Source organism: Rissa tridactyla, chromosome 1 (assembly GCF_028500815.1).
Source record: "Rissa tridactyla isolate bRisTri1 chromosome 1, bRisTri1.patW.cur.20221130, whole genome shotgun sequence".
NCBI lineage: Eukaryota > Metazoa > Chordata > Aves > Charadriiformes > Laridae > Rissa > Rissa tridactyla.
Genome location: NC_071466.1, coordinates 118,183,234 through 118,244,181, shown reverse-complemented (window position 1 = coordinate 118,244,181; position 60,948 = coordinate 118,183,234). Strand labels below are relative to the sequence as shown.

At 47.4% G+C, this 60,948-nt stretch overlaps 2 protein-coding genes across 8 annotated transcripts; one reads left to right on the top strand and one right to left on the bottom strand.

Moving 5' to 3' along the window:
• Positions 1-3,447: 3,447 nt before the first annotated feature.
• ILDR2 (immunoglobulin like domain containing receptor 2) lies at positions 3,448-43,172 on the top strand. Of its 5 annotated transcripts, none has more exons than XM_054223196.1 (10): positions 3,448-3,595; positions 14,061-14,393; positions 15,311-15,430; positions 24,903-24,959; positions 28,996-29,142; positions 29,896-30,072; positions 35,254-35,370; positions 37,142-37,352; positions 38,259-38,949; positions 39,796-43,172. In XM_054223196.1, exons 1-10 carry the CDS (start codon positions 3,553-3,555, stop codon positions 39,829-39,831), a joined length of 1,932 nt encoding a protein of 643 aa, XP_054079171.1. In that variant the 5' UTR covers positions 3,448-3,552; the 3' UTR covers positions 39,832-43,172. The 5 variants fall into 5 exon arrangements, with proteins under 5 accessions (XP_054079171.1, XP_054079161.1, XP_054079151.1 ...); XM_054223186.1 differs by lacking the exon at positions 3,448-3,595 and adding an exon at positions 4,622-4,780 and having other exon boundaries at positions 35,257-35,370; XM_054223176.1 differs by lacking the exon at positions 3,448-3,595 and adding an exon at positions 4,622-4,780.
• A 10,652-nt stretch (positions 43,173-53,824) lies between these two features.
• On the bottom strand, positions 53,825-59,098 carry LOC128904254 (zinc finger protein 239-like). 3 transcript variants are annotated; one of them, XM_054188328.1, is made up of 5 exons: positions 59,041-59,098; positions 58,001-58,220; positions 57,345-57,472; positions 56,098-56,187; positions 53,825-55,646 (listed from the first exon to the last, which is right to left on the bottom strand). In XM_054188328.1, exons 4-5 carry the CDS (start codon positions 56,147-56,149, stop codon positions 54,727-54,729), a joined length of 972 nt encoding a protein of 323 aa, XP_054044303.1. In that variant the 5' UTR covers positions 56,150-56,187; positions 57,345-57,472; positions 58,001-58,220; positions 59,041-59,098; the 3' UTR covers positions 53,825-54,726. The 3 variants fall into 3 exon arrangements, with proteins under 3 accessions (XP_054044303.1, XP_054044305.1, XP_054044304.1); XM_054188330.1 differs by having other exon boundaries at positions 56,098-56,184; XM_054188329.1 differs by lacking the exons at positions 57,345-57,472; positions 58,001-58,220; positions 59,041-59,098 and having other exon boundaries at positions 56,098-56,607.
• Between the last annotated feature and the right edge of the window lie 1,850 nt (positions 59,099-60,948).

Below are 60,948 nucleotides of genomic sequence, written 5' to 3'. Positions count from 1 at the left end.
TTTGTTGGTACCTTTGAAGGAAACACAGTCATCACAGATACTTGCAACTGATACGAAGATTGAGGGCATAGTTAATAACGTAGGTGATAGAGTGGGATATCCACCAAAGAGGAGCTCCCCATGTGATGCTATGTCAAAAGGACTAACAGCATGATCCCAGGAAGGATAGACAAAGAAATATTAAGCAGGAGTGATGATGCTGTAGTACTTCTGCTTTCATGCTTTTAGCAGCTGTGCCTGGGATGCTCTCTCCAGATCTGATGTTAGCTCAAGAATATAGCAAAATAAGAGTCTGTTGAACTTCCAAAGAAGGGTGCTTTGATCATAGTCTGTCATTACCTCTGTTCAGAAATGCCTTAAGAAGGCACTCCCATCTACCTTAGCAGTAGTAGAAGTTGGAGTTAGATGAAATTAGGGGCAGGGTGAGGACCCTTCCAACCCAAAGTATTCTGTGATTCTTTTTCTAACAGATGCGCTGTGGTTCAAACAGGGTGTAGTGTTGGCAAAGTGATGTGGCTTATTTTATTAAGAAAACTGGATTAGACAATCACAGAAGTCCAATTTGTGAACTCCAGCTCCCTGAAGGTATTCATGCTGCCCAAAATTTCTCTTCAGCCAAAACCGTAGAGGGTTTAACAACTCATTATCTTCTTGGTTATCTGTAAGATATGCAAGCAGAGTTTGTCTCAGTCCTGTTCTGTGTATTTTTGCACATAGTGACACACAAAAGATTGTGAGCTGGGATGATTCACTTATGATCATGCATCTATATAATAACTTCACAAAACATTATCACTGCTATGCACTTAGTGTTTTATTTAAATGAAAATTTCAGGTTCCCTCTGAAAGCATAGCAAATATACGCTATGATTTTTGGTGTCTAAAGAAGAATCGGGAGCAGCATGGGAAATTTATACAGAGGAGTGAATACTGTAGAAAGACGCTGTTCTCTTGGGTTTTTTCTGATGCTCCATTTATATACAGAACTCAAGGTTCATTGAAATAAGAAAGTCAAATTTCTCCATTAAATATTCTAAACATTTGTTGGTACAAACATCATGGTTAAGAACAAAAGCAGTTTGTATATCCGTATCATCCACTCCTGACATAAAAATTCTGTATTATTATACTATCAAATGTAGCCAGGCAGCTCAGAAAAAACAACGTATACAGAGAGTGCATATATTTCAGCAATGTCTTGCTGTGAAGCTATCAACGATTAATAAGAGATTCCAGTGTAACAAAGCAAACAATGAGAAGTTTTAGTTAGCAGCTATTCTGAAGAGACTCACTAAACACTATGAATCGATGATGTGTCACCTAATAAATAGCGTCTGTAATGTGCTGGTCTCAGTACTAAATCAAGAGAGCAGTGTCGAATGGCTGAATCTAGTATGACATCCCAGAAAGCTGTTGAAATCACTGTTTCTATGGAAATTTCTACAAGGGAAATCCAAGGGGCTGAATGGATGTGCAAAAGTAGGCGTGAAGAGAAGTATTTTTACGCAGCATGGTGGGTTTTCAGGCATGTTCCTGAGATAGGTCATTCTGAGTGAGGTGCTGGTGTAAATCATTCCAGATGCCAGTAACTTAAAAAGCTGATTCCGCTTATCAACAGAGGAAATGACCACAAAAGACTGGTACTGTGAGATGAAAGGAGGCAGAGGGGAATGAAGTAGTTGTCAAGAGAAGAGCCAGCAGCTGCTACGGCATGAGTAAAAAGTGAGTTTGTTTGCTTCCCTATTGTTCAACTGAATTTGTTCATGATCCCATTGCTTAGAGGAGAATAGTTCCAGATAGAGTCATGGAATCATTTATATCAAACAGTGTCGTACTCTTCTGATTCAGTCCGGGGGTAAATTATTCAGGACAGGTATGGGGAATTTGGTCATCTAGTATCAAGGTTGTCAAGTGACTGAGGGAGATGAAAGTTGAAGCCTACTGGTATGACGTTTTACAGGGGACAGAGAATCCCTGCTGGGCTGTGGCTTGAAGCGATCTGGCTAATTGCATAGGAATTTACCCACTGTTTGAAGGTGAAACTCGGCTAACTGGAGTCATGCAACTTACTGTCTCCAAGTACTGGCTACAAGGAAAGACAACATCCCAACATTAACTATTAAGCCCGCTCAGATGTTGCAACACTCAGATCAAAGGTCTACAGAGATCTGGAACATCTATTCAGGGCTCGGGCATCCATCATACGTGCATACATACAAACAACAGCTCACATTAAGTGAAAAAGAACCGTACAGTGAGTTTGAGTGTATGAAAATTTCAAAGCAGCTATAAATCCAATGTTACATGCAAAACAATGGTGCTTCCTCGTATTGAAAATCTTTCCTTCCTTTGTTGTGAGTCAAAAGTTTAGCAAATCTAACGTATGCCAAATTTATTTGCAAAAGCTGGAGTAGATAAAAAAAAAAGGAAAAACTAGGAGCAGCTAACAATAGTGACGCATAGGGGATTTTATTGCTCCCAATGTTAAACATATGAGATAATATCAACATTGTCGCAGGAAACTCTGGATCAGAATCCTGGCCAATTAAGTTATAGAAAGACAAGGCACCAGGATATCACTTGAAATTTTGAGGGTTATCAGGAAAAAATGGTTAAGGCGGGGAGAGAAAAAATAGCTTTATGTTCACCTTTTAGGAGCCTTAATTCAGCCCATACAAACCTTCATGGATTATATCCTATATTATATCCTAACGAGAGTTTCTACTTTGCCTTCCACCTGCAAGTATGCACAAAGGCAGTGGGGTGTCAGATCACCATGTGCTGAAGAACAGCACTGTGCGCTGCTGCGTATGTACATTATTTAGCATAACAGGGTCTTAATTTTTAATAGTGGCTTTTAGCTAGTACTGCGAAACAGTTAAATTCGTGATGCCTCAGGTGAGGGGAACATCAGGACACTGATTGGGGTGGGTGTGTATTTTTTTTTTAATGAGCAATGTTGAATAAAAATAAACTTCTATGTGAGAAGTATTTTTAAATAACATTGAACAGCTCCGAATAAAACACTTAAAAACAGACTAGCTGCCTAGGGATTGTCTCCTTGCTTAATTCCACTTTAACTATATTAAAAGGGGACTACAACTGTTCAAAAACAACCAAAATGTTTCAACACATCTTTTATCACAGCAAACATGCTGTTTTGCTTTTTCACTCAGAAATTATTGATCTGTTTTTATTCACGCTTCTGAAAAAAGCTTATCTTGCCTGGATAGAAGTTTAGTTTAGTCTGAAAGGCAAAATTATGAGGAATCTACGAGCAACTGGAAAACACTCGCTAGAATGCAAATGGTTTGTCCAGCTTTATGGCAGGCATCCCTGTGCACCCTGCCTTCCGCAGCAGGACACACCTAGCCTGCTCCCTTCTGGGCCCCAACTTGGTGTTAGAAAATCAGAATATTTTTATGTTCTTTGCCAGATTCCAGATGAGAAGCTGCAGACTACTCCCATCTCCCACATGGATCACCGACATCTGCAGAATCTAAACTTTGGTTACGAATACCAGCCAAGCCCCTGAAAGGAAAACGCCCGAAGATGAGCAACACACAAAGGGAAGCTCTGCTGGGTGCTGCAAATGGTGAGTGCTGTAGTGGAAGGTGCTTCTCTCTGGTGCTGAGCCACCAAAGAACGTGTGCCGCTATTTAGCCCAGCTCTAGGCCCCTGAATAATCCCGCTGATTTATTGCGCTCTCACAGAAAGTTCAGAAGTTTTAAGTACAGTACGTACGTATACATGTGGGTCCCCTCTGCCCAGGACCACTTAATTTCAGAGTAACATCCATCTTTTTAAAAGTCATCTTCTTTTAGCAGTATTTCTAGTTGTCTCTCCCTTCTCCCCAGAAGAAACTTACGCCCCCTTCCAATATCTTGTTGGCATGAAAACTTAACACCCCACAACTCAGATGTCCACCGTTAACAGCCAGAACACCACCTCCTCATCAAAAATTGTATCCTCTCTTCGTCTAAAATCACAGTAATTAGTCACAGTGCCCATGCTGGAAGTGGAAACCCCAGGGAAATTCAGAATTGGAACAGTCTACTTTCGTTTCCCAAGGCATACATCTGGTTAACTGGGGGAGGGTAGGTGCTCGGGGTGGACATTTTTAAGAGCTTACTGGAGAAGTTGTAAGCCGGGACGGGGCCAGCGCAGCGGCCGCCGCACACCCGGCGGGGGGAGCCGGGGGCTGCGCGTCGCTCCGGCCTCGGCGGCTGAAGAAGTCGCAGAGAAACGTGCCGGAGTGGCCGCAGGCCGGGAAAAGCTCCGGCAACCCCCCGGCGGCACCTGGCAACCGAAACGCGCCTCTGCCCGCAACTGGGGGGGAACAGTTTCGGGAAGCCGCGTCTCCCCCCACGCCGACCCCTGCTCGGCGCCCTCCGGCCCCAGCCCCGCCGCCGCGCTGTCCCCGCCTGCCGCCGCGCCCGGACCAGCCGCGGGGGCGGCCCTGCGAGGCGCTTCTTCCCCCCCAACCCCGGCCGCCGCGGGAGCCGGCAGCCGGTGGCGGGGGAGGAGCGGAGGGAAGCGGAGCCACACGGCACGGCCCCTCGCCGCCAGCCCGGCCGGCTCCGCGGGGAGGCGGCTGCTGGAGGGGGCTGCGGGCGCGCCGGGCGGGGCCGCCCCCGGGGCCTCTCCCGCCGCCCCGCGGCATGGTCGCGCCCCCCGCCCCGCCGCGCTCCCGCCTGCCGGTCGCTCGCCAGCGCTGCCGGGGACAGCGGGAAGATGGATGGGCACGTCCTGGGCTGGATCGTCCTCCTGTGGCTCGCAGGTAGGGCCGCCGGTTGCCGGGGGAGGTGGGTGGGGGGGGGGACGGGGGGATACACGGGCGTCCCGGCGTCCCCGACGTGCCTGTGCCTGTGCCGTGCCCGGCAGGCTTTACCTCTTTCTTTAGGGCGAAAACGGGGGGTTTGGGGAAATGCCCCGACAGGCTGCGGGAGGGCAGCTGCGGAGGGAGCCAGCCTGCGGTGGGGGGGGGGTTTCGGGGGCGTCCCGCGGTGCAGTTTGCGGAGACTTCGTGGAGAGGGCTTGGTCCCGCTGGGGATGGGGCGAGGCAGCCGGCGCCTTCTGCCTGCCCGGGCCCGGCCGGGGGGACGTGTCCGAGGGGCCCCCGGCCCTTCTGTCCGCGGAGTGCGCTTGAGCCCCCCCGGACCGAGGAGGGGAGAGAAGCGCTCTTGTCGCGGGGAAGGTGGGAGCCGGCCCGGGGAGGCAGCAGGAGCGCGGGGGGCGGGGGGCGGCGTGTCCTTGGGCGCGATGCAGGGGGGATGGCGACAGTGCTCGGCTCCCCCCGCCCGCCCACGCCGGGCTGGGAACAATTGCAGGAACTTCTCCTTTCCCGGTGTCCTGGCCGCATACGCCGTCTAACGGAGATGTAAGAGGAGGGGGCCGCCCTGCTTCTGCCCCGGCTTTCAGTGGGGCAGGATCCGGCCTTCCCGGTGATGGTGCTGCTGTGCCCGGGCTTTTGTGAGGGCAGGACGGGACTGCCTCCCCCAGCGCAGCTCGCCAACCACCCGGGAGCCCGGCCGGCTCCCAAAGAGGTCGGGCAAGCCCTCCCAAAGCGAGGGGGAGGGGAGCCGGAGGGGAGAGTAGAGAGGGCTCTGCCATGGGGAGAGCGCAGGGGGAACTGGCTGAAAAGGGGCTGGGTGTGAGAGCCGGACAGCGAGGAAGAGGAGAGGATAGGGATTACAGCCAAATAAGAGCGGCAGGGCAGCCGGGAATCAGGGAGAAAGAGGGAGCCCTGTCAGGTCAGCGGCCGGATCTGCCTCCTCTCTGAGCCGGTGCAGCAGCCAGGCACAGGCAGGAGCAGGAGGCTTTAGGAGAAGCTGCAGCAGGCTGACTTAGCCAGGCAGGCTGGTTCCAGGCTGAAAGAAGAAATAGACACTCTTAGATTAAGTGGCATGTATTTCCCACTACCACCAATGTATCCCACAAAAAAAGACCTCAGGCTCTTCCCTCTTCCTATTCAGATTTAGGATTCACAAGCAGTAAATTCGGCTTTTAGTCATAACACCTCTCTCCCACCACCCACCCACCCCTTTCCTTGCTTTTTCACTCTGAGTCATCTTCAACACCGGTGTCTGCCTACTGCTCCCTTCCAGGGTTTCACGGCCTCATCTGGGGCTTCAGCAGCTTCGAGCTCATCCTCCTTCCTTGCCGCTCTCCCTGCCTCCCTCCCTGCCATTTGGCTGCTTCCGAACATATCCCGCTTCACTGCGTTGGTCTGGAGTGCCAGCATATCCACAACTACTGCTCCTTTCCTACTAGCCATGGTAGTGTGCTGATAAATAGCATCCAGGGACTGGTAAAGGAGTACAGGGTGTAGATAAACATGACATTACATTCCTCCCTCTTTTTAACGAGCTTCTTTATCTGGACATGTCTGGCTAGATCAGGACTTTTCCATCAAGCTAAAAGGCTGGGCTGTTGACACCTTTCTCCCTCCATTAAAGGTAGTTCATGATTATTGGCAGCGATTGCTGTCTGGAGCATGCAAGGTCTATGCAGAGAGAGAGAGATACCACTGCAGTAGGAAGACCTTCCAGTCTCCTCTAGTCCTGGGCTTTTGAGACAGGACTGCCTGCCACTGGTGCTGTCGACCGCCGGCAGGCAAAGGCTTCCGGCAGGCAACAGGTTATCCGTAGCCGTGTGCTGAGAGATGGAGGCAGCCGGTGTCAGCTTGCTCCCCTCCAGCCTCACAGCGATGGAGCAGGCGGTGCTGCCCTTTTTCATGCCTGAGAGAATGCAAAGGTGTGTGTGTGTGAGTGTAAGCGTGTATGTGTGTGCACAGAAAAGGGAGAGAGGCTAGCAAACATGGATTCAAAATTTTCCTTTCCCCAGTGGCTGTGCAAAGGAATGAAAAGTCTGTATCAAGGTAAGGAGCCCTGATCCAGCCAGAGTGGTACACTCCACTCTGGGAAAGAGAGGTGGGGGTTGGGAGGTGGAGGGGCCAGGGTGAGAGACAGAGTGCAGGATGGGGAGGAAGCAGGGAGACAAAAGGGAGCAAGAAAGAGAGAGAGGCTCTCACCCCCTTCTCTCCCCTCCTCCCTCCTCGAGGTGGGCTGAGAAATTTCTAATCAGCGCTCACAGTTCCTTTCCTCCCAGCAATAATTCTTCTCTGTCCTTTGTTTGTCTTTCATTTTTGGCTCTTGCATTTATGTTTTGTTTGGTTTTGTGCATTGTGACTTCTTACTGCAATTTCAAAAAAATCCTGTGTAAGGTACAGTGGATTTGGTTTGGCGTCTCTTCCTCCTGCCCTGCTCTCCCACGTGCCTAAAGCTAGTGTTTTAATAACAACAGCAAAAGGATGAAGAGCAGGTCATCCTTTATTCCTTCCTGTGAAGTGACATGGGTTACGATGTGTGTGGGACTGTGTTCTTCTCATTCTAGAAAAAGAAAGTACAGTTTGTCAAGTATCCTTCTGTAAAGCTGGTGCTTGTAAACTACCAAGCACAGCTTGATTCTGGAGTGAATCCTTGCCTCATGTTTACCATTATTCTTATTAATGCTGTAATTCCTATGCATTTAAAACTAGAGAGAAGTGTTGCACTGGCGACTGAACTCCAGTTTCACCTACAGAACAAGCAGAGCAAATTTTTTTCTGCCTCATGACTGAGGCTGAGCTTGGAAAGGTTACAGTTAGAAGACTGTCCACGTTAAAATGTAATCTTCTTTCCCTGTTAAGTATTTTTTCACAAATAATTTAGAACTCAGTACCTGTTTACTTGCCCTATGCGGAAGAGCCACTGCGATGCAATGGTATAGGACAAAGGCGGGTAGATTTACTACCTCTGATTTCCCAGCCACAGTTCAGGAGAGGAGGCAGAGGGGGCATGCTGGAGCACAGTTGTGCTTTGCTGTTTCCTGGCCAACTGAGCACACTTCTTGGGAAGGCAGGGAAAAGGATGGACTGTTTTATCTGCCTTGATTTAAAGTATTCATCTGACTTCCCTTGACTGGCTGCACATAGCATAAGTCTAGCATAACTGGGAAGAAATCTCACATTTTTCTTACTTCTTGTTCCTGTGAGATCACCTTGAGTGGGACTGTCACCAGTGGAAATTCCAATGCCATCCGAAGGACAGGTGTTACGGCTTAGTGTTACAAGGCTTGGAGAGACTCTTCCCTTTTCATTGTTCTCAGGCTTCTGGTGGTGACTGATTGCTGAATTCACAATTCTGGGAATTATTTCTGGGATGCTGAACTAAGACTGTAAACTAGGAGCCGTTTGACAATTGTAACAGCTTTCGGACAGTAATAAGGCAGGGTGGATTTGGTGGCCAAAGCTGAGATAATTCACCTGAAAACACTGAGGGGGACTTTTGTGAATGTGTGAAAGGAGCAGGTCGTAAGAGAGTGTTATGAGCACAGGGAAGCTGCTAAAGAGAGACTGGTACCTAGAAAAGCCCATGAAATGTCCTGAGCTCTTGTGAAAGCCCTTACACGGTCCTTGCCATTTCAGGGCTGTGTACTTCCCTAGAGAAGTCAGGAGCATGGGGCGCCTGGGGGACCGCATCACAGAGAAAGGGGAAGAGCAAGGAATGTTCCAATGATTACCGCAGCCAGTTTGCAGAGTCTGGGTGCTGTGTCTTACATGGAATGTGTTTGTACTGAGGTTCTGTGCTGTGAGTGCTGGGTGTGCAAAGCCATGCTTTTCTCTGACTGCTTTGGTTTTGCCCTGTTCCAGATTAAGCAGTTAGGGAGCTGAAATTCTCAGTTTTGCTACAGAGCTGTAAAAAGTGGTACCATGCTTTCACCTCAGCTGCAACTGACCTGTTTAGGCATTTGTTTCTTGTTGGCTGAAAAAGTTGACAATTGGTGGCCACGGAGCTACCAAAACAACTCTGGTAGGAACCAGACCAAGACATCCATTTCCTTTCCCAACACAATCTGATGGTGGTGGCTTTTGCTGATTAATTGCATGGATTGGATTTAGTCCAGCATGAGTAGGCAAGAATTTGCACAACACAATCTCGGTGATCCCACTGGCTCTCCATTCACCTGTTTATACATCTGTTTATCATCTCTGACTTTTCAGTCTCAAAGCCCAGTTCTTGTACTTCCCGATTCAGGCTCGATCCACATTTGAAAGTGTGGATGGTGTGCCTGTATTCATCATTGTGGGAAAGAACACTTTTAATTGATGCACAGTAGCCAAGGCACAAAAAAGAAAGATACAGCATCCTTTTGCCCAGCAGTTTATTTTGTTTGGGGAAGTGATATAAGGTACCCTAGCAGCACTGTCTCTTACCAATAAATGTATGCTTTTCTGCCAACGCCCTTGGGTATAGTCTAGGAGTAGTTTTCCTGAGGTGCCTGGTTCAGGACCCAAGGACTTCTGTTCTGTGTACACAACTGCCACTCCTATCAATAGCGGTGCATAAAGTTGGGGGATGTAATTTTTGTAGTTTCATATCATCAGCTGTACTGCCTGAGGCAAGTGGTAGTGTGAGCCAAATAATTGCAAAGAAAGAGATGTGATGCATGCACAGATAGGGAGACCCACGCTGACCTGAAGAATAATGTGAGCTGCCTTCTCTTGGACTCAGCTCTTATCTGATGTGTCAGAAGGATGCAGTCTGAGACCTATTACACTGAACTACAGTATTTGGCTTTGCCATTACTTACAGGGATTCGTGCTTCAGATCAACTTTATTCTAATTAGATGGTCTTTAAGGTCCCTTCCAACCCAAATCATTCTGTGATTCTATTCGTAAAGGCTAACTTAAGGCTGTGTAGTGAAGCTAATCTTGCTGGGATTCATCTAGCTTCAGGGGAGCATAGGCTTCTCCAGAGGGCAACTGAAAAGCAAGAATCTAAGTTATCACCTCTCAATTACCTTCTCCCTTACGCATGGAAGGCGCTTACGAAGATCAGGCTCACAAGGCTCAAATGCGCCCTTACAAATATCCCCCTCTGTAATCACTTCCTGGAATTTTCTTTAATCACCACTAAAATGTATTAGTGATAGCTTATGTGTAATGTCGATTATATAGTTGAATGCATAATCTGAGGATAGTTCAGGAAAAGAATCAGAGAAAGGAGACAAATACACATTGCCAATGAGAAACAGACAAAACCCATACAATTATATTTCTGAAGTATGATTATTTTTAAGCTCTTTCTGTGGGAGTATGTATATATACACATGCACAGACACACAAAACCCTGGATTCTTTTTATTTTTGAGAGTAAGTATAACTGTGTTTTTAAGATGCACTTGATTAATATTTGCAGACCTTTTTCTGGGGATTTAGGAGAACAAGACAGAAGGAAAGCAAAATTGTCACGTAGTCATGAGACTCCCATGAGCTAGATTTTTCTTGTGAAAGTTCAAACATTGTGAAATTCACAATGAACAGGTTGCTTCTCTGGAGTGCAGGAATTACATTTTCATGATGATTTTGAAATAAGGGCTAATCTTACTCTGTCTGCGTTAGTCAAAACATAACAGAGCACAATTCAGTTTCTTTTTAGTCCTACTTGTATTAAACTAGACAAAGAGCTACCACGGTGCTGTCACTAAGCTTGTCATCCTTTTTCACATCTTTCACTCTTTTTTGCTGTGCTGTATAAACAGCCCAGAGTTTTGTCCTGTGATACATCTAAGGCTTTTCTTATCTTGCCTCGTCTCTTGAAGATTTTTGAGGTCAGCATTTTCTTCTTGAAGTTGAGGATGTGCTAAGCAGACCTCTGTAATTCACGTCCATGGACATAACTTCTAGGTCTAAAGCCACCATCTTGTCTTCAGGCAGTCGAACATCCTGTTGGCCTTTTAGATGGACGCTGTTACAGCAGTGACGTATTACATGAATAGATTCCAATCATTTTTTTTGGGCAGAGGAAATAACAGGTGTATAATTTCCCAGTTCTGACATATATAATTATATATAATTTGACTTAAATAGACCTAGAGTTTTCACTGCTCCAGTCTCTCAACCTGAAGCACTGTGTTGCTCTTAAATGCTATTTCTGGAAAGGATCCGAAAAGAATACTTTAAAAGTTAATAAAGGGCTTGGGATAGGATATAGGAGGTGCCAGATAATTTATTGCACATCTCCCAAATGCTTTTGGGTAGAAAAAGAATTCCTGTGTTTTCCCAAAAGCTCCTTTTCTTTTCTTGATATAGGCATTCACATGGGGGTGGGGTAGGGAAAGTTAGTCAGATGAGAATTTGCTAAAGCTCATCTAATCATTTATTAAAGCAGTCCCTGGCTTGCCAAACTCATTAATCTCATTAACAGGGAAGGAGGGCTATGGTGCATGGTTAGCTGAAAGCACTGTGTTTACTAAGCAGTGTACTTCGTTCACAAGGGAAAGATTTAAATATTCACTGTGTCACTGTTTTATCCCTGAAGCTGAAGTAACGTGGTGAGTCACTTGACCAGCCCGTGTCACATGCTGGTATTGGCCACAGACTGCATGGGGTCAGGCACAGAGTTGCCAGATACAGGTCTGACCTGGACCCATTAGTTTTTGAAGGTGTTCGTCATGTCTCTGGCATTCAGATGCAACCCAGGAAGCGTGAGTCTCTAGAGATGAGAGAATAAGATGACGTCACCACTTGGTTCACCTTGAGAAACAAGTGGTGACATTCTCTTAGTGCCGTATGGCCCCCATATTTCTGCCCCTCTAGTCCCTGGGAAAAGGAGGCCTGGCAGAAATGTCCCACTTGCCACTTCTTGGATTACCTCTCTGCCTACACCTCAGAAAAGTGAAGGAGCTGCCTCATGCCCCTGCCGCTCCTGTGGGAGCATCTTGTTAGGACCTCAGCTGTGTTTCATGGTACTCTGGAGAACACCCACACTTCTGTGTTTGGATTTGGGTCCAGGCACTTCTGGCAAAACTAATGACATCTCCTGTGCAGCTTCCACATGGCAGAAGTACGATATGCATAATGTCATGTGTTCATTATATGCATAATATAGCATTCCTGTGCAAATGCCATAGCACCCTTGTGCGCTGCAAGCCTTCACATAGTATTCCCCAGGGTTAAATCCTACCTAGATCAGTAACTCTTGGTTAGTATCAGTGACTATCTTGCCTCTCTGAAGTATGCTTTCCCCTAGGTTCTGTCCATACTGGTTTTTATCCCGAGAAGTGTTTATAGACTTTGTGATTTATAGTTTGAACATTGATAACTTGTTGAAATGGATATTCGGCGTTGGTCCAACCTCTCCACTTTGCTTTGGTTCTGGCTCCTGACCATGAGATCTTTGCTTGCTTTTGCTTTTCAGGTCTGCAGCTGTCTCCAACTTGACCATGTCCCTTTATGCCTGCTGTTGTCATGCTGTTGATACATTTATTGCTCTCTGTCTGACTTAAGATCCAGTGCTTTAGTCTATGCCTTTTTTTCCCCATCCTAAAGATATCTCCTGTCATTTCACTTTCTTTTGCCAGCTTCCATCTCCTTTTCATCTCTAGTTTCTGGAGTGGGTGGTTTATTTTTGCTGACTCCATTTCCTCTCATCTTTACATAATTTCTTAATCTCCTGCAACCTGGCTTCAGCCCTTTGAAATTATTTTGACCTAGGCTGAGACACCTCCTTCAGCTTCTTCAGCTGAACTTCAGCTTCCTGCATCCATGATTGTCGTCCTGCCTGTCCTTCTGCTTCCTATACTTACCCTGATACTTTATCCTTAGTCTGTTTCTTTCTTGGCATTTGCCCTTCTCTTCTACTGCTTCCCAAAATCAGGAAGCCCTTCTTTGTCCTCAGTCTTTCATTCCTCCTTAAGCTTACTCTAAGTCCATCAGTCCCTCCTGATGTTGTGTAGACATCCTCTTCTCCTTTATTCTCTTGAATATTTCCTTATGTCTTGTTCTTTTTTTCACTGTGCAGTGCTCTGGGCTTTGGGGTGTATGGTAGCTGGGTGTAGGGGGCTGCCGTCATCAACATTTCCCGTACGGAAACTGGTTCCCTTTTCTCATACAAACTTCCACCGTCAGGCCCTGCTGCCCCTCAGCTGCAGAGAGAGTGTCCCTGGTTGCAAAGGTCCTCTTTCTTACATGGTTCCCCCCCACCTCCCCTGGCTCCTGGGTTGTTTCTGTGCCTCCACAGGCTGGCACATCCCTGCTTGGGAAAGTGTCAACGTGTGTTTCCAGTGTTGTGTAAGTGCACTCAGTCATTGCTGCCTGCAGTGCAAGAAGGAGGGAAGCAATGAAGGGCATGTGTGGGAGGTTTCGGCCATTCCCCTGTGTGGAGATGGAGTACCTCACTCTCCCAAGGGCTCTCTGCTGGCTTTGCTCACTGACTCTCAGCTTCTCCCTGAGCTACAAAAGGATGTGGCAGCAGTCCTGTGTGTCTTCTCTGAGGCCTTAATACATCAGCTCCAGGGTTCAGCTCTCCTGTCAGCTGGTAGATAAACATTACATGTTGAGATCTGTCTCCTCCCTGGGAATGTGAAAAACTTGAGTGTTTGGGCCATTTTTCTCTGCACCTCCCACATGGAGCAATTTCTCTCAGCGCTACATGCCAGCCCTGGCAGGAGCTGTGCGATTTGGAACCACTTCTTCCTGCATCTCTAGAGTTTGGCAGAGTGAGCAGCACTAACTGGGCACCAGTGCTCAATGGGCTGGGCCAGGCACTGTGTGCTGCCTGACTTTGAAAGAGGAGGTGTGATGCCACCGAAATTGGGAGGGGGCGTGACGTATTCTGCATTGCGGTTGTTGTGAACTCAGAATCTGGCCCCTTGGCTGACCTGCTGTGGAAGTGGAGTATGGCCATCCCTAAAATATCTTTTCCTTATCTATGAACCTGCCACAGAAGCTGTGAATCATCATGCCGCTGTGTAGGGTCTCTAAGGATATTACATTTGAGCCTTCAGCCCCATCGTGCTGTGTTTTTCTTTGTGGCTGTGGACTATGAAAAAAGCAAACTTACTTCTGCTGCCAACATCTGTGCTTAAATACATTGAGGAGTATTGCACCCTAGCACCTGAAAGAGATGGACATTTTAATTTTATGCATGTGGGGAGAATGATGCTATGATGAAATGCAGTAGTTCCCTCTGCAAGCAGTGCCAAGGTGCATGACACTCATGTTTTTGTCTTTCAGCTGAAGTGGAAGGGCTGCAGGTCACCGTGCCTGAGAAGAAGAAGGTGGCCATGTTGTTTCAGCCTGCTCTGCTTCGCTGCCATTTCTCTACTTCTTCCACCCAACCAGCTGTGGTACAGTGGAGGTTTAAATCTTACTGCCAGGACCGGATGGGAGAAGCTTTGGGTATGGCGACTTCTGGTTTACAAACGATGAGCAAGAGGAACCTGGACTGGGATCCCTACCTGGACTGTGTGGACAGCAGGAGGACAGTCCGTGTCGTGGCCTCCAAACAAGGATCTGCTGTTACTATAGGGGACTTCTATAAGGAAAGAGATGTCAGCATTGTCCACGGTAACTCTCCTACCCCAGTGATGCTTGTTGGGGGTTGGAATGGGATAGCAGTTGGAATAGGCGTAGCAATTTGGGATACCGGAGGCTGGCAGTAATTGTTCAGTTAACTTCCTTAGAAAAGGCTGCTGGGAAGGAGCTGTTGTATGTCAGACTTTTAGGATTCAACCAACCAACCCTAGAACCAAAGGTCTTTTCCTTTGGCAATTCCCTTCATCCGACTCCATGTAGGTCTCCGACCCTGATACAGTATTCTTTTCCCTTTGATGAAGTGGAAGGTTTTTACAGCCTTGGGCAATGTGAAAAGAAGAGATTTCCATGGGGTAAAGTCAAGTTGGGTGGAGATAGGGGGTGGCAGGGTCCTTAAACTTTTGGTCTGGAAAGCTGTGTGAGAAACCTTGTCCCTTAAAAGTAGAAGGCTTCTTGACTTGGGAAACCACCTAGCCAGAGGTGGAGGCTCCTTGGTGTGGAGAGCATGTAATGAGCCTCAGCAAGGGGGATTGTTTTCCTTCGGCTCTGTGTAATCTCTTTGGCAAATGACTGAAGTGCTGTAGAGGAGACACTCTCTAAGCCCTTCATGCGTGGCACAAATACTGTTGGGACCCCAACAGTAGGGGTCCCAACTGTTGGGACCCCAACAGAGTGACATTAGTTACCCCTTCTGCTCTCGGCACTTGCAGTGAGCTGCCTCTGTGGCATTACATGTCTTCTATGATTCTGTGATTCCCACTTAGAGCCACAGAGTCCTGATCCTTTTGTTTTTTTCCTGAATACTGTGATATTCTGGATAAGGTTAACCCCTCTTCTTAGTAAGGAAATGAAGTGGATTTGGGACACAGAGATGGACCCAGTGCTTTCAACACTTCACTCTTCCTATAGGTCTTGGAGGGAAAGCCTGACTTTTTTTTTTTGCCTTTCAGATGCAGACCTTCAGATTGGGAAGTTGATGTGGGGAGACAGTGGTCTCTATTACTGCCTTATTATCACACCGGATGATGTGGAGGGGAAGAATGAAGAATCGGTGGAGCTGCTTGTGCTCGGTAAGCCCTCTTGCCAGATTGCTTTTTCAGCAGATAGCTGATGTATCTTTCCGTCTGCTCTCTCTCGCTCTCTCCACGTATCTGTGCACCATATTACTATGGGTGTAAGATCTATGTAAAACAGTCCCCGCAGTACCTTCACCATTGCCTTGCACCTTGTGCAGTCATTCACACCTAAGCAAAGTGGGTGGCAAACGCTACCAAACCAGAATAGTAATGTTTACACCCACACTGCTCACATGTTACACAGGCGTAAATGACTACAGAAAGTGCAGGGCTGTGGAAAGTCATAACTTTTGTTTTTAAGGCATAAAACAATAAACTTGCAGCAAAGTGAACACTTGAGAGATTCTTTTAAAAATAGACACCATACTTTTTGCAGTCTTTTAACATTCCCTTCATCCCACGCTTCTGACCTGTGAGGATGTCAAGAAGCAACGTGTTTATCTGCCTGAGTGTGTCAGTTTGGGAGATTTTTCTGTCTGCCTAATTATACTTGTCCAGTTAGAGGTGCGGTTTCACAGTCACCCTAATCACGTCTAAGCTGGTGCTGCCACTTAAAGGACCTGTCCTCTCTGCAGTGTGCGTGCTTGGCTCTGTTTCTGTTAAGCTCCCTTGAGCAGCGTGGTGAGCAGGATCAGTTTCTTTCCTATTTGGAGGGTTAGCTTTCAGTGATGGCTTCCACAATCCAGCTCACTGTAAAGGTCAAAAAAGCACCCATCCCAGCTAGCAGAGAAAAGCAGAATGGAATGAGCCTTTCAGGGTCGTTTGTTGGCACTGCCTTGAGCCAGCTGTAGTACTTCAACCCTAGACTGCCCCAGGAGAGTAAGATGAGTTTTTCCCAACTTAGCTTAAGACCTGCTGACACCAGTGTTTGTCTGGTCAGCATGCTTGCTTGGTTCTTGCGTGTATAGATTCTGTACATCCTTGGGTGTATAGATTCTGATGGAAATGTGAAAAAGCTTGGGTCTGTAGTGTGTAGATGATATGCAGAGGCATATGATAGAACATGTCTGTCAAGTGCCCTTGCTCTCATGGCTAAGGTCAGAGTTTAATTGGCATTTATATTTGGAGCTGTAGTTGTCATCACAAAGTAAAACAGGTTGAACGGGTGAGCGACTGTAACAGTGCCATCACTTTCCCTCACTCCTTCAGATATCAGTCAAGCAATGGACAATTGGAGAATGGGTCCCTCCAGAAAACAGTGTCATACCCCTGTCTAAATCCACAGTGTGACCGTGTATCGTATGCTAGTTAATAACAGGCCGAAGACTGACCTGTGTTAGTTCAGGTGAAGTTCTCTCTGCCAGGTGGCATCTGTAGCTGTTAGATAGCCTCTCCAGAGGAGCTGTCTGTGGCTGCATGGTGATGGGCTACTGAATTTTGTCCCTTCTTTACCTTGCTATCCAGGATTTGGTGTCTTCCTCTTATGTGTGTCTACAACTGTGCTCAGACAGCAGTGATGAAACAGTGCCATGGTAACAGGAAGAATCTGTTTTTCAGTGTGTACAGAAGACTATGTGGGGGTAAAACAAAGAAATCCCCTCCTCTGAAGCTGGCCTGATGGTGTCCCTGGCCCCAATTCGTTTTGGTTATGTTGGGAGGAGACGTGAAGCTTAGGCTGTGTTACTTTGACTGCATCTGCTTTTCTGTTCTCTGCAGCCTGTGGGTCTGACCTTGCACTTTGTGCAGCACTCTGTGAAGTTTGGCAGCAGCATGAAAGCATACTTGTCGTGGGCATACTTTGTTCTACCTCATGCTGTTTGGCGCAGCTTATGTGTATTTCTTTTCCTGGGTAGTGTGTATGGAGGCAACATTCCAGCTTTTGGAGTGACTCCAGGTTACCTACCCATTTTCCTTCCTTCTTTCCTTCCTTACCACCTTATTCTTTTCCTTCTGCCTTTGCTGGTATTTTTGCTTCCTTTTCCTCTCCCCATTGATGGCTAAAGGAGGAAGCAGCCAGTGGTGAAAATGCCATTTCTTAATATTCTGGCATCTTCTGGGACATTTTTTTTCCCATCCCACTGCTTTGAGGGAGACAGTGAATACATATGTAGACCAGAGTCATTCCACAGTCCTAAGGGACACACAGTAAAAGGGTTTTGTTTGCTGTTTGCTGCTCTTTGGGTGGAACCCAGATTCCCTATTAGAGCGGTTGGAGCAGTGGAGGGATAGTGTCTGCGAGCAACACTACAATTCCCACAGCACATTGCTGTTTGCTCCCTGCTGACAGCGGTCCTTTAAATGTAATTTACATTGCTTATTTTGGGGCTGCTTCATGATTTAAGCATAGATTAGAATTTTGAATAGAGCAGAGGTTCTACCCACTCATGTTATCAGTGGGAGAAGACAAAAATCAGAACGGAAAAGGAAATAGGAAATTATCCCTTCTAGTGGTTTCGTTTTAATGCCAAGATGAAACGTGTGTTTAGGTTAGAGAAAGCTACTGCTGGACAGAGCAGTTTAATATAACGTAGAAACCTTAAAAAGTTTGAGAGGCAAAAATGTAGATACCTAATAGTATCAATAAATTAATGGAAATTTGCTTAGCTACAAGTGGAGGATTCTGCTTTTTATACATTGAATTGCACCATTAAAAATTGGTCAAAAGCTGCTTTATCACAATTTGGAGCAAAATCCAAAACCTGAGCAAATTACAGTAATCCTTTTTTCTTAGGGAAGCAATCACAGAGACTTCCAGTGAAGGCCAAGTAGCCAGTCAGCCTGCGTCATGATAGGATTGCATGTCGAGTTTTGTCTCCTGGATGTGTCGTGTTGACACACAAAGTGGCTGGACAACTCTAGGTAGCATCAGAGAATCCCACGTGCTGTCTTCATTTCAGGCCTATTTCAGAAAAGCATATAAGCATTTATTTATATCCATTTGTGCTCAGGAAAGCTGATAGGATTTATAAAGCATACCTGATGTTAAGCATGTGCTTATGTGCTTTGCTGAAAAGGCCATTCAGTAGGTTTTGCTTAGTCAGGGACTTTAACCTTCTCTAACGGAATCAGTGTAGGCAAGGGAAGGGCGATAACGCCTCAGAAACAGAGGGAGATTGGCTGGTAGTGAACCTCCTGTAGCGTAAGGAAAGAATGTAAATTAAGAGGTACCATTACACTTTTATTAGATATTTGTATTTTGATGGCTTTTGGAATCTCCAAAGGGAAACTAGCATGTTGGCAACTGTATGAACTCTGCTTCTTCTGTGGCAGAACTAGACTAGTACAGAGCTTATCAATTCCACAACAAGGAGTCAAGTGATGCTCTCTGCACTCGTGTTTTAATAGAAATGTAGAACCCTTTGCTGATGTTACAGCTGGGCTAGTGAATCCATTTGCAACTTTATACAATTTTTTTTTTTTAGAACTACTGTGATGGAATCAAAAAGGCTGCATCCTAAATTTAAGAAAGTCTACGTTTCTATCTTAGTAGCTAGCAGCTGACTGCCCTGCTTCTTGAAACACAGACAGTCCTATTAGTCAAATTGTTATTCATGGCCCCTGTGCACTGCTTTTTATGTGGGAATGTCAGTGGGCTTCGGTAAAGTCATTCATTGCAGCCTTTGTTGAAGGGAACTGCAAGCGTACCAGTACAGTGGATGCAGGGTGCCTGGAGTAACCTTCGAATCAGAAGTACAGAGCAGTGTCAGTGGATGCCCCATCCTAGCTTCACGTGGCCCAGCTCACATCAGGAAGCAGTCTACCTTAATTGCCTGGGATTGCATATAACCCAGTAAGCCTTTCTGAGAGCCAAAATTTACTAATAAGGCACGGGGTCCTCTGAGAGCGGCTGTACTGCTGCCCTTCCCAAGCTGTAGAGCAACAGCAATAGCTGTAGGTGTAGCTAGGCGCACAGCTGGCTACCCTGAAATGCATAGGTCTGTGCAAGCTTGGCAGCGTTTGCATTACGAGACTTTACATAGCTTAGACATGCTTCAGGAAATAGTGGCTTCATTCCCAAGGACGTGTCAAGCTCCTCCTGGAAGAGGCAGGAAAGTGATTCACTAATCCCAGTTTTTGTTTTGATACTTTCGTTAGTGATCCATGTGCTTTGCTAGCCAGCTATTGCCTGCTTTTTTTTCCCGATCCAATTTGGCAGCTAATACTACATAAATCATATATTAGTGAAATATTATTTTATAATTAATGTTTTAGAAGCTTCAGCTTCTACCATTGTTATGCTTTAAATAACAACAGTTAGTACTTGTTTTTGTTAATTAGGTTTTTGTTAATTTCCAAAGTCAGCTAGCATTTAACATAGGTAAGCTGACGTCTTTGGTAGTTTGTATTACCAGCCAGTATTGATACAGGCTACACCCAAAATTTATCAAGTCTAGCACCCATAGGTCGGAAAGAATGTAGATACGTATACACACAGCATGTTGCACAGTAATTAATGTACTAATAGAGACATGCGTTGGCTTTCAGAGAGAATAAATCTCTACTGGGACGTGTGTGTATGGCGTGTAATGCTAATAAGACAGTTCTTACTCAGCAAAGTGACTCAATAGCTGATATAAATATAGCCAGGTTTGGAGTCTCTTGTGTGCCAGGAGAGACTGTATTATAAAAGTTGATGTGGTTTCGGAGATGGAAAAGTTCTTGGCAAAATTTTCCCTTACAAGACGATGGTTTCAGGACTTCGGTCTGTTTTGCTGAAAAGCTGCCAGTAACATCCAAGCCAGCACTTGGTCACAGCAGTTGGCAGAGACGTCAGTGCTGTTGGCCATGTGTTGGGGTCTCAGCCGGGGAGGTGTCTGTGAGCAACTTCACGGCGAGGGCTCTCCGACCTTGAGCTGCGGCTTGGTGACTGAAGGCGGGTCATGCCAGCAGGTTAAGGAAGTGATCAGCATGGGAGGCCTCCACTTAAAAATCCAGGAAAGACGTTTATGCCAGGAAGGCCACTGGTGTCCTCCCACCCCCAAAGTGGTCGTCCTGTCCTCGCTAGGTGCTTCTGCCCTGCCCCAGACCACTGCACTGTCCCCTTTGTAATCTGGGTCCAATCCCCCTTCGTCCTTGCCCAGGCTACTCCTAATTATTTATTTCACACCACTTAGAAGTGCTACTTGTTGCCAAGGTTTTTTACCCCTCTTTTCCTCCTTATTTGCCAGCGACAGCCACACGCTGCTCACAAAGGAGACTGGCGTGATTAAAAGACCTCCGTTACTAAGGTAGCCATGGCAACAGCCTCCTTGGAGGTCTTTGTTGCCTGCTAAAACTTTGATCTCCAAGAAGGGCTGCTGCTGTTTCTCCCTCCAGTTGAAGAGCAGGATGGGAAGAAAGGATAAAGTTTACTCCGAGCACAGGGAGCATGGAGAAACTCATTGCAGAGCCATGCTCTCTCAATAAATCTCACAGCAGCTTCCTTGGAAAAGTATCTGATTTACAAGGGCCACACTTCCTCTCCTGTCCTTTCCAGCCTCCCCTCAGGGCAGTGTCCCCTGCCAGGGGCCTCTTGCCATGGCATTGCTTGGCAAATTTTTCTGACACTGAGGAGGAAAGAGTTCCCTCTTCCCGTGGGGGAAGAAAGAGTTCCCACTGCCTCCCATGGTCCCACTGCTGCAGGTAGGGCTGCAGATGCAGCCCTCAACAGGGAAACAAATTCAACAGTTATTCCCATATTTACCCAATATTTATCATACTTGTGCAATTGCCAGTATTTCCGCAATTGCTATGTTCCTGACTGCACCTGCGCCTACTTTATTCATGTCATCATTTCTTTTCAGCTGCACCACTTACCCTAATCAATTTTGTGTCTCTTCTCCGCAGACTCTCTGCTAATTGTCTGCTTGACTCCACATTCTCCCCAATATCCTGATATTTGCTCTCTCACTGTCACCCCCCCGCCTCCTGTGTTTTAACTCGTGTCCTCACTTGCCTCTTCTGTATCTCTGCACCTTCCAGAGCTGCTCTGCACCCCTCAGCTTTTCCTGTCCCATTCCTCCTCCTGCCCTCTCCTGCTGTGCAGACTGGGGGCTCAGGGACTCCCTCGCATGTTGGGGCTGGCCAGGGCCTGGGGTATGCGGCGTGGGTGCTTGGCGAGAGGCTGCTGTGGGCGCGTAAAGCCCACCAGCAGTGCGGTGGGAATAGAGACAGGAGCACGTCCCAGATCCGTGCTGGAATGAGGACGAGCTCCTAGCTCCAGCAGAGCCACCCGGGACAGCCCTGGTAAACGGGGGCATCCTCTATTCTCTCTTTCCCCCGGGGGTTTCTCCTGGGGTGCGGTGGTGAGAGCTCGCACAGAGGACACGTAGCCCTTGCAGGGGTGCGGAGCTGCGACTTGGCAGCCATACCTGGCCATGTCTCAGAGTGCCCACAGTCCTCTTTCTCAGGCGGGCAGAGGTGCCATGCAGAGGTGGTGTGGCCAAGCGGTCTCATAGGGGGATGTTTTACTAAATTGCTTTCTCCTCAACAATTGCTTTGTAGCCCCAGCCCTCCACCTTAAAGTTTCCTTTTAAAAAAAACCAAGAGAAGTGAGGTGAGCTTAACGCCCACAGAAGGAGCACAGAGAGCCAGGAGGTTGCCGGTCATGATTGCCATGGCTGCCTCCTGGTTGATGTTTCAGCCGTGGGTCCAGAGGGAGGCCTTGCTCACTGAAGCCCTGCCCTCTCTGCCGTGGCTTTCGGCACCGCAGGACCCACCATGGTGCAGGCCTGGGCTCCCCTCTGCCGGCTACCGCCTTGGCTTTGGAGCATGCCCAAGCGGGCCAGGCTTGCATAGGGTGGGCCTTGACCCACCCCCAGAGCCACCCTGTCCCTGTGCTCGCTGGCAGCCGGGCGGGCTGGGTGAATTTGCTCCACTTGTTGCTGTTTTTTTCCTCCACTTGTTGCTGGCGGCGGCGGCAGGAAAGTCGCCTTCAATGAGGGTCAGTGGCGGGGAGCCTCCCGTTGCCATGGCAACTGCAGGGCAGCCATGGCAGCTTGGCTTCACCCGCCAAGGGGGAATCACAGGGTGTGGGGAAATTATCAGGGAATTAATTCATCCCAGGATGGGGAGGAGGGAGAGCTGGGATGCGTGTAAAGCTGCTGGGGGCACGGCAGTCCAGAGGCAGGCTTTGTGCTTGCTGGCTGTAGCTGGGCTAGTCAAGGCGGCAGAGTTCGGGCTGAGCTGTGGTGGGATTCGCTGCTGCCTTGGGCCCCCTCCTGGGCTTTGTGCATCCCCCACCGGTGGCTCTGGGGTCCCCAGGGCTGTGCAAGCCCTGCTGGTGGGGCAGGGGGAGCAAATTCCCCAAGCACACACTCAGCAGAGCTAAGTGAGGCTGCACAAACAGGGAAATACTCGACTGCTTGTAGGTAGCACAGAGAAACTGCTTTGGTTGTCTTTGTAACGAGTTACTGAGCTCTCAAGCACTGTTATTTCTGGGGGACGCCTCTTCTCTCTTGAAGACGTGGTCCCTCCTGGGACCATAAGACCTGGCATCAGCAGGGATCGAGGCTCTTCGAGTATGTTCAAAATAAAACAGGCACCTATTTGGACTCGTGAGATGGAGCTTCTGCTCTTCATAGGTATCACTCCATTACCTCTGGTACCACATATCCCAGCCCTAAGTTAGCTGTATACCTCCAGCTATTTGTCCATTGGCGTCTGCTCTTAGACTAGGGCTGCATGTGAGCTTGTGTGGAAATAACACATGGGAGGCAAGCTGCGTGCTCGTGTCTGCCCATATGTTCTGCATGCGTGTGGTTTGCATTTACATTGTTCACATACGCACACACAGAGGCCTATGCAAGAATTGCGTATTTTTTGTGCATGCTTGGAAAATAAGGAATATATTTAATATGCTCATGGAACATAATGTAGATCTAGCATACTGTGACACAAGACATACATTTGTGGTGTGTGTTTGGAGCCCACTTGTGGCATCCAACACTTAAGCCACACATAATGTTGTATATGTGCCTATATCTTGTGAGCAGAAAGCATACACAAGCACTTTCTCATAACAAGCTAGTTGTGAGTAGTTTAGACACTTGATCCTTCCAGAAAATGGACTACAAAGAAGGTCATGGAACTCTTTGTATATGTAGATGAAAATGTTGCAGTAGACTGATGGCAAGAGTCCTCCTTCAAAGTAGTAAATGAGGAACAGTTATCTGAAGGATCACCATTGTATCTTTTGCTAAGGCTTTAGGAGCACCTGGTCATGATGGCGTTCCTGTGAGTACTAGGCAGCTTTGATGAGTTGCAACTGGTTGCAAGGCACCACCTGCATTCAGAGTGTGTTTGTTATGCCTCCAGCAGGCATCCTTGTGATTTTTGGTCTCTACAGAACCTCTGCTGAAGCACTGAGAAAAACGGACAGTGAGAATTTGATTATAACACACTTCAAGGACAGACTAGAGGCCAAGGAACTTGGGATCCATTTCATCATTGTGTCTTGAGTGCTCCTTAGTGCAGGACCTGAAGAGCATGTGGGGAGGTTAAAGGTGGCTTTGTACCACTTTTACACTGGCTTACCCTTAGCTGCTTCTGTTGTGTTATATCCACAATGTATATCTCTCTTCGGAGTGCAGCTCTCCTACCTTATGCATGTCGTTAAAAAACCTGGCATGATTCTGATGCTATACAGGAGAGTATGCAGCACAGCTGCACATAGGGCTGTCTGCTGATGCACAGGTGTGTGTAAATTACAGCTGAACACTGTGCAGCATGTTTGCTGTGTATTAGAAACATCCCAGACATTCAGTGCCAAAACAAACAGGCACCAAGCTGCCTTTGGGCTTGGATTTTGTTTGTGTTCAGTTATAAATTAGAATTTGATTTGCCTTTTTTTTTTTCTTTTCCTTTTGCAAAGCGATTCCGCAGATTTCTACGCCAGTCCTTCCCTGGTTGGTTTGCTTCGCTTGAGAGTTGGCCTTATATCACACAATCTCAACAAGTTGCTCGTGCATCTTGAAATAAGTAGCACATACTCAGAGTCATGCTTCAAGACTCCTTTCCTGGAGCTGCCTCTGCGGTTGCAGAGCCCCACATGGAGAGCACCACCCACGGGTGTTGGATGCGTGTGGCTGACTTGTCAAGGGCCTTGGGTTAAAGATTTTTCACATCCCTCCAAACTACATCAGTACATTTTTAAAGTAAACCAAATCCTACTGTTTGGGGGCTGTCGTGCATTTCCAGGGGCTTTTTGCATGCCTAGAGCATAACTCCCGAAAGCTGTTACTGTGTAACCACGCTAAGGGGCCCTCCCTCTTCTTGTCATTTTGTGCCTAGATCGGAGAAGCTCTGTTCCAGATTCTTTCCCCGCAGCTCTGCTGGTAAAGATAAAATGCAAGGACACAGAAATGGCAGAAGTGCAGAGGCAGACACCAGGCATCGAGCAGGATGACATCTATGGTTGATAGGAATTCACTTAACAGAGTGCGAGTGGGCTGATGAGGAAGGGGACTGGAGGCTAAGGCAGGGGCTGGGGAGTGTGTTTTTCTTGCAGTAACCTCTCTCCTTGTTCTCCTCCTTCTGTCTTTTCTAGGCAGGACAGGGCTGCTTGCTGATCTCTTGCCCAGTTTTGCTGTGGAGATTATGCCAGGTATTCAGTCATTTCACCCTTCAATCACCCAGTCCTCTGTCATCTTGTCTGTTTATCCTTCTACAGCATCTTTATGTGGTGTACATTTCACTCTTACGTGTGTTTTATCTGGGGTTGAAAAGGGAAAAGCCTGTCGCTTACTGTGAGAGTGTGTTGGGTTGAGATCTGAGAGGATGCTGGGACTTGGGGGAGGAATGGCTGTGCTGGGGGCCACCTTACAGAGATGGTTGATGTCATGCCGGATCAGTGTGAGAGCAGAAATGCCAGCGCTGTTGAGGGGAGGTTTTATATCAAACTCTCTGCTCTCCCCCTGCTAGCACAAAGGTAATGCTGCTCCAACCTGCGAGACCTCGGCAGCCTCGTGTGCCCGTATGGCTTTGTACGTCATCTGCTCTTGTGCAGTAGTAACTTCTGCTCCCCAGACCCTATCCTGCGGGGACCGTTATAGCCATCAACACAGATGGTAGCACAGGAGGTGCTGGAAATAGAGCTCTGGTTAGCCAACCCATCAGTGGCACAGCCCCTCTTGTGCTGCATGGCCAGGGCATTATCTAGGTAACACCAGGTGGTTGGACCAGACATGAAAGCTCTCTGCCCATGATAAATCTCTTGCTAGCCAAATTAATGAGAGCCACCAGTTCTGGCACTCCTCGCAGAGGGAACAGAGACTGTGCAACAGATTGTCCTTGAAAGGGAAAAGCTGTGAGAACATTTAGCCCTTGAGTCATCTGATCATCCCCTGACAGTGCCCAAGGGGTGTTTCTTTCACACGTTTGTGCAAAAATGCAACTCCACATAAATGTGTGAAGCTATTTTCAGATCTGTCCCAGCGATGCAAACGGAGAGAAGGCAGACACTCCCCCGCCTCCAGTATAACCCAAAGCTCCCTGGAAGTTCAGCATGGCAGGAGAGGGATTGGTCTTTTCAGCATAGGCAGAAGTTGATTCTCTGTTAACTAACACTTTTTTTTCCCCGCTATTTACAAGTTTATTGAATGGGTATAAAATTCTTATGTGTTGGTCAGGTAGCTTTCTGCTACCCGCACTGCATGGGTATAAACAACAAGAAAGCGTAACAGGCATCAGCAAACAACATTTCAGCTATTAGCATTGCTTGTTACCTGAATAAACAAAAGCAGATGCTCCTGCAAGCACAAACCAGTAGTTTCCAGACAGCAAGGACACATAGCATTTCAGCTTGGTAGTCATTTGAATTTCAGGGTTGCACAGTTGTATCTAGAAGGGCTATGGCAGAAGATAACAGTTGTACTGGAGGAAGGATTAGGAAATTGCATGTAAAACTGGTTGAATCCCAGTTTTGTGCATAAAGGAGGACCCAGCGGGCTCTTTTGCTGTTCTCTTAACTTCATCCAAATGGTGTAACTTCCTGTGAAGTAAAATCCTTCCTGACACATAGGTCCCTGTGACTGGGACACTGATTTCAAATATCCACTCCTGGTGCTGAGTGAGTATCTTGCAGTCTGCAGTGTACATACTAACCTGACCTCCTTTTGTACTCCTAGAATGTTTTCAGAAAGACCATGGATATACTTAAAATGCTTTTCCTCCTAGCATTCATCCTCCTAGCATATTTACTGGCAGCAGCTACATCTGCCCTCAGACTTCTTTTTAACAGACTAACACAGTCAGCTTCGGCTCTTCTGGTGCAAGGCAGGCTATCTGATCCCCTCAGATCCCTGCTTTGCATCAGCTCCAGCCTGAATTCATCTTTTCTTGTACAAAGATGACCAAAGCTGTATAACATCAGTAACTTCAGATGAAGTTACATGGAGCCGTTGTATGATGGCGTTAATATTTCCTTAACACTACTGGAAGGTCCTCCTCTACTGGGCATAGGGTTATATTTGCCATTTTTGTGGCGGTATTGCATAAGTGGTTACAGTTGTCCTATGATAGAATAGTATGCTTCCTTTTCTTTTTCAGTTGTTTTCAACTAAAGAAGTCCTGTTCAGAGCAGAAATTGTTCTTACTCTTTGAACATGTTACCTTGAAAGTATTGCTGCATACCTTGAAATTCAGTGTATTGCTGCATTTCATGTATCATCTTATAGGCTCAAGGACAACTGACCCTTTCTGTAACTTATCCCAGTCTTCATCTTTAGTGACAATGCTTCCCTACCTCTTACCCTCAAGGTACATTAAGATGTTCTTATTTTCCACGTCAAGGTCGTTCACAAAAATATTACCTAAGATGGCTCTTAGAATTGGTATGTGAGGAACTGTATCAGTAATCTCCTCTCAGCTCTTACTTCTCCATTCACGAATGCTTCCCTACAGCCATTTCCTTATTCATTTGCTGAATTTTTCTCCGCATACAGTAACTTCACCAAAAAAAAACATTCCACAAGGACCAAAGTTATCTGCAAATTTAAATGAAATTAATGTTTCAGCCAAAACCGAAATGAAATATTAAAAAAATATAAAACATTTCACTTGACACTCCTGATGTGAAGTGTTTTGATTTGTAAATGCCAGATCTTTCACTGACATTTTTTAAAGGAAATTGTAAGTTCTAGAATAAAAATGGCATTAAAAAAAGGGAATTGTTTGTAAAGGAGTTAAGGAAAACTCCAACAAAGCAAAGAATTTTACTTTTGTTCAAATAGAATGCTGTGGATGATTCAAAAATGACACTTCTTATTTTTGCATTTTGTTAAGAACTAGAAAAAACTTCTGTTTTGATTGTTCCAAGCTGAACATTTTTCCTTGCCTTTTCAGCTTAGCGATGCAGGTGAGAGGTGCACTATTTTTCCAGTGTGATTCTGTACTCACATTGCAATCCTTGTTTCAGTACTTCTACGTCTTAAATAATAATGTACCAGGAGACCCCTTAGTGAACACCAGACTTCTGTTTGGAAACAGTGGTCTGATGCTTTTTTTTCTATGGGATGGGGGTAAACTCTACCCCACTGCAAAGCTGCCCCACTACTTCTTTCTTTCCTTTCTTACCATCTTTCTGAGGTGGTTGAATAACCAACCACCTGGGTACACCTGGAGTCTTTCCCCGCAGATTTTCCCTCACCAGCGATCTGACTTCTAGATAGGTTGGTGCATCTCTCTGACGTAAAACCAACTCCGGGCCTCCTGTACATTCAAAGTCTTGAAATTTCTTGTTCCGGATCTGTTTACTGACCATGTTTACTGACGCAGCTCTGTGCACCCAGTCCCCTGCAAAGCGCAAGGTGGCCAGATGCAGAGCCAATGCAGAGCTCTGTGCCCAGAGCTCCCACCACGATGGCTGCTGCTGCTGCAGATTTCCCAGCAGCGAAGTTTGAGAAAACTTTCCTTGCTCCCCATCCCATTCAAACCCCATCCCTTTTTCTGTGAACCAGCTCTTCTGTCCTGTCCCTTGGGGATGTTCTTCTGCCTTTCCCTTTTGGGGCCTGGCAGACATCATATGAGGCTTCAGCGGGAGGAAAAAAAAAAAAAAAAGGTGGTTGTTAGGTTTCCTGGCTGGCTGCAGCGCCTGAATAGGATGTTCGTTCGGCACATTCAAAAGAATAATTGCATGCGTAGGCCTAGTTGCGAAGGGGCAGGCCTGGCTCATTTACTGGGCTATTTATAGCATGCTTTTCACCATCGTTTGTCCCATTAAAACTAGAATGTGGGTAGGGAACAAACACACAAGCAGGACATGAACATGGCCGGGAAGAATGAGTCTTTGATGCGATCCAAATGCTAGTGGAGCATGTCCTGCAGCGTTCGTACAGGTCTGCTGTGGGCCGAACGGTTTCTGTGCTGGACAACCAGAGCTCCTGCCTCCGTGCTGCTCGCCTCTCAGGCAGCCAGAGATGTTGCAGGAAGGGACCATGTTTCTGTAGCTCCATTTCTCACTGTCATATGCCATTTCTGCTTCGACACAGAGGAGGATGTAGTCCTAGACCAGCAGGGAGTCCACTTCTGTTATTCACCTATTGTTTTGTCCCTGTGCTCTCCCCTGGGAGGATGTTGCTGACGTTCCCTTCCACAGCAAATGCAATCCTGTAAGTATCTCACTTTCTCCCCTTGTTTTCCAGAGTGGGTCTTTGTGGGTCTGGTGATCCTGGGGGCGTTCCTGTTCTTCCTCCTGGTGGGGATCTGCTGGTGCCAGTGCTGCCCACACAGCTGCTGCTGTTACGTCCGCTGCCCCTGCTGTCCCGAGTCCTGCTGCTGTCCCCGGGCGCGTGAGTGACCCTCTCCAAACCTGGCGCAAAACTTCTCCTGTACTACTACTGCTCCCTGGCAGAACAGGAGGAGAATCTGCCAATATTGCTTCCTTTGCCCTGAGCACTTTGCTTGACTGAAGAACTAGTTCTTAGGGGGCGAAGCATCTGACCTACTGCTCAATGGTTGAGCGCTCAAAGTTAATTACAAATGTAATTCCCTGAGCCCTCCCTGCTTTGGCAGCTGTGCCTGCTCCTCTGAATTGTCATGCTCCCCTTCCAAAGTTGTTGTCGTGTCAGTGAATGTTGCGGATCAGAGCTAAGAGCATCCTGGGAGGTTTCTTCCCGGCAATGCAAAACAGCTGCCCTTTACAACAGTGTAAAATCCTTGTGACCCAGCAAGGTTCCTGGTCAGGCTCAGGCAGATCTGTCAAGTTTCATGAGCCTCATCCCTGCTGCTTGAGTCATCAGTTGTTTTTTAAAGCTGAACTGCCACTAAATCATGGCAGCGGTAATGCTGGCTGTAACACCCTGAATGTCTTTCAATTGATGGGCATCTTGCACTGCTCATCTGACCTGCCGTGTGCATTTTTAAACTCCCCTCAGTGGCTTTTGAGGCTTAGGGAAATTCAGATCGGTCCTTGTCATTTCACTTGTCCAGTTGTCTCCTGCTGGGTTGTCACCAGTGTTGATGATGTGCAGGTTTCGGCCATGTGCCGTGTGGGTCTGTGGGAGGCTGGTGTGATGCTGACTGCTGTTCTTTTTCTTTTTCAGTGTATGTAGCAGGCAAGGCAGCAAAAGCTGGGTACCTTCCTGCAGTCTCCTCCATGCCAGGTCCATACTACATCCCCAGTGTTCCTGTGGCTGGTGTCCCGTCTCCTGCTGTGCTGATGGATAAGTCGCACCCCCCCCCTTTAGCCCCAAGTGATGCCAGTGGAGGAAGCCAAAATGGTAATTTGCAGTGCCAGGCACAGCATTCAATCCTCTTACTGGGCACAGGGCTGGGAAAGGAGGAAGGATTGCTACTGATAGAGTGGTATGAACAGAAAAAACATAGAAACTGCATTTTAATCCCGTCTCTGACAATGACATTTACATCCCTTAGGGCCACGTGGATTTACACCCCTTAGTGTCTGTGTGGGTGCCTAATTAGGTCAGCAGGGAATGGGAGGCCAAGTTCATGCCCAGGACTCCTCTCATTACTGCTGCAAACCTTTATTTGCAGAGGAGAGAAGGATGAAGATGGTTTCAGGGCAGCAGAAGCAGTGGCTGTTCTCCCCTTAGAGGTGATCCCTTGCGAGCTGCTCTCTCTTGGTAAACTGTTCTTCCTGCCCTCTGCAGGGCACTGCTTGCCCTCTGGCAGCAGTTTTTACTGCGGCATGTTTTACTGTCCTCATGGCATTTTGGGCACGGGGACATGCTCCCTCAGTGTTTCTGGCCAAGAGCATTTGGGGCTGGACCCCCTCCCCTACCTCGTAGGTCACTTCTTTTGTTCAGCCACATTTGTGAAGTGTGAGTGATAAAAGGCTTCTAACTAGAAAGGAGTTGTGGATCGATGTCTTATATAGAATATCAGTGTGATGACTCTATCTTGGTGAGGGTCACTTCTCCTGCTGCAAAGGAAGCTGCCATCAAGGAATGAGAGGGTAGCTATTTAGCCACATGCAAGCATTTCAGGATCAGAATGGCTGTCTAAATTCAAACGTGCTGCAGCAGAAGTGACTCTCACCAACGTAGAGTTGCCGTACTGACACAGTATGTTTGCCATTGATCCAGCCACATGTCTCATTTCAAAGTATCACACTAATTATCAATTGTTAAATTTGCTTATGACAGTGTGTTAATAAGACACTCGCGAGAAGACAAGGTCAAGTAGCATAATCAGGTAGTTAGGTCTTGGAACACCCCTACGCATCCTTTCGCTGCCCCAGTCAGCATATTAACCTTTCTGAAATTACAAAAGGTATTTTCCTTCAACAATCATATCTTTTTTTTTTTTCCCACTGAAATCAAAACAGAGCTCTGGAGTGGAGCATTTATGAAATAGGAAATAACTCAATCACTGATCCAAAGCAGAACGTGTCCAATTCAGAAACCTTTGTCAGAAAATGATGAATGACAGCCCAGTGCTTAATCTTTTTCTCCTGTGAAAAATGTCACTGCATGTAGAGCGTGGTGTTGGCCATGGGAACTCCAGGGATTTTTTTAAGAGTCAGATCACAGCCCCAGTCTCGATTCTGTTGTATGTTACTAGCAGAGCACAAATGCAGAATGGAAAACTGTGGATGTGTTTGGTAACCAAATGGAACGGCTCTTTGCATCCCATGTTCATTACCCAGAAAGATGCATTTATTATAAAATCCAAATCATCTGGCTGGACTTGATCCCTCAACTCAAGACTTGACAGGAAATTCTATGTATTGCAAATAAAATCATTATTACGTAATTTTAACTGTTGTGGCAAGATGACAGAGGTTCTTCAGGTTTTTTTTATTTTTAATTAATATTTTTTGCAATAGTATGGACAAACCCTTAGGCTGGATCACGCACCTGGTGTTCGAGGTGTTCCTTGAACTGTGGAACTAAGGAAGGGTGATACCTTGCACCCTGTTCCTTTTCTCTCAAGGTCCCCTGCAATGCCAGAATATCCCCTAATTACAGGCTGTAGAAGAGGAAAGCATTATGTGGCTGTTCCAGGCTACCTATTTGCTGCTTGGCCAGACAGCAAGCTAAACAAAACAGGTAATGGTTGAGTTTATAATAAAGGCCTTTTCTCAGAAGGAGCGCTAATTATGGTCTCTGCCTCCTCCATGCAGCCAGTGTAGGTGTCATCTGAAATTTGGTATCTTTGAGACTTCAACCTTTCTGTCAAGTTTATTTAAAAAAAAAAGGAATCAGAAGTTCTGGGGGACAGAGGCTGGAGGATTCTGTAATCCTGGCTGCCAGGCTAACAAGGACAGCCTTTGCCCTAGATAGTTTCTGTGCTTGTAAATGACTCCTGTGAGGTGATCTAGTGAGCAAACTAATGCATGAGGATATTTAGGAAATTTGTCTAGGGTTACATAAAAGACGTGTGACAAAGCTCCAGTGAAACCTAGGAACTCCATCCTAAATTTAGGATTGAACACAGAAAAAATAAACTTTCAGCTCGCTTACTTAAAAGAGTGTTGGCAACGTGTAAGACAGGATGTACGTTCTGTCTATTTTAAATGCAGTGGTTACCTGGAGACTCTTGCATAGGATTCCTTAAACCATGCACACAGGGAAGCTTTTGGTCCAAGAGCTGGACTCCAGGCCTTTAATATGTAAAGTGTGTAAGGATGAGACATCATGTACTTCCTAACCACGCTTGTCTGAAAAAAATAGTAGTGCTGCCCTTTCTGGGGAGGCAAACAGCTTACAGTTTTGGCTGACCCGGTTCCACCCACAGAAGAATAAAAAAGTTGTCCATGGTTAAACACAAGTTAAACATTAGAAATTTATGAACTGTTCAGGAGAAGAAAATATGGTCTAACAGGAAAGAATGTGCCATTCTCTTTGACTTCAGTGAATGGTTCTGGACAAGTGGTTAACATCTCTGCATCTTCATTGCCTTATAATTTAGATGGGCCTAAAAATATTCAGACCTTATTAAAGGGTTATGGCAATTTACAGATGAAGAAGGGTGTGAGGAGGAAGCAATAATGTATTTGGTTCTCACACGAAGGAATAATAAAGAGATTTAATAAGTTGAACATTCAATATCATTGCAAGAAGTATTTAATAAATAAACATAGAGAGAAAATATGCTTTATCTATAATGGAAAATACTTTTTATGAGCTCTTCACGCTCATCTTTGCAGATTTAATTCCAAAGTTAATTTCTAGATGCTTACAGAATTAACCAAGAAATTAATTTTCCTTTTGATACACAGCTGCAATAGTAAGTCGAGCATGAAGCTAGCATGAAGCCTAGCTAATTCTCCATCAGCTCCATGAGCTGTAGATGTTGCCCAAATAGATACTTGGTACAGCTTCAGTGTGAGTAGTGGCTCTGGGGATGCAGAGTCTGGAAGCTGCCTATTCAGGTTCCCCAAAGGTTATTAGCAGGTCAGAGTTATTTCCAGCTGATGGTTGTTTGCTGGCCTGTGTATAAATGAGGTGACTGCTTAGCTGAGCTCCTACTGGATGCTTTAGAAGAAAGAATAGTGAGAGGCCTCTTTCCTGGCAAGGTGTCTGACAGAGGTCAGCCATGACAGTGAGGTGAGGTGGAGAACTCGGCTTGCTGTTGCTTGCACAGTGCAGCAGAAGTCGTTGCTTCTGAGGCCAGTAAGTCCAGCCCCTCTTCCTAGCAGCAACCTCACTTCAAGAGACGTGATGGTCTTCCATGTTAGAAGGCAGAGGCAGGGTTCCCTGTGTTCTGTAAATCACTCTGTGCGTTTGCAGTCATTGGACACACATTTGTGGGGATAATAAAACACAGCAAAACTCCAGACTGCTGTCAGCTGAGCTGTCTGGAGACACGTTTAAAGCAGGACCCTAATAGACCCATACTATGTTTTAACATCTAATACCTTTCTCAAGTACAGGATAGAGAAGGTAATATTTCAAGGTGTAGTTACTTACCTTACATGTGCACCGTCAAAACCCACAGTAAAGCACTTTCCTCCTGAAGCAATTTGCAGGATTATTACAGGAATCATTCTACCCATTTCTATGGCGCAGCCGTTTCTGAGGCAGAGTATGGTTATTTAATAGTGCACAGACACATGCACAGCAGTTTAGGACAGAAGGTGCATAAGAATACCTCTGCCAAGTCCTTGTTCAGCCCACACAGTGCATACTATGCAACGTACTACCAAGCCCATATGTTAGTAGCTTGATGTATCGGGGTGTGGGATAAACCAGAAAGAACAGGTTGGCTCAAAACTACCGTCCAAGTATTTAAATTGTGCCACGACGAGAGGAGTGCTCATGCAGCACTGCAGTATTCACACAAGGGAATATATTAACCCCATGCAAGGCAGACAGATTCCGTTCTGTAGTGCTAAGTGAACTGTCCTCACGGCAGTTCTCTAATGAGACTGTATTTGAGGGTTGTAGTCCTGTTTTGTACTTAGACCTGTGTTTCTCTGCATCTTGAAATAGCCCCAGGCTTAGACCTTTCTCAAATTATCTGCTATAAAAGCCTTATTTTCTTCAAAGTCCTGATAGATGGAGTTCTCTGCTTGCCGACTGTAGACCTGCCTTGAGGTAGTCAGGCTGTTCATAGGGTTAGCAGCTAAAGTGTGCAGGGAGCCAGCCTGCCAGCGTTAGAGCTGCTGTGGCTCCAGGTGTGCAGGGGCTTCTTTTCTACGCGCAAAAACGTGGAAGAGCAAAAAAAGCTGTCCAGACTTTCCCTGCAAATGGAGTAATCCCAGGAGTTAAGCACTGACTGTATGTGTGAGACCGACCTTTTCTGTACAATACAGCTTGTAAAGAACGCCAGAGCAGGCAGTTTCACAGTTACCCAGTGACCCGATTGTCCCCGTCATTGGATTCAGCGTACATCTCAAAGCAGCGTGATGTGCTTTGTGGGACTTTCTGTGTTTCCTTCTGTATTCTCTGGAGCTTCTCCTGCCACATGCTCTTCAACCTGTGTGAGCAGAATTCATAGGGATGGGAGGTGGAGTGGTCCTGCAGAGTGACAGCTCCCAAATGCTCAGCCACCTGCTTCCCCTGCGGGCTGGGAGCTTACAGCCCCTGCTGCATAGAGGAAGCCTGATCTTCTGGGACTGCTTCTCCTGTACGTGACGAATCCTTTCCGTAGTGCTGAGGAAGGGGAAATGAGTGCTACTTTTCTCTCTGCCATCCTCTGTGGGAGGTGGAATCACTCTGTGGCAATGACACCACTTGATGCATTTGGTTGTACAGATTGGGCATTTCCAAACCATTTTTGCTGTTGCTGCAAACTTTATAAATGATGCAGCTGCTCACAACTTCACATCCCACGTTACAGACAAATTTCTTGTGAAGCAAGGACTGACTCACTCTGTTTTGGAAGACACAGCCTACCTGCCTGCAGACGTGAGCTCAACTATAGAAGCAATGTTGTCGGAAAAGTCTCCTTGGACTTAAGTGTGTTTTCCTCTAATGCTTTTCTTTTCTCCCTAGCAGTGCGCAAAGGGTACAGGATCCAGACTGACAAGGAAAGGGACTCCATGAAGGTGCTGTACTACGTCGAAAAAGAACTGGCTCAGTTTGACCCAGCTAGGAGGATGCGAGAACGATGTGAGGAACAAGTGTGGTTTGATTTATTTTTTTTTTTTTACCACTGATCTGAAAAAGAACCTGCAAATTCATAGTTAAAAGATCACTAGCTTTGCCCTAGAACCAGCCTCTAGGTTATTTTGTCCAGGATATGGTACTTGGGGCAGATGAAGTCTAGATTTTAGGCATCTACAGGTATGCTCTGACTTTAAAGATCTGCTGCTTACCTAATCAAGGTGTGTGAGACTCAAATGCTCATGAAAACTGTCCACTTGCGTAATTTTGGATCATTAACATCGGAAAAGCAAAGTCTGTACTCATGCCTTGTACAGCCTGTGGTGTGATAATAGCTGGGATACTGTCCTCACAACTTCTGTATGTCTTACAGTGTGGTGCCTGTAAATTCCCAGTATGGCAAGATGGGAGGGGGGTGATTTTATTGAAAGCATGAGGTTTTTTGGCTGCAGTGGCCACCTGTGGTTTGAAGGATGCAGAAAGGTAGTTCGGAGTGGCTGCTGCCCTGCAGAAGCAGCAGGGACTAAAAGAAAGATTCAAGAAACCAAGGGTTTGTCAAGTTTTGTGTCGCTGGTCAACATAAGATCAGAGGCGGTATGTGCATCAGTACTGACAGCTTGGCTGTCAGACAACTGCAGGGGAAGGGGAGGATGGTGGTGAATAGGGACAGGATGCAGACTCAGAATTGAGCTTCTGTGTGGAACTTCTCACTGTCTTCCGATAGCCTCTTGCAAGCTTTATTTCCCTAAATAAAGTCTGAGGCTGCACTTAACAGGTGTCAGAATACAAACCCAAGAGTGGATCTTAACATTAGGAGGCAGAGGTGCAGTGGCAGGACTGTGTGCATGAAGATGGCTTGCAGTGCTGCTCTTTGTCCTCTAGCTGTACTGTGCGGAGGACAGCGGCAGGCTGGGGGCTCAGTTCCTCCGGGCAGCATCCGCATCGTGCAGAGCTAACGCACATTAGGCACTGGTAGAGGCTCATTTAAAAGAGATGCATGAGATCCTGCAAATCAATGAAGGTAAGGGCTTTAGGGAATGACACTACATCAAAGCTCTGTACAGATTAGGCATAACTAACAAATTATATGTACTTCTATAACAGTCATTGCTGAGCACGCTGTCTTCTCCACCCACAAGATTTACTATAAAAAGACCTCTCCAGATTGGTATGTCAGGCCTCCAGATGTCAATGTGCTTGACGGGGTAGAGACTGACAGTGATTCAGACAGTCTCTTACTTTTTTCTTAATCTTTTTTTGAGGGGGTTGTTTTTGTTTTAGCTAGGCAAATCAGGCCAAATCCATAGCCAGCCTGTCTCACACCAGGAAAGGGGGAGGTGGCACACCCGCTGTGATGGTGTTCCACCAAGTGCAGTGCCCACCTTGTGAGGGTGGAGAGCTCACATGTGTTACTGAAACAGGGCTGAGGGAGGAATTCTGCATGAAGGCTGAACTCAGTTATCTGGGACACAGATATCTGATGGCATTTGTGATACCCTTAGAATATCCCACTGGCCAGCTACCAGTTCAAAAGACCTGTAGGTCTAACAGCAGCAATATGTCCAAACTGAGCCCCAGGAATCTTGGGCAGGGTTGGTCAACGGTTTGGAGAAGAGCCTTGGATTCCATTTTAATTTTTTTCTAATGGAGGGCAGCTCAGCTTCTTTATGGAGAACCTGCAGCTAGGCCCACCACAGCCTTCCTGTCCTTTCGTCCCCTCTCGCACATGTTATCAGGTGATGCCTATCTCATTTCTTTTCTGCAACCTCTCCTGCAGATAACAACACTATCTCTGAACTCAGCTCTTTGCATGAGGACGACTTGAACTTCCGTCAGCCCTACCGCCAGGTGCGAAGGAAACCTCTGCCTCCTGCGGGGGACCTGGATGGCGATGCTGAGTACTGGTCAGGAGTGATCGGTGGGGGCAGCACGTCAAGATCACAGGCTGTCTCTGATTACAGGGATGAGCGGGACAGTTTCCGGCACAGGTGAGGAGTGCCGTGTTGGGAGGCAGCTATATCTGGCAAAGTAGTAAAGAAAGGAGAAGGGACAGATGGACTGGTAGCTCTTCTCCGTTTCCTGCTGCTCTGGTTCTGCTTAGCAGGACAGAAGGGTTAGAGAGAAACGTGAAATCTGCAGGTATCATTAGATGAGGTTGGAATGAATCTGATTCACACAAAACTGCTGAAGCCTACCCAGCTGGGCAAAGCTAGGTACCAGCCCCATTCCAGGTGGGATGTAAAAGTGAGATCAGTAGGAAATCAAGTCACCCTTCCCCAAGTGCTCTCTTGAGATTTGCACCTGATCCCTCCAGCACTTCCCAGTGCTGGTGCACTTTATTAGGAATCACACCCTGGTGCTTTGGTGCAGCAAGACCTATACTCCAGGCCTAAAGGACCGGCACTCTGGTGCCAGAAGAGAGATACCAGCAGCCCAGTCTCCCGAAAGCAATGGCAGGGATTTCCTTCCCTCAGTACTGGGCTATTGTGCCAGCTCACTCTCTTTAAACCTGCTCCAAAATTGCCCTGCTGTGAGCTTCTGTAGCCAGGTTCTTGGGTTTTCCCAGCAGGACATACACCTACAAGCTTTGGGGCCAAGGAGATGCAGGTCCAGCCCCTCATACTGGAGGACAAGGGAGGTGCCCTCTGGGGTTGATCTCGGGTAACATTAGACATGTAGAGTCCGAGTTATCCGCACTAAGCTGCCTTTACAGTCAGCAGAGAGAAGCAGGGATTTTGAGGCTGTGATACATCTCTTCCTACAGAAGATGATGAAAACAGGTCAGATGATTCATGCCCCAGGAGTGCCTGTTTCCCTCCATTGTCTGTGAAGGCAGCTGAGGGAATGAGCGCAGCTGAATCCTGCCCTCTAAAACTACCTCTTCCCTCCTCCAGCCAGCAGAGATCCAAGTCCGAGATGTTGTCCCGTAAGAGTTTCTCTGTGGGAGTGCCGGCCGTCTCTATGGATGAGCTGGCAGCCTTTGCGGAGTCCTACAGCCAGCGGACCCGGCGGGCAGACAGCCAGGAAACTCGGCGTTTTGAGCGGTCAGAGTCGCACGGCGGCCGCATCGGAGGGCTGCCCCACCAGGATAGCTCCATGGAGGAGTACTACACTAAGCGTAGCAGAGGGAACCGAGAGCTGCTGACGGACTCGGATCGGGGCTGGTCATACAGCCCACCCCGGAGACGGGCCCATGAGGAGAAGCACCTGCCCAGGCTGGTGAGCCGGACGCCCGGAGGGAGCCAGAAATACGATCACTCCTACCTCAGCAGCGTCTTGGAGAGGAAATCTCGGAGCTACGATGAGAGTGGTGACCACAGTGAAACCCCCTCGAAGCTGAGCTCGCAGCCCAGCCAGAGAGGAGGGGGAACATACTATGCCTGGTCACCACCCTCTACCTACAAAGCCGAGAAGTCACAGCAGCAGCCGCAGCAGCCACCACCGCCGCCTGAGCAGGAGGAAGGGGAGGACACCCTGCCCCCGTACAGCGAGAGGGAGCTGAGCCGAGGCCCTTCGTACAGGGCCAGGGAGCAGGCCTACCTCAACGCCTCTGACAAGAAGAGGAAAAAGGACCCCAAGAAAACAGTGAGGCCACATCTGGTGTTCCTGATCCAAATAGGCTCAGGAGGGAGCCACCAGGCAGGGGCTGCTAACCAGAATTTAGGGGCAGAGGGGCTCTCCAGGAGGGTAGAGCCTGGAGTCCGAGTGTGGGGAACCCCAGATAAGGGGAGTCACTGTGGAAAGAGGGCAATCACTATGGGTGTAGGGGGCCAGAAAAGGAAATAGCTTCACAGGAGTCCATGATGGAGGGGAGAGACAGATGTGCCTGGGACTGGGGAGGTAAGGGATGTTTTTGGCATCTGTGGCCCGGTAATCCAAGGAAGTGGGAGTTTATCTAGGGTTTAGGAGGATAATGGTAGGGAAGGAAACTTACTCAGGGCTTACAGAAATCACTGGGCATTGCATTGGCATTGATCCTTGTTAAGGAAGGGTTGAGATGTTCTGTTCTACTGGACTGGGACAGAGATAGTAGCAAGACATGGTGTAAGTGACCCTCAGGTCTTTCTGAAAGGGGTGAGATGACAGACTGCCATGGGTGCGTGCCCACGGGCATGTGTAGGGGCCATGCATGCCAAAGGCATTCCTCACACAGGATACCGACAAGAGCAGAACATCCAGCTGCAGTCTGGTGAGGACTGATGAGTGTACAGTTGTTGGGGAAGGGGAGCTGGCTGAAGCGTGTTCCATGGAGGAGACGTCGCTAGAGCAGCTTGGCTGTTAGGCCTGAGCTAAGTGGCACGTGTGGGAGAGGAAAGGGGTGCGAGCAGACAAGGCTGTTGCTGTTTGGTTGTGTCTCTGTCAAAGCTACATCTGTCCCTTTGTTCCATGGGTGCTTTCCTGTTGACATTTCTCTTCTCTCTTTCCTCTCAGAATGATTTCCCAACGAGGATGTCCCTCGTGGTTTGAAGTTGTTGTGGACATGTCATGTTGATGGTCTGGATGCTGTGAGGTGACTGCAGTGGAAAAGATGCAGAGCAACAAGCAAGACAGGCCTCCGCGAACCTTCGCAGCTGCCAGCCATGGACTCTTTGTTTCAATTGTTTGTTTCATCGGGGGAGCAGGGGCTTTTGTAAGAGACAGACTCCCATGAGCAGCTCTGGGAGTCTGCCAGGAAAATGAGGCCAGGGCTCTCTTTGGCACCCTGCTTTCCAGTGCCCTCCATTCTGCGCTGGAAGGCAGCCACGTCCCTACTGTCCCTGCAGCCCTGAACTACAAGCGAGGCTGCCTTTGTGCCTCTTGCCCCGTCTGATGTGCAGAGAGAGGCCCGTGTGCATACGTACCTCTTGCTCTCTCTGTCTTCTCAGTTCTCTGTTTGGATTAAAGATTGTCTCCATACTTATATTTAGAGCCTTTTCTGTATCATCCCTATGCTGGGGAGGAGGCCTCGTTCTTCCAGTTGCAGACTGCCTCCAGCTGATCGGGCCCTAAATCGCGAAAGAAAATCTACATCCTTTCAGACACTGTAGAAATGGACTGATGAGGTGTTACTTTGGCAAGGGCTGAGCAGAGAGAGAGAGAGGGAGACAGTTATGGACTGGTTTGTCCAATATATTTAGTTCTGTTCATTGTGTGATGAGAGTTGCAGGTGAGATAGATGTATTGTTTTGAAAGTGGATCAAAGTAGCTTTTATTGTGATGAGAGCATGATGTGTTTTTTCCCCCATCCCCCAACTGTGATTTGTTTTGATACAGTTGCATTTTCTTGCAGCTGAGCTGTGACCTTGTAGAGCTTCACACTGGAATATCTACTCCACCATATCATAAGCAGTGCTCCAGCCTTGCTGGCGCTCTGCTTCCAGCACCACCAGACATCTCTGCCTAGTGAGTGGCCTTTCTGTTTCAAAGAAGCAAAAAGGGGAAAAAGCCTCAGTGACAGGGCAGCTGCAGATCTTCATTCTGTGTGACTGGTAGTACTCCTTTCTGGTCATTGTTTCCAGACGTTGAAGAAGCGGTAACAGCAATGGAAAAAGAATTAACACTGTGGATGAACACAAGCTTTGAAAGTCACCTTTTTCAGTTACAGCCATTTCGTTCACTTCAGTTGTGACATGGTTTTAGTGGCTGTTGTCTCAGGAACACCTGAATTTAGAAGCGAGTGCTTCACACCATCTGGAAGCCTGACATTTTGGTTTTCATAGGGCATAATGCAGTCATTTCTTTAATTTTTAGCTGCTAAAATCATAATGTGAAGGAAGGTGATGGGAACATTTTAAGGTCCGGCATCTTGTTCCCTGTTAAGCCTAGAAACAACTTAGTGCCCTACTGTGTTATGCCCTGCTGCTGTCAGCCTCTGAAGTGCCATCTCTGTTGTTACTCTGGATATTTGGGGAGCTGTCTGGCCTCAGGTACTCACTCTGGCAATACTGTTTTGAGCGCAAGATTTATTAACATCATTGCAGTTCTCTGTAAAAACGACAGATTAATTTCTGCATTACTCCTTTGCCATATTAGTTCACCAGGAGCGGTCAGAGGAGAGGAAGGATAACTTACATAGATTTGATGACAGTGCAGGTTTCATGCTAGAAGGTGGACTGATGAAAGGATGGCTTTCTTCTCCCCCCATGCTCCACTAGTGATGAACGTAGTTTTGGAAATCCCAGTCCAGGGTCTTCTTGGCCAGAGAAGGATTAGCCTGCAGGGGCATACAGTCATGGAGTCACAGAATGGTTTGGGGAGGAAGGGAGCTTTAAAGGTCCCGTGGGCAGGGAAATCTTCCATTAGATCAGGTTGTTCAAAGCCCCATCCGACCTGGCCTTGAACACTTCCAATGATGGGACGTCCGCAACTTCTCAGGGCAACCTCTTCCAGTGTCTCACCACCCTAATCATAAATAATTTCTTTAAATCTGCCCTCTTTTAGTTTAAAACCGGTGCGCCAGGTAAAAAGTCACCGTCTTTCTTCCAAGCCCCCTTTAAGTAGTGGAAGGCTGCAATAAGGTCTCCCTAGAACCTCCTCTTCTCCAGGCTGAACAAACCCAACTCTCTCAACCTGTCCTCACAGGAGAGGTGTTCCAGCCATCTGTCCATTTCCATGACCCTCCTCTGGACCCGCTGCCACAGGTCCATGTCTTTCTTGTGCTGGGGGCCCCAGAGCTGGACACACTACTCCAGGTGGGGTCTCACTAGAACAGAGTAGAAGGGCAGAATCTCCTCCCTCGACCTGCTGGCCATGCTTCTTTTGATGCAGCCCAGGATACAGTTGGATTTCTGGGCTGCAAGTGCACATTGCCAGCTCATGACCAGTTTTCATCCATCACTATCCCCAAGTCCTCTGCAGGGCTGCTCTGAATCTATTCATCCCCGAGCCTGTACTGATACTGGGGATTTCCCCATCCCAGGTGTAGGACCTTGACTTGGCCTTGTTGAGTTTAATGAGGTTCACATGGGCCCACTCCTCAAGCCTGTTAGGGTCCCTCTGGATGGCATCCCTTCTCTCTAGCAGATCAGCTGCACTGCTCAGCTTGGTGTCATCCCCAAACTTGCTGAGGCTACACTCAGTCCCACTGTCTATGTCGTTAATAAAATTGAATAGTATTGGTACCAATACAGACCACTTGGTACCAATCTCCATTTGGACATTGAGCCATTGACTGCAATTCTTTGTATGCGGCCGTCCAGCCACTTCCTTATCCATCGAATAGTCCATCCATCAAACCCGTATCTCTCCAGTTTAGAGGCAAGGATGTGTGGGACCATGTCAAAGGCTTTACAGAAGTCAAGGCAGATGACATCAGTTGGTCTTCCCCTTATCTACCAATCCATCACAGAAGGCCTCCAGACAGGCGCAATTTGCCCTTTGTGAAGCCAAGTTAGCTGTCTCTAATCACCACCCTGCCATCCATATGCCTTGGCATAGCTTCCAGGAGGATCTGTTCCATGATCTTACTGGACACAGAGGTGAGGCTGACTGGTAGTTCCCCTTTTTACCTTTTTTTAAAAGTGAGTGTGATGTTTCCCTTTTTCCCATCACTGGGGGCTTCGCCTGACTGGCATGACTTTTCGGACAGGTAGAGTGGCTTAGCAACTACATTTGCCAGCTACGTGGCAACTACATCTACTTGTATTATGGCTGGAGAGACTACATTTTAAGTATTTTCATCTTTTCTCACCTTTAATGTATGTTACTAGGAAAACTACAGCTCAGTTAACAAGAGGTAGGCAGCTGGTTGCCATCCGAGGTCTCCATGGCCTTGAGAAGTCTACAGAGTTATGCTGCATGTTATTTTAAATAAAACATTTCATCCCTGACATGTGATGATACTAGCAGCAACAAACATTGATGTTTTGTTAGTCTGAGAACCTTAGGAACCCCTATGCCACAAATTTCAAGGGAGTTTAGCCTGCTCTCTTTTCCATCAGACATCCAGCAGACCCAGCAAACATTTTACATGGAAATTTGAAAGTGTGTCTGCAACAATGGCTGGGTAAGAAAGCGGCCAAAACAGTAATTTACAGTCTCTGAATACCTCTATCTTTTAAATCATACTGAAAGCCAGAGCGTTACAATCCCCCTCTCATTTCAGATATGTCTGTCCCTTATCTCTACAGTCACTGTAGTTTATTTGATCAAGCCCTCAGGAATGAGTTGTGTGTATTAAAAATACAAGCATTCCCATCATTTATTTGAATCAGTTGTGTTTGCTTCATGCTGGTACTTTAGGCCGTTTGTACAGTATGTGTAGGAAGTTGCCATTTATGTATCTAGCTTATAAATAAGTAGTTGCAAGGTAATTTATCTTAAGAAAACTATTTTAATTGTAGAAACAGCTGTTCATAAGGACTGTCCGACATTTATTTTGTATCCAGGTACCTGGAAAAGTCCTGAAGATTTTATGACTGGTGATTCTAAGAGTTTTACCAAATGATAAAAATTTCAGCTTCAAAAAAAAGACCAGGTCTTAATTCCCTGAAGTCAGATCTGGGCAGAACCCATCAGTTGGCTCCGCCTTTGCTCTAGAGTTTTAGATTTCATATCTCCCTATGCAGATCTGAAGGAATTTTCAGTTACTGATAGCGTCTGTCCTCAGGCCATCTTTATTTTTCCCATTAGAAATGTGTCTGCAGCAGCACCAAGTGGACCAAGTCAAAAAGTGAGGGGTGACCTAGAGTAGGGCTTCCATCTCTATAGCTACACAACGCTAATTAGCCATGACTCTTGCAACAGAGAGGACCAGAGGGCCAGAGGCTGAGAGGAGACTCCTGTTTCAGAAAAGAAGTAGTGGTTTGTGTTTGCACTGTCTTTCAGAACACCTGCAGAATGCTGGCACTGGAAAATAATGAGCCTGATCATTATGGGGTCTCAAATTATAAATTTTCCAGTGATCAATTTTTATTGCTGGCATAAAATTAAAATCCTTTTCGTACAGGATATGGATGTCTGGGTCATGTCAAGGGCATGGATGGTTTTGTGGCCTTAAAATGAAGCATCACAACAGTGACTTGCTAAGAAGACAACTGGGATGATGAGTGAAACCTGTAAAAAAAGAAAAAAGTCTTTAGAGCAACAGCAGAATCAAGCATCAGTGGTAAACTTGGCTGTGCTGTCAAAAATGTGATCTGGGCTACTGAAAGAAGTTTTGACATAATGGAATGAGAAAATAAATACCACTGGTAATGACTTCTCAACAATCCCATTATTCCTTTGAAGTACACTGTAAAAATTCCAGGGCGTGTCTTCAGTGTGAGTATCCTCGGATCACTCCATTTCCACTGCAATGGAAAATTAACAAAACTAGCACATTGAATACTTACAAACTATGAGAAACTCCAACATCTATCACCTGAGAAAGGCAGCCAGAATTATTCATGTCTTTGTGCTGGCATGTAATGTAGGGGACGGGAACTGTAAGCATCCCAGTCTTTGTTGCTGTTACTAGGTCAGAGATGGCCATCAGCAGCGTGCCCCGGGCCCACCTCACCTTCCCTGCAGCCAGCATCGGCAGCTGTGTGTGCCAAGTTTCCCCAAGAGGTCCCAACTCCTGCTCTGATGTTTGGGTCCCTCCGTAGCTCACTGAATTGTGGTATTCGATTTGGCTTGTGACTCTGGGTACCTGCTGCCCGTGGATCAGCAGTTACACTGCTTTCCTGACCTTTTCCAACAAGCCCTCTCCAGGTGAGCAACACCAGTTCACCTGTAACAGAAATAAGACAAGTGGTTTTGCAGTCACCAAAGAAACTTTTACATGCCAATCCTCTCCAGAGTTACCTAGAACTGGCCAGAGAAATTTGTGGGAGGGAGTAGCAAAGAAAGTATCGGGCATTGTAAGATGGAACTGATCTTTTGCAGGGAGGAGAGTAGGGGCATTCTCAGAGCACGTTTTTCAGGGAGTTTCAGGAGAGTTACCCACATATGGTTGCCACCACTGGGGTGTGACCAGCTTCTTCTGATAACAGAGTGACCTGACATTGTGCAGAAGAGCTTTGCTTGGTCGAGCTGCCAGCCCACTACAGTTCCAGGTTGTCTCGAGCAAAGTAACTGCTAACTCTTCATATCCTTGAAGAGGACTATGTCTCTTTTGACCTAAGGTCCCTCCCAAGGCTTCTCTGAAGAGATGCAGGACAGCCCCTGGGCTGTACAAATACACATCCCTGAGAAGGAGCAATCACAGAATGTTTCAGAAGTCAAACCTAACCACAGACTGTTACATAAACACAGCAACACAGCTGTTTATCATGCCTGGGCTATTCTGAAAATAAATTTAATGTGGTGGAGATTGTTTTGGTGACAAACCGCTTGGAGCTATCTTCCGTTTTCTCCAGGGAGCTTTCACACAGGGTTGTGGGTGAGGATCGGTTCTGCGTCCCTAAGTACAGGGTTTGGGACATGTGGAAACAGAAGCTAAAGGGGCTTTAGCTCATTCCTTGACCAGGTCCAGATGCAAAGAGACCTTTAGCATAAGTCAGATGCTGCAGATCTGACCCTATGACTCCAGAAATCTCTGTGGTACAGCATCTCCATCAGGCTACACTGGCCATACGAGCTTCCTCCAACAGCTGTGACGTTGAAACCACCCGCGTAGTCACTTGGGGCTCCTACAGCCCCTTTCCCATTGCCTGGGAGATTAGAAAATCCATTACATAATGTGTCAGGACAGCTATAATTTTGATATGATCTTAAAAATGCCAGCTGGGTTACCAGCATTAGAAACAGAAAAATCTTAAGAATAAAGTTAGCTAACAGTAAAGGAGTGACTCTGCCATGTTCCCCATATGAATTCTCTTGTGACCTTCATAATTGCTTTTTGTCATTGGGGGCCTTTGCCGGGAGAGACCTTCACCTACTCTCCCTTTCTGCCTGTCATTTTTTGTCATGCTTGTCATCCCTTTCTGACCCCTTTGCGTTCCTTGGCTATTTCCAGTTAACCTTCAGCGGTGCGCCTAGGGGTTCTGGTCAATTTAGATGTAGAGTGAGCGATATTTTGTGAAAAGTCATTTTTACCCCCTATAAAACCCAAACTACAGAACACACCAAACAAAACCCCAAGCCCTCCAGATACTCTCTCAAGCCCAAGCAAGGATGTTACTGGAAACATTCTAAAAATTAAAGCTGAACATAATTTCAAAACAAGTAAGTATTGTTTTCAACCCCAGGGCAGCTGCAGTCAGAGCTCTGAAGCGCAAACAACTGAAGCAAATGTATTCAGCTTTCATTGTCCTTGGTGAGAGCAGTGGCAGAGAGAAGCAGCACTTCATGAGTCACAGAAAGCAAATGGGAATCCAAGATGCTATTAGTTACGTTTGAGTTTATAAGTATGAATTAAAAGTTGACAGGCTCATTTTAAAAGCAAAATTCAGTTCAAGGAAACGGCAAGGTTTTAATCTCTAATGCCTGGTGCTGGCTCTCCATCGCACCTGCTCACTTTATATAGAACAATATATTTTTTTCTGCAAAGCCTCTACGAGTGCTCCAAGAACAACATGCCCTCTGTGCCCCAAGCACCAAAATGAACTAAGAGGTGAAAGGAGCCTCTTGACCAACCCTGTCCTGGGCAGACAGTCCGCAGGGCACCAATACTGTCCCCATCACATCGCCCAACAGACTCACCTCCAGTTCTGTTTGTACGAGCTACAGTCCGCACATTCTGGGGTGGGAGATAGGTGCCTGCTGTTCCTGGCTTTTCATAGACCCTGTTGAAAGCCCTGGCTCAGGGGAATAATCCTCTTGCTGTTTATTAATAAGCTGTGTTTTGGTTTTGGTTTTTTTTTCCTGCTGCTGTTGCTTGCCTGCAACAGCTGTTTTCTCTCCATTATGCAATGAGTGGCTTTCTTTGCTGTACTCGGCTATTGTTATTTTACTTAAATTGCCCTTCTCTCCTGTAATGAACTTATTTTAAAAATGGGGGGGAGAAGGACATAAAAATACTCTGTATAATGAAAATACAACAGTTTTATAGCTTTTGGGGACAAATCCCCATCCCCAATTACCAAGCATTATACATTTGTCATGCTTGCAGTTTCAAAGTTGTTGCTTTTGAGTTGTCACCATGGAGAATAAAAGCAGGAAAAGCTACTGCCAATCTGCCTTTTTATTATCCTGCAGGCAAACAATTTGCCCACTTCTTACTAAGAAAGGAGTGGTTTACAGGAGCAGTTTTCAACTCTTTTTGATTAATGGATGACAAACCAAACATTTTCCAGTGAAGCAGCAGACCCCTCCATAAATTTCATACCTAGCTCACAGGATAACATACATGAGCACATTCTGCCCAGCCTCCTCTCATGCAAGAAATCCCTAGAAGCACCCCATGGAGCCACACTACTTCACAGAAAGGAGAAACTCTCCCCTGGTTTTGCAGACCTTAAAAGCTTTTTCCCTGTGGATTTTATTGGGAAACTTTATCTTTTTTCTACAGACGCATTCTTTCCTTTTGGCAGTTTGACCCCTTTGTGCTTATGTCTGCAGTACTCTGGACTGATGTCTTTCCTTTCTCATAAAGTAGTAACTTCATTCAGATCCCATCTCCCTGTTATAAATAATGGATGTGGACTCTCACACTGTGTGCAGATGTAATCTGAACAGCATTTACATGTTTAGATCCATATCCGCTAGGCGTTATCAGCAGTCGGGTGCAGGAGAAGTGCACGCAGCTCCCAGCTCTGGTCTGTATTTTCCTGTGCAACACACGTCATCCCTTGGCTCTTCAGTTTGCTCCTTGTGGAAAGGGAAGCAATCCAGGGCCACCTGTTTCCTAGGGCAATGCTGGTCAAGCCCCAGCAAGCTCAGCCCTGCTCCAGACACCTCTCCCAAATGCTGGGCTACATCACAACTCCACTTGAATTTTCTGGCTGTGCACTGAACTAACACCCCAGCCTTATATCCTTGGCAAACATGGATCCAGATACAAGCATTACAATACAGGCTCAATCCTTACATTCATACTCTGTTAAGTCCCCTGCCCAGAAGGACTTGGGGGTACTGGTGGGTGAAAAGCTGGACATGAGCCAACAATGTGCACTTGCAGCCCTCCAGAAGGCCAACTATATCCTGGGCTGCATCAAAAGCAACATGGTCAGCAGGCTGAGGGAGGTGATTCTGCCCCTCTACTCCCTCTGGTGAGACCCCACCTGGAGTACTGTGTCCAGCTCTGGGGCCCTCAAGATAAAAAGGACATGGACCTGCTAGAGCGAGCCCAGAGGAGGGCCACAAAGGTGATCCGAGTGCTGGAGCACTTCTCCCATGAGGACAGGCTGAAAGAGTTGGGGTTGTTCAGCCTGGAGAAGAGAAGGCTCCAGGGAGACCTTATAGCAGCCTTCCAGTACCTAAAGGGGGCCTACAGGAGAGATGGGGAGGGACTTTTTAGCAGGGCCTGTTGCAACAGGACAAGGGGTAATGGTTTTAAACTAAAAGAGGGTAGATTTAGACTAGATATAAGGAAGAAATTTTTTAGTGTGAGGGTGGGGTGATGAGACACTGGCGCAGGTTGCTCAGAGAGATGGTAGATGCCCCATCCCTGGAAACATTCAAGGCCAGGTTGGATGGGGCTCTGAGCAACCTGATCCAAGTTGAATATGTCCCCACAGGGAGGCTGGACTAGATGGCCTTTAAAGGTCCCTTCCAACACAAATTATTCTATGATTCTGTAATTCTAAATTAACAGCTGTAGCTCCTGGGCCAAAAATACCACATAAGCAAGCTCTCTCCTCAGAGACTCACTGGGCCCCTCAGCTTGGAGCACAGCACTGAGGGGAACCCCCCCCAAGTAACCCAAAACAATACCCCCCCACGCCCTTCTGTGCTGGAGAGAGGAGCCGGGGGGACTCGATTCACCTCCTGCTGCTTCGCTCCAAGGGGCCCACTAGCCCGGCCGGGCTCGTCCCGCTTGGTTTCAGTCGCCCCCTCACAGGCTGGCGAGGTGGGGGCGGCCCGGGCAGCACCGCTCCGCCGGCGCCGCATTGTGGAGGGGCGCCCCCTGGCGGCCTGCCCTGCCGCCGCGCGCCGGCCGTTACGGCCGTTAACGGCCAGTAACGGCCGGTAACGGCCGCCGCGCGGTAGGAGTCGGAGGTGTGGTGAAAGTCGAATGGGGCGCGTAGCGCCTGAAAATCGTCATTACTCCAGTGTTTCTTTGGACCTCTTTATTCTTCTCCCTTCCTTCAACATCCCGTCCCCCCGCCCAGTGAAGAAATCTCTAAACCTACCAGAGAAAGGTAAGGTGCCCATGCCTCGAGAACAAATGGGGTGTGACAGCAGAACTACTGAGAGGTCACCCAGCCTGGTGGGAAGTCGCTTCTGGCTGGGCAAATGTTTATGCTGACAAGGTAGAAGCCAGAAGTGTCCCCACTGCTCCCACAGTAACTTCTGGTTACCTCTCATATAGGTAAGGCTCTTTTGTGCCCAGGCTCGCTTGGTCCAGAGCTCTTGGCTGTACATACAAGTTTGTGATTCAGGGCCATTTCTGAATTAGAGACATGAGCCTGAAAACATTTGTCTGAAGTGGCACAGGACCGCTTCTTACAGGAGGTGTAGTGCTTTCAGTTAGTGCTCGCTGTGGGGTAGAAATCCTTTCTGGTTATACCTCATGTTTGTTTCCATCAGCCCCTCTAGAGCAGGTGTTGGTGATTTTCATGTCCCAGTTATCACATCTTGTCTTCGTGCAACAGATTAGTCAGCTCACTTGTCTCTGAATAGGTACTCCAGGGTAGTGAGAGTTTGAGCTCCGATTGGATGCATTTTACACTCAAGAGCCTGCTAAATGATTAATTTATTTAGTCCCTGCTTCCTGGCAAAGCCAGAATGTGTATTTCTACACGCCTCAATCCTGCTCACCTTGGAACTGCAAGTTTTGGCAAGGACTTTAACATCCAGTAAGGTGGAGATCAGGTAAAACTGGAGCATAACAAGCTAAAAGATTTACGTCTTGCAGATACACTGCTGTGTCCTACCTAGAGGACTACTGCATCTATTTGTCATCACTAAATCCACGTACAATCATAGAAAATAGACGTGGTCCATGCAAATGGACCTCCAACTGGAGGATGTAGGGGTAAGTATGGGTTAAAGCAAGTCAGCCAAACGAGAACTGCCCAGAGGCCGCTGGCACTGTGGGATTGTGCAGCCTGGCTTGCTGCTGCTGGCTGTAGGCTCCTCTTAGGGAGCAGCCCTGCTGCTGACAGCATCCCCCTGTCAGCATCCCCAACAAAGGGGAACTGCAACCCCTCTTTCATCTTCAGATCAGTAAGATTCTGCAAGAAGGGTGAGGTTACTAAAACAAAGACTACCGTAGCTATATAAGCTCTTCCTGGGTTTCTCTTTCAAGTTTTTGGCAATCTTAGACTTTGAAGGGTAGGCCTGCATGGTTAAAGTTTGAGGAATACCTACCTAAAATGCAGATCCTACAAATTTTTATGCAGTTGCTCGACTGCTATTACTAAGTACATGCCGGAAAGATGTGTGGGCCTGGTACCTGGAATGTTTTTGTTTAGAACTCAGAGCCCCAGCACTTTGAGCTGAAACTACCAGCACAGTCAAGTGCGCAGGAGTTCTGAGAAGGTAAAACTACTCAAATTAGCAAAACTACAGTCCAGAGCATCCCAGTGCACCTGATTTGCAGAGACTGCACTGTGCCCCCCCAGCAGCCAGAACCGACTACTTGGAACCTGTATCTTTGCTGGACTGAGCTGCGAAGACCCAAGGAGAACACTTGGTCCCATGCACAGATAGGCCTTCCCCCGATGACCAGAGTGACAGAACTTGTGTGGGTAGCACACTCGGAGCTGAAGGTACGTTTTAAGTAGTACCGGGGGAGTGAAATGTGGATTGTTTGTTGTTGGTTTTTTTTTTTTTAAATAGACATATATATTTATATATAGAAATTTTCATCTTCACTTCTGAGAAGAGAGATCTGTGTCTGCCTTCTGTTCAGGTTAGCATGGTGCCTGAGTGGAAAATTTCACTCCTCAGTTTCAGTAAGATGCAAGTTAGGCTGGTTCTGGTTGTAAAAGGAAAGTTACTGCAGCAGAGCTCTGTAATCAAGAGGTCTCCACGGACAGCCTGTCATCCTGATGAGAGACACTTCTTAATTAAGCAAAGATGCTACATTGTAGCTGAAACAATTCCCAAGTGTCCCAGCTTCCCTCATCATATCAATGAGTGTCTGGAGTTACACAGCTCCCAACAAAAGGCTTTAGGGGATTTCAAACAAATTTATAAGTCTAAAAGTTCAACACTCGAGCACGTGCAGCAAATGTATTTGAAGGGCATGAACACAGTTCTCTACTACTGCAAAGATCTTTGAAAGGAATACTGCAGGTAGCATCCCAAGTATTGCTGGGGAGACCTCAGATCCATACACTTCCATGAAAAGCTCAACTTTACTCAAAGGCAAATCAATTAAGAAGCAGCTCTTGCAGCTAAGCTTAACTGAGTTCCTGTTTGAGCATCTCAATTACACTGATTTAATGATTAAACTTCTTACGATTAACGGGAAAAACAGAAAGAATCCCATGGTCAAAATATTGGACAAACTGTTTAAGCTAATGAGGGAGGACACTGGTGTTTGTGAAGCAGCTGGTAATGAGAGCCTGGAGGAGAGAAGGAAAACAGCTGCCCGCAGATAAGCTCTGAATTCAAGCACAGGAGCAAAATGAAGGGGAACATGCTGGTGTGCTTCAACACATCAAGTGGCAACACAGGCAACTGAGAAATGCTGCATGAAAGTTGATCATCTTAGCTGATTAGTAGCCTTAGGTTATATTTACAGAAGTGTGTAATATAGCCCCTGAGAATGAAGCTGGGTGCTCAGTCCCTGATCATCTGCTCTGTATAATGTATTGGTGTATTTCTATGCTATATTCTGGAGTAAAATTGTTTGCAGTAGTCCACATCCAGTGACTCTAATTGCTCCTAAAGGACCAATTAGAACAAGGTTGAACAAGGCTGTCCTCTAGGGCACCCTGCAGGAGCTACGTGCCTAGGGCGCTACGGGACAGGCCAACCAAAACTAACATGTAGCCTGGGCCACGTCTAGCTAGATGGCAAACTGGCATTTTTGGAAGGAGTTCACCTGGGCTAATAGCACTTGGCTTCTGTGCCCCTGGCGCCTTTTACTGTGTAGATGTAACAGTTCTGTTCATTGCATTGTTTTGCTCCTTCCACAAACAAACCGTAATAGGCTGACAGTCCAACTTCAAGGCAAGAGACATGTTTTCAGCCAGTTTATGGGGGAGAACTACCATTCAAAATAAATACATACTTTGGTAACAGTATGTGTGGCACGGGCACCACATAAATTAAATGCAGTTTCCATCATACTGTGTTAATGCGGGTATGTGTCTTCCTGATGAAGTGGGGAATGCAAAGACAATAAAGGCTTTTCTAGGTCTAGCCCTCCCTAGAAACATTAAAAAAAAAAAAAAAAGAAGAAAAGTAATAAGCATCGTAAGTGATGTGTTTCTTGGGAACTAACAGCAATACTGGTCATGTTATTTATTTCCTTTTTTGGCCTGTCTGTTCTCTAACACAAAGCCTCTCAGTGGTGTGTACCCTACTGCTTGTGAGGCCATGGTCCAGACTGGACTAATGCAGTTTAAAATGAACTCTCCAAAACCTGTCATTTAAAAAATGTGGCTCATTTTATGGATCTGATGTAGGGCACAGCCATGTGAACAGTTAGTCAGCACAGCTGTATTAATTCAGGCTCTAGGGGTGAAGGTGGGAGTAGAGTGAGACCGAATGACTTAAACCAGATCTACTGCCAATGAAGCATGAAGCTGTGCCCTCTGTGATAGCAGTTGGTGGCTAAGGGAGGTATAGATGTATCCGCATTACTCAGCCAGTAATTCCAGTCACATGGCTACTGTTCACAGCTTGCTTGTTTCCTCAGGATCCTGTGCTCTTCAAGCTGGGCGTTCTCTTTGCCCTTAGTGATATCCCCCATTTGGGAGCTCATCTCCGTGTGAAAGCTCATTATTAGCGTTAGGCCTACATGCGCTGCTGAAAATAAAAATTCTACAGCACAACAGATTTGATCACTTCATTTTCTTGCCTAAAGCACACTGTGATTTCTTCCCCTGTTTGGCTCCGTGGGTGGAACAGGCATTTCAGTATACACTGCCACATTGATTACAGGGAGTTCTTCCGCACTAGAGATATTAACATCTTTGTTATTACTGCCAGTTCTCTCCTCCCCCGTACCAAGCGGTTGCCTGAGCAAGAATTCCTTTTAAGGACAGACTCCCAGTAGTAGTATTCTCCTCCTTAAAATGAAGAAGATGTCTTCAGAGGTCAGTTCCTTCTGCTTTCTCAGAGTCCTGCCTTCCCCATATTTCTTAGAAAGTCATTATTAAAGATGTCGATCCACTTGCAAAACTATCACAGAAAAATCTAGAAATCAGTGCCGTGATTACCTCTTCATAATCATTAACAACTCAAAATCATAGCATTTAAGTTAAAAATTTTTATGCAAGGAAAAATGTTTAATATTTAATATAAAATCAAAGTCTGACATAGCTTATTTTTCAAACATCATCCTCTTTCTGTTCATCAATGGACAATTAGAAGATCACAATTAAAAAAGTCATCCTAAATATTTTTAAAAGTCTTATAAAAACATTCATAAAGTGCTACCCACAAAAGCACCTAAACAAGAATCTGACAGCAATACTTATTAGAATGTCAATTTACTTAATTACTGCTGTCAAACAGCAGTGTAATTTGTGGAACCGCCAATTTAACAACCATACAACCCAGCAAAAATATCGTTCCATAGACGTGGCCCCAGTAGAGCATCGGCTGGGCCCACAACATGTACGCAGAGACACCCAGCAAAGTGTTGTGGGGTTTTGAAATAAAGAGATGCTAATACCGCCTAAACCCAAGAATACCAGCAAGCGAGAGACACGGATTCTAAGGGGAGCGATTATCCCAGGCTGTGGCCTTACTGCGAGGGCAAAACTCAGGCAGCTTGTACAAAAAACAGGTATAGATTTTAGCTGGTTTTTACTGGGACAAAAATCACTCCCCGCTAGAAGTGACAGAAAAAGGCACTGATCCTTGGAACGTTTCTATGTTCTCCTCTCTGGCCTTGAACGTACCATACCGTAAGTACCTTTCTTTTCCCCATCCCCAAAATGGGGGCTCAGAACAAGTACCGCACCACAGTGAGCATACACTAATTCGTTCGGCAGTGGCCTCCCTCTTTGCTCAAGTGCCTGGGCAGCACTCACAGATTTACCCAGAAGGGGCCAGGCTCTGAGGGCTACCTCCCCCAAAATTCATGTCCTTTGTGAGGTGTCCAGGGAGCAGCTGTGTGTCTTCCCAACACCAGATGGCGGCCTATGGTCCACATGACCCTCTCCTCTCCACCATCTACTCTGTATGGTGCTTCTGGTGGCGCACCAGCTGGGGTTGGAACCGAAAGCTTTCCCCACACTGGGTGCAGCGGTAGGGCTGCTCCCCAGTGTGGATGCGGGTATGCTTGATGAGGTTGGAGTTGCCACTGAAGCCCCGGCCGCATTGGCTGCATTTGTAAGGCTTCTCACCGGTGTGGGTACGAGTGTGGTTAATGAGGTCAGAGCTCTGCCCAAAACATTTGCCACACTGCCCACAGGCGTAAGGCCGAATGCCGTCGTGGGCTCGCTGGTGCTGAAGGAGGTGGGAGTGTTGGCTGAAGCTTTTCCCGCAGGCTGGGCACTTGTAGGGCCGCTCGCCTGTGTGCATACGCTGGTGTTTGATGCAGGTGGAGCTGTCGCTGAAGATCTTCCCACACTCACTGCACACGTAGGGTTTGAGCCCGGTGTGGATGCGCTGGTGCTTGAGGAGGTTGGAGCTCTGGCTGAAGTTCTTCCCACACTCGGCACAGGTGTAGGGTTTCTGGCCTGTGTGGACCCGCCGGTGCTGGATGAGATGGGAGCTCTGGCTGAAGCCCTTGCCACACTCCCCACACAGGAACGGGCGCTCCCCAGTGTGCATTCGCTGGTGCTGGATGAGGTGGATGCTCCGACTGAAGCCCTTGCCACACTCAGAGCAGATGGTGGGCCGCTCTGCACGAGGGGCTCGCCGTGAGGCTGCTGCCACCCTTCTCTCCTGTCTTTTCACCAGGCTGATATCAGAGCAAGGCAGCTTAGCCTCCCCTTCCTCCTCACAGTCACCTTGCTGCTCCTCTGGGAAACTGCTCTGACTTCCACGGCTGTCCCCCAACTGTTCCTCTCCTCCCCTGGACCCTGCTGCCAACACATCCTGCTGATCTGTGCTTGCAAGGTGATCTGGAAGGGGACCTAGGTCACCACCTGGAAAAGAGGTACAATTCTGTGATTCTCGCTGGGAAGAGGCACAGTAGAGAACGGGCAAGCTGTTCTCCTAGGGAGCCTGGTCTGCACTGTGTAGGAGAAGCAGTAAAGGGAAGACTGGGAGCAAACAGAAAACTAGCTGTGAGAGAGGCTGTACGGTGTCATCATGCAACCCAGAGCAGATGTGCCACAAACAGCAGAACCAAGGGCAACGCTACAGGTGTCTCCTTGCCCCCAAGAAATCTTCACATGTTGTCTCCTTAATATTCTGTCTTCTCATACATAGTCTTAACAGCAGGCTGACAACGGCAGGCTGTCTGCCCCCCCGGGGGGGGAAAGAGCGGGTCTCAATATGAGCTGCATGGAATAAAGTGGTTTAAATAACACTGAGGCAGCTCAAAAAGCATTTTGTTTGCACTGTGTTTATAAACTTATCTAACTTATTCCTCACCCATGTGTATCTCCTCCAAGGCCTCATGATCTTGTTGTTCTCCTTGGTCCATCTGGACAGTTATGTCAGGTTCAGCAATCAGGGATACTTCTTACAAAAGCAAACAAAAGTAATCTTAGTTAAATATTCGGCAAAAGCTTTTCATGTGTCTTAAATCTACTGCCCCTGCTGAATATGGGGAAGAAGCAGAGTGGTTGCATAAAAGAATGGAATCAGCACACCGTCATCATCAAAGACAAGAATTTTTCCTTCAGTATTTACTATTTTAAGGCCAAAACCAGCCAAACAGTAAGCAACAGCAGTTAGCATCAAGAGGGTAGGCATTAGCAGTTGCTGCATAAAAAAAATGGAGAAGAACAGAGAAAAATACAATGGTAAGAGTAAGAATTGAAAATGGCAGGGAAAGGATAGCATGTGGATGAATCTAGGACCCGAAACTGATGTGCATCACAGCTAAAGCTGAGATCACTTATGGGAATATTTTTAAAGCATTTAAGACATTACTTCCCCCGCCCCCCCCCCCCCCCCACCTTTTAATCTTTATAGCTACTTAATACTAGTTTGCCTAACTTCAAAAATACACTCCCTGAACTCTGCTTCAAGCTACCAATCTCCCTGGACAACCAATACCTCCAGACAACTACTCAAGCTCCAGGTGGAACTGACTAACTGGACAGATGGGCTCTGGTAAATGGTAAACTGATGGGTGCCTGGACCACTTCATCCATCCCCAACAGCTATTTAACGGCAGGTAATGGGTAATAAGGGATCAGATAGTGTCAGAATCAAGGAGACAACTCAGATGAAGGGAACAGTTTTGAACCTCAGTTTCCAGTGATTATAAAACCACTGATCTTGAAGTCTTTGACCCTAGGTGGCAAAGCTGGACTGAAAGAAAGAGGGCAAGCAAACGAGAAAGACTGCAATCTTAAAAAAAAAAAAGCAGCCTTAAAATTTAATCATCAGAGTCCCTACTTTAAATATTTGCTGAACACTGAAGTGGTCCACCCCTGCAGATGGATCATTTCCAACAGCTCCAAGCTGATATACAAAGGGAGGTTGCTTTCTGCAGCCCTACAGCTCTCAGGACTTTGCCACTACTGAGAATTTCTGCTGCAACAGTTTGGCAGTAGGCGCCGTTCAAGGTATTTACGTGCTGCAATATGTACCAGATGGCCCACCCCCGCTCTAGAGCAGGAGTCGTCAAAACCCTGTCCACACACAGACCTTTCCCCCAGGCAGCTCACCACAAACAGCAGGGATTCTCTCTGAAAGCTGTCAACAAGCAGGAACTTTGGAGGAGCAAATCTCTCACCGTTTCAGAGGTGGTACCAGCATCCGACAAACATCCAATAACAACCACCCGGGGAAACATCTAAGAAAGGAGACAAGGCAGAAGAAAGAGTTCCCTTCTGACCCTGCCAATTTCATAGCTCAGGTTGCCATTGACACACTGGTGCTATGCTCAGATTTGCTATGGCAGCTCAGCAGAAAGCAGGTAACCTTTATACAATTAACAAGCTAGTCCAGAGTAAGAAACAGAGTTTCTTCCGTTCCCACGATCACAGTCATGTGTCTGTGAAAGGAGGGGACAAACCTCATCGACAGAGGGGAAGTTGCTTCAGGGACTTCATCTGTTACTGGAAGAAGCATAATCCTTGGGCATATTGGGTTATTGCTTGACTGTGGAAACCCAAACGGGAAGAACACCTGTGTATGTGGGTGTGTGGGGCTACTGCATGCAACATCCACAGCTTTGCTAAAACAAGATATGAAGAGTATCTAATTTGGACCCCCAGCAGGGGCTTTGTAAACACACCATACTGTTCCTGGGGCCTTGGCTTTAGTACTGTGACAGCATGTATGGATTTTGTAGCTGGGTCCTACAATTTATGTTCTTTACCTTAGCTATTTGCAAATAGCTACTTATTTTCTCTTCCAACCACTCAGCTCTGTATTCCACCGGTGGCTGTACCAAGCTGTGGAGGTTATGGGACCCATCCTGGTGTGGAATGCCATACTTTCAGCTTCTCGTGCTCCTTGTGCTCCTGCAGTCTGCTCCTGAAGTGCTGTCAGTGGCTAAGCAGGCTCCGCACGGCCATGCCAGGCACAACAGCTCAAACCTGCAATTCAGAAGACGACATTCAAATCTTCCTCTCCGCTACTCTTATCTGGGGTAGAAAATGCTTGCAGTAAAATCAAAAGGTGAAGACATTTTTATCACAGAAAACTGTTAATTATGCAGGTGCACACATTTCTCTTGGGCATGAGAGCCTCCTTTCCCTGTACTGTCTGAGTTGTTCATAAACAGCAGCACCTGTCAGCAACTGCCTTCCTGCCCGGCTCCGTGCCCAGCTTGGGATGCAGGGAAGGCACTGGGGGACAGACACAGGAGGTGGAACGGGAAGGCTGCTGCAGAGGGCACTGCCAGAGCACCCAAGGGCAGGGGGTGTGCAGAAGGGGGCAAGTACTGCGTAGCTTTGGGGAACAAGGATTCTCCACATAGCTGGGGCAGGGGTGCGAAGCTGCCTGTCCACAACAGCGATCGGAGGCACTGGGTGGAAACTGGGGAAAGATACGCATTTGCTCTGTGGCAGGTGAAAGGGATGGAATGGGGGAGGGGAGATGGCATTACAGGTACGGGATGGAAGCAGCCAAGGATGGCAGCTACAGCAGAGCCGGGTCTACATGAGGGGCAAGTTGTCCCTCCCGTTCTCCGAGCTGCACTTTTCTTCTCCTCCGGGCACCTCCTTCCTCTACAGTGCCCACAGACAATGGCTCAGACACGGCTTTAAAGCCCGGCTCTCACTGCGGCTGGCCTCCCCCGAGAGCCGACCCCCGCGGGCTCCCCCGGCCCTGCCCCTCACTGCCGCCCTGTCCCCCAGCCGAGCGGCTGCGGGAGGCCCGGCCCCGCCGTGCTGCTCCGTGCCCAGCCGTCCCTACCTGCAGGGCGCCCGCTCCCGCCCGGTGCCCGCCCCGCTGCGCGCCGGCAGCAGCTTCCTGCTCCGCGGGCAAAGGGCGCTTCCTGGGCGGAGCGGGAGGCGCCGGGCTGGGAGCCGGGGCCGCCCGGCGGGGAGGCCCCCGAAGCACCCCTGCGCCGGGCACCCCGCAGCGCAGCACATCGGCGGCCGGAGCCGCTCCCCGCGGTCCTTGCGGGGGGAGCCGCGCCGCCCTGGCCCTCTCGGCTGGGTACCCCGCAGCTCTGTGCCCGAGGAAGCGCGCTGGGGAGGACTCCTCGGCGGGGTCTGGCGGCAGGAGGGATGGATTATTCGCCTTAGATCCAGCACCGCTCAGGGGGCGGTTGCCCAGAGGCGAGTCCTGGCGCACCCCAGGGTTTTGAAACAGCACTGTTGTTTTATGGGCCGTATGCAGAGAATTGCCTTTGCTAAGGTGCTTTCCCTTAGGTGCTTCGGCATCCAGCTGCCCAGATGAACTCGACGGCAGAAGGGAAGCAGCTGAAGCACTTGTCTGTGGTAGACAACAGGACACGCAACAGCACACAGCAGCTCCTTCTGAGGACAGCATGCCATGCAAGGTGGCAGAGAAGTCCCTTTTTTCTGGAATTATTATTCGGAAATAAATGTACACGTGGTTTTACAACATGGTGCTTGCTCTCCTTAATTTCTCTATGTTACTCATACCTGGAGGGAAGAAGGTAGGTGACTGTGCATGTTTTCATGAAATGTGGTAGGAAAGCTGAGAGCTCGGCCAAGTAAATGAATTCTTCCCTCACTTATGAGAGGAAGTTCTCCCTACACAGTAGGTGACATAGGAAAGGGTTAACTTGGGCCTCTGCAGTTCTGAACTCACACCATCGCCTGGAGCCCCCCTTCAGGGCACTGGAACACAACTGCCTGACCAGAGAGCTGGTGGATTGAGGTGCACCAGCCAGCCCTCTCTCCAGGCAATTCCCGGCATGGCTCTGCGCTTAGAGCAGTCCCGGCAACGTTACTGCTCACCAGTATAAACCAGGCCATTCCACCTGGATACACCCACTGCAGCACAGGTCTTTATCACTATCGCAGCTGTCCACTTTCTTGTGTGGCGTGGGGGTGTTTGTTCCTTCGGCCTCGAACAGTCAAAAGTCTGATTCCAGGGGACTGCACCTCAAGCCTGACAGGGACCAGCCATCTGTGAGGCCACAGCTTTTCTTGTGGCGGTGACCTGGACGTTTGTTTTCTTGCTACGGTGACATTTGTGTTTCCCTGACACCTTACCAGGGGACCAGGAGTGGGCTTGAACACGGAGGAGGCCACCTTGTGGCCACAGGCACAGGCAGGAGACAGCAGATGCGCTTCACTACATGAAGTCATAAAAAACAAGTAGCTTTTCACCTTGGCCCCTGTATCCCAACTGGTAAATACACTGCCTTTTTTGGGTGGTGGTTTTTTCAAGCCAGTGCTTGCTCCAAGGTGATATAGAAAATGACCCAACCTTTCTAGGACCTAAAGCACCCAAATAGGTAGTATGAGCTTAGCAGTGGTACAAAACAGGCTGGCCATGAGATAAGGACTTGGATGAGGGCACAGAAAGGAGTGGTTTTCCAGGAATCTGGAAATCTTTCCTACTAACAAAGTGAAAAATACTCTCAAAGCCTCCTGATTCCCTTTCCACTTCAAAATATTGTTATCAGGGCACAAGCAATTTGAATTAGTCAGAAACCTTAGTGACCTTGTGCCCTAAACTGTAAAGGAATTGCAATAAGAGAAATGAACAGGGGCCAGTTTTGCCATGCCGAGGCTTTGTTTATTAAGGTTTAAGCATCAATTTGCATTAAAGACTTTTTCTGTTGGAGAAGTGATGACTGCTACGGGCTCATTAGATTTGCAGTCTGTAATTTTCACTGGCTGT

What these genes read in the sequence shown, in the direction of transcription:
- LOC128904254 (XM_054188328.1), bottom strand. Translation starts at nt 56,149, where the DNA reads ATGGACCAAGGAGAACAACAAGATCATGAGGCCTTGGAGGAGATACAC. An exon ending in CTTGGAGGAGATACACATGG is followed by an intron (nt 55,647 to 56,097) that starts GTGAGGAATAAG and finishes CCTCTTTTCCAG; the next exon opens with GTGGTGACCTAGGTCCCCTT.
- ILDR2 (XM_054223176.1), top strand. Translation starts at nt 4,735, where the DNA reads ATGGATGGGCACGTCCTGGGCTGGATCGTCCTCCTGTGGCTCGCAG. An exon ending in TGCTGTGGAGATTATGCCAG is followed by an intron (nt 24,960 to 28,995) that starts GTATTCAGTCAT and finishes CTTGTTTTCCAG; the next exon opens with AGTGGGTCTTTGTGGGTCTG. An exon ending in TAGGAGGATGCGAGAACGAT is followed by an intron (nt 35,371 to 37,141) that starts GTGAGGAACAAG and finishes CCTCTCCTGCAG; the next exon opens with ATAACAACACTATCTCTGAA.